The sequence below is a fragment of the Pithys albifrons genome, chromosome 11 (assembly GCF_047495875.1).
Source record: "Pithys albifrons albifrons isolate INPA30051 chromosome 11, PitAlb_v1, whole genome shotgun sequence".
In the NCBI taxonomy this organism is placed as follows: Eukaryota; Metazoa; Chordata; class Aves; order Passeriformes; family Thamnophilidae; genus Pithys; species Pithys albifrons.
In genome coordinates this window covers 6,346,263-6,408,840 of record NC_092468.1, presented here as the reverse complement: position 1 = coordinate 6,408,840, position 62,578 = coordinate 6,346,263, and the positions used below count along the sequence as shown (strand labels likewise).

At 40.2% G+C, this 62,578-nt stretch overlaps 1 protein-coding gene across 3 annotated transcripts; it reads left to right on the top strand.

Moving 5' to 3' along the window:
- Positions 1–11,739: 11,739 nt before the first annotated feature.
- On the top strand, positions 11,740–57,467 carry PER2 (period circadian regulator 2). Of its 3 annotated transcripts, none has more exons than XM_071566820.1 (26): positions 11,740–11,792; positions 19,106–19,162; positions 20,000–20,063; positions 21,903–22,153; positions 28,549–29,038; positions 29,572–29,640; positions 32,714–32,868; positions 33,374–33,495; positions 34,922–35,123; positions 36,593–36,644; positions 37,995–38,137; positions 38,363–38,441; positions 43,113–43,219; positions 43,674–43,827; positions 44,041–44,149; positions 44,524–44,655; positions 45,808–45,904; positions 46,427–46,583; positions 46,666–46,793; positions 47,994–48,167; positions 48,421–48,681; positions 49,419–50,269; positions 51,523–51,709; positions 52,221–52,413; positions 54,013–54,163; positions 55,007–57,467. In XM_071566820.1, the coding sequence occupies exons 5-26, from the start codon at positions 28,767–28,769 to the stop codon at positions 55,154–55,156; spliced, it is 3,945 nt and encodes a 1,314-aa protein (XP_071422921.1). In that variant the 5' UTR covers positions 11,740–11,792; positions 19,106–19,162; positions 20,000–20,063; positions 21,903–22,153; positions 28,549–28,766; the 3' UTR covers positions 55,157–57,467. The 3 variants fall into 3 exon arrangements, with proteins under 3 accessions (XP_071422921.1, XP_071422920.1, XP_071422919.1); XM_071566819.1 differs by lacking the exon at positions 11,740–11,792 and adding an exon at positions 12,036–12,122 and having other exon boundaries at positions 21,995–22,153; XM_071566818.1 differs by lacking the exon at positions 11,740–11,792 and adding an exon at positions 12,036–12,122.
- Positions 57,468–62,578: the final 5,111 nt, after the last annotated feature.

The following is a 62,578-nucleotide window of genomic DNA, read 5'->3' as shown; positions in this document are numbered from 1 at the left end:
GAGTTGGAGGCTGCTTTTCTCCCCCTCCTGGTGTCTGCTCCTACATTTTAAAATGCATAAGCATCACAGTAACTCCTGCACCTTCATGTATATGGGGCATTATTCAACAGCTCTTCTAATTTTGTTGCAAATTATCTCAGATCACATAAAGGGCACAGTATCATCTCTCTCCACCCAAACACACGAGAAACAGGCAATGTCAAGATGCCTTCTTGTATGACAGTGCTTTATTACCAAAACTGCAGATGCTTCCTTGGCAAGTCAGTGCACCTGGCAATAAACTGGGGACACTGAATCTACAAGGAGGAGCTTGGACAAAGCAATCATCAACTTCATATGGTGCATATTTTGACCTGTGTGAAATAGCAAATGAGCATGAAGTGAGAGAGTGAATTAGTTTGACTGGTACATGTAAATGTGATATTGAAGGATGCAGGAAAATGACCAAAGCCAAAATGAGGCTTATTAGGGGAATACAACGCCCTAATTCTCCATTAGCACTCTTACAGTCAGGTTGCATAGTTAGCTCAGTTTTATTGAAACAAAACATTGCAGTTTCTGACCTCAGCTTACAAAGAATTCTAGCAAATAACAAAACTAAGTGAAAATGAAATTATGTATAAAGTAATGGAGAGAATAAAATGGATATGGCATAATCAGTAAGATTTTATGAAAAATCTAATGTATTTTTCATTCTGGTCAGATAGATTTGCATAATTCATGGAAGTTCAGGGAGCTTCTTAGGGGTTAGTACATTGTGGGAGGGTGAAGAGCGCTGGGACTTGCCTGTACTCTGGAAAGTCAATAGAAGATAGTTCAAAGACAAAACAATCCTTCAAAGGACTGCCTCTATACTTTGCTCTGTGAGCTGATGTACCTGGAGGTAAGTGAATGAATAAGACATTTTTAAGTATTCCTGACAGTTCTAAAATTCAAAGAAATATCTCACATGACTAAAGATGGTCAAAACTACAACCTGAGATGAAAAGTTGATACTCTTGAGAATGCTGGAGCTCTATATAAGAGAGCAAGGCATTGGTGTAGAGCCAAATCATTATTTTTCTTTGCTTTCCCAGGTGATTCAAATCTAAGGGAACATAACCTTGAACACCACCTGTGGTTTGGGCAGCTACCATCAAAAGCTCTTACCACAATGTGACACACATATTAAATACATTTTACTATGGGAATTTCCTGGCAACAAACACACGGAGTTATTACACTTTCGCAGCAGCTTTTAGAATGGTTCTCCAGAAATAATACCCTTGCCTTCTCTCTTATCATCTGAGGAGTCTAATTATAATTTAACAATTTAACTGTTAGCTGTATGAGTAGCATTGCTGCATTTTGGTGATGCTGTGCCCATTATGGTCTTCCCTTGGCTATATGTAGATTTATCAGCTCTCATGTAGGGTATTGAAGTGTCTTCTGCTACCATTAAGACAAGGCCATCATACAGGTGTCTGGATTTTATTAAAAATGGTCTTTGGGTATTTAGGTCATTAATACATGAAGTCTGAACACTTCTTCAGCTTTGCACAACACATCATACGTCCACGATGTATGAAAAGGAGAGGAAGCAAAATGGCACACAATCGTTAAAAGGGAGCCCTTCAACATAAAACTTATCTCCTCCTATGGGACCCAGACACGAGGAAGGAGTCAAAACTCAAGCCACCCAAACTAGCAGCTTCTATTCCTGATTGTTTCCTCTTTGCAGAACATAGAAGAATCTTTAGGAGCTTCCAGCTGAGATTTGTGGAACCACTCTCTGCAACTTAGAATATGCTGGATAGGGTGAGCACATCACTATACACCTGCAATGCCAGAAAGAGGGTTGTATTTTAAACTTTATTTTCCCATAGATGAATATATATTTATTTATCCCATATAAAAATACATATTAAAAAGAAATATTCTTCCTTTTAAAACTTAATGGAGGAAAAAAAAGTGTGAACTACAAAAAGTCCTGTTTTCTGGTTGTAGCTGTGCAGCAGTGCAGCCTCCTGCCCACTGCAGGACCCAAAGTGAGCCCACACCAGGCTTGGGGGCATTGGATCAGCCAGGCCATGGCCACCTCATGGTGCCCAGCCCAGGGAGCGTCACACAGTGTCACACTGGGCTGTGGCAGCATGGGTACTGTCAGTCACCACTTATTTTTCCAGGGAATTTATTTGACAAATGATGCCAACACAGACTAACAGGGTCAGACTCCATCTCAAATGCAAATTAAATTTGCTCACAATTTGTCTGATTCAACTGTACTGTCCATCCCTTGGGTTGGCCATTCTGCTGTAACTGGCATTCATTTTGATAGTTTTTCAGACCTCTTTTTAATCTCCTGTACATCAGTTACTTCAGCCCAGGCTTCAAATTTCTCAAGTGTTTTCAAACTTGACAGCGTTTTAATTTGTGAGTTTGGCATTGTTTCATTCTTCCTTTCTGCTTCATCCCACCTGTTCCCTGTTCCATGGTACTAAATGAAGCACTGTTCTCCCTCTTGTCTACAAGAGCTATTACATCTCAAGTAATTTCATTTAACCCTTAAGTTCCTCACTTGCTATGTGGAAAAAAAGGAATCAGAAGATTTGTGTCTGGCCACAATGGCTACACACTTTGACTAAGCTATCAAGGTATTTGCATTATCCTGATGCATCCAGGGCTGTTTCCTACACATTGACGTCCTCTGTTTTGGTGTTACTCAGGTTGACTGATTATGTTGTCTCATTTATCATTAATAAAATCTTTAAACTCTGTTCAAAATCAAGTATATAATATAAATGCACATTTGTCTTCAAATGAAAGGCTTTAAGTTTCTTATGTGTTTTAAATCTGTCTTGTACTCTTGCAAGTACCAGAAAACACTGCATTGAGGTGGAGAAGTACCTGTTGATCCCTGCATGGAACATCTCAAGCCAGCAGCCAATACAAAGCACGTTGCCTGCAGGTGTCTGCGCAGCAGCTCCCTGTGTCCTGTGCAGCATGGGAATGATCTCACCGGCTGAACAGAGCTACTGAACCAGTTACAGATGTAGTCTGACAGTCACAGAACAAACATGACTCATTTAAGAACATTCTTTACCTTTCTTTTTAACAATTGGCTTCTCCAGAGTCAGTAAACTAGAACTGAAGGGAGAAGAGAGTTCTTCAGTCAGCTCTGCACGGTGTTCTCACACACCCCTTGCTGTGCTGCAGGAGCGTGTTTGAAACAATGGTCCCACCACAATTACATTTTTTCTAATGGTGTCCAAGCTCTCACAATGCCATCGCCTCCAGCAGCAGATACTGACGTGCCACTGCAGCAACAGTAATGCCAATATGAACAAACGAACTGTTCTGTGCCCTGGATTCAAAACTAAAAAGCTGCAGAGACCATCTTCCATAATTATGGTAATAATAGGAATTTTTTAAGGAAATTTGTGTCTAGTTTGACCATCAAGGCTTGGTCACATAACTTTACACACAAAAGTGCTCAACTTTTACACTGTTTCCTTAACAAGGAGTTAAGAAATTAATCCCTGCCATACATTTGCTTCTCCACCTTGTGGTATATCAATGATCACTTAGGTAAAGCTCTTTTTGACAACGTAGATAATAGAAATTATAACATATTTGTAAAATAATTTTGTTATTATAAAATCTTAACACCACTGATGCCACTGAAAACAATAAAAAAATCTTGATTATATAAGTGGAACTAAGGCTTCATCTCAGATGAATCTATTGCAGCACTCAAATAGCAGCATAATATTTTGCATATGCAATACACTCGTCATACTGGGTCTGCTCCGATTGCTTCAATATGATTGTAGTGTACTGATACGACAGGATTAACTCGCTGTGGCATCCTAAGTTGGAAACAATGGAGTGCATTCATTTCGCCAGCAGTGGCTGTATCTGGAGGGCACAGGGCAATTTGCAAGTGTATTTAGTCAGCAGTCTTCCTATACAACTCATTGTACTGTAATCCAGCATGTGGCTGGGGAAAACGTTTTTTCAAATAGATTTGGCTTCTGTAACTGATATTTGCATTAACTCAGTGTAAATTGCAAGATTCTTCATCTCAGGATTCAACGTGAGTTGTAACGGCCTGATGATATTTGAAGTGCTGTGTCTCTGGTCTTGAGCACTGATTTGTATTTCTGAGGGACCTGATTCCAAGCTCAAATGATCAAGTTTGCAGTGAGGTAATAACTTGCAGCCAGTGATACAATGTGCTTTAATTGCACTTTAAACCTTGAAGAGCTGATGTCTCAGTAGAAAGTCAGTGTATGACACGAAAAGTTGATTCACTGATTATTAGGTTCCAGTGAAGTACAAAATCTGTGATTTTAAAACCATTCCCTTTTTTGGTTGGCTTTCTGAAGTGCCTTGAAGAGTAGCACAGCATCCTCTCTGAACAGGCTACACAGCTGAAACAGATTTGCCCACTCTTTAAATACAAGCTGTTAAGCTTAGTCATAACACATGTTGCTTTTATCACTCTTTTTAACATGAGTTGGGTAACTCTTGAGAGGGAATCCCAGATAGGACTGAACTGACATAGTAAAGGTATAAAGTTTTTCCGCAGAGGGTAATTACCCTCTTTCTACCAGTCACATGAGGGGGGAAACGCATAAGGAAATATTCAGCAAACTTGTAAGGCAGCCCCAGTCAGGAGGATCCCAGGGCAAGGATGCCGTGGCCACCAGCCTGCCCCGGGGCTGTGCGATCCCAGCTGGAAGTGGCGCAGTCAGAACGAGCTCAGCGATCCAGCACTGCTGACTTGGCTCTCTGGGTGGGCTTTGCATCCACTCTGAGATCTGTACCTGCGCAGGGAGATTCCACTGTTCAAAGCTGGCTTGAATGTGCCTTCATAGGCTGTCCCTACAATGCAGACACATTCTAAAGCTGCTCCAAGTCACTCTTTGCCCTGCACTGTATTAATTTAAAAAAGAACAAGAATGCTATTACTGCATGAGAGGAGTAAGTCTCCCTAACCGAGCACTGTTTTCTTCAGCAGTAAATGAAGCCAGTAAAAGCTACCAGCATTGTTACCAACAATAGCTGGTTAGTAATGCATAGTGAGAGAGCAGGGCTGGGGAAACAAAATGATAATTGTAAATTACCCTTATTAGTAAAAGGGCTGGATGGGTTTTTCAGACCCACTAGAAGGAAAGAGATGCTGATGCTCACTTAATTTTTCACCCAGACCCAAGGAAGTCATGGGCCCTACAGCATCTATATAAATGCCTACAAGAGGCATATCTCATGGCTCTGCTTTTCTTGGTAAGGTAAGATTTCTTTTTGTTTCACTCTAACTACCCCTTTTTTCTCAACTATAGTTCCTTTGCCTTCCTGTAGCAGAGTGCTCTAAGGTGACAGCACTTTCCTCTAACGAGCAACAATTAGCCAATATAACTTAAGAGTCCTGCTTCCTTATTATGTCCTTTAACAACCTTTCGCCCTTAAGGAATGTAAGGGTTTGTTTTGTCATTTTTTTTTCTATTCACTGGCTTAAACTACTTGTTAATTTTTTTATTGTGTAGTTACACAACAGAAGCATTGAATTTCAGAGGTCTACTACTGCTAATGGAGTATCACATGTTACAAACGGATAGAATATGTCTCATTATGGCAATGAGTTCTATGGATTTTTATGTGATCACTTTGTCTGCTTGCTTGCCTCTACCATTCACGTGGCAATTTAAAATTTATTGGCTGGTGTCTACAAATGCAACAGAGAGGAAGAAGTCCCAAGGATATTTCAGCCACATAATTTTCAAGAAGTTTTACACCTGGTAAACCAGATGGATAAGGAAAGTCTCTCTAGAGCTGCACTGAGGAAAGGGCTGTAGTTAACCACGAGCCCATTAAAACATCAGATAACCCACACAATGGGAAAGATTTCTGCCCTCTTTATTTCAGTTACTGTCTTCTTTTGGTCAAGTTGCCAAAGCTGTGTATGTGAAAGGGATTTATCCAAACAGAATTTGTACCAGTCCTTCACTCCTTGGTTCCAATGACTGTATCCAAAATGAGCTGTCCTTTCTCTTTTACTTCATTAGAATTAAATCAAAATAATTTCTTATTGCTTGTCAGAAACTTCTGTTTATTCACATAACCTGTAAAATTTTATTTACTGAAGTCTCTTGAATTGACTTAGTCTACAAGGGGCCTCTGCAGTGCCTGAAAGATGTACTAAAATGGCCACTTTGGTTTTAGTGGTGTGGCCAGGTGTGTCAGGCCTCCTGAAGCACATTCAGCCAGTCAGGGTACACCCTCTGAAAACAAACCTAAGCTTCCGCTGACTTCAGTAGCAGCAACGTTCAGTTAAAAACAGCTCAAGTGTGAACCAGTGCCGGAAAACTAATTGATGCAAAGCAGTAATAGGAAACTCAACCTGAAAATGAAGTGGTTTTAATTAAGAGACACTTTTGAAAATTATACAAAGACTCTCCCATTTAAAATTTGGCTCTTCCTTCCTCAACTTCCTCACTGATCTATAATTAGTACCCTTAGTAGAAGGAATGCCTGACTGTCTGGCTTAAGTCAGGTTTATGTGATGTGGGGGGCTGTAGGTGTATTGGAACAGATTCCAGCTAGTTTCTTACTTAGCATCCAATTTCTTACAAATGTTTCTGTTACAATCTCTCAATATTATAATCTGTTTCTTAAAAATTACAACAAAGTAAGGAAGAAGGGTGCCTCTACATTCCCAGTAGCTCAGAGCAGCACCACGACTGTAACACAGCAATTGGGAGTCTACCTATGAATGACTCCAGCTCCAATCCCACGCCAAGACCTAATCCAACATTTTACATAATGACTACTTAATGAAAGTTGCATAAATGCTCACTGGTGGGGAAGTCAGCACCCAGATCTTCTCTTTCTGTCCTTATTCTCTTTTAAAAGGAAGGTACATCTCTCACTCTGTTTTTATAGGAGATTAGTAACACTTCACTCTATGGAAGTGAGTTCACAAGGAGATTGTAAATGCAACAAAGCTCAGTAAACTGACTCTGGTCGGAAAATGTGGAGTTTAACCTAACACCAAGAGTGTGCATTAGAAACCAGTGGTTTGGGGTATACTGTGTTACAGGCCCAGCACCGTATCACAGGCCTGGCTGCTGAGGAATGTTGGGTATCTGTTGAGGAATTCAGGTGTCTCAAGGACATCTGCTACGTGTGGCCACATTTAATCCAGAAAGTAGTGTGCCTCGGGTATCAAAAGCTGTGGAAATGTTTTTCTGCTGCCTCATTGCCTTCAAAAGAGCTTTCCCATGCCCTGTCCATACCATGCTTGGATTCCAGAGTGTATTTTCTCACCAACACATCAGATTCAGCTGCTTACAGACAGGAAACTAACTTGGGAAGCTTTCTGAGAGATTAACAAACTGAACAGGTTCACTGAGGGGCCAAATAAGTAGCAAAGGGAGCAAAAGGAATGGTCAGAACCACATAACCATCAGTACTCGGTGACAGAGATGGGTGGAAGAGCAGTGCTGCCAACCCCTTGATGAAAGCAAAGTGTTAGATCAGCCCAGAGACCCCATGAAAGTTCTCAGGCATGTGAGTCTGGATGATTTTGAACAGCAAACCCCAACCTGATGCATTTGCTTTCTTTCAGGGCAGGAGAGTTAATACAGTAGGCAGGAATGAGGATGCACTTTTCTGCATGGCATCTCATTAGCTCTCTTATGCTAGTCTAATGACATGTAAATTTCATTTTAAGTGCCTAACTCTGTAAATTTGATGTTCCTATTGGTCTTGGATCCCAGCTCCAACCCAAAATGTGTTCTTTGATTCTGTTTTGGTTTGGCTTTTATGCTCACAGCTGTGATGTAATCCAACCAAAAACTTCTTTCATGGGATATTTTCCATTAAATCAGTTTCCCAACTTGGCTTACAGTACAGTTGCATAATCTCTGATTTTTAACTCAGTGGAGGTGGTAGGACTGTTCCTTTTGGTGGATGTCTAAGGTTTTGGTCACCTTAGGGAGACTGTGAAATCACAAACCATCACTCTCCGAGTTATGCAGGAAGCTTAAAACTCCTTTTCAGCACTGTGGATTCAATTTCAAGCTCTCTTCATTCACCCTTCTTGAGTCTGACTGCAGAAAATGAGTTTCTAATAAACACTAAACAGCAGGATCTCAGATCTGGAATGCTCTGAACTGTTTGCTTCTAAAATCGTGTTAATGGGCTTGGGGATCAGCAGATACACTTACAGTGACGAGATACACCCCTTCCATTTGTAACTTTCCAAAAGAATAATTCAGGAATTCTTTATGTGTCACTTTTCAAGACATTGGGAACTTAAAATTACACTGCATTTGCCAACAGAAACTGGATTTAATATAAATAAAACAGTACGAATGGAGACAGAATGAAAAACTACATTCTCTAGAACTTGTTAGGAAAGGTTTTCTGTCTGGAGACAACCAAATACTTCTGCAAAGGACTTTTGAGCTGCAGCACAATTCAAAAACTTGCTGTTTGAGTTAGAACTCATCATATTTCTTACCTTCCTTCATGTTTTAATCAAACAGTTTTCAAGACTGTATGATACTGCTATCTTTCCTACTCTATAAAGCTTTTAGGAAAACCTGTCCATATATTCACTGGTAATGAGGAAAGTGGGTTTTTTCCTTCCCTCGTCCTTTGTCTGTACAGAGAGTAACAGTGACGCCTTTTGCTCATTAGCAAAAAAAGCCTTTCCGGATCTTTGCAAGAATCAATGACTGTCAGCGTCACTGTAAATGGTGAGTAATTAGACATAGGAAATGAAGAATTACATGTGGGCTCCAGCTGTAAAATATTGATTTTTTTAAATAATATACAGTTCCGTCAGTGCTGTGGTATAACTTGGAACAGGTAACTTCTACAAGTGGATAGGGCAGCACAGTTACTCGAAAAAGGAGCCCTGTTTCCTTAACCGTAGCAAATCCAAGCAAGCAATTTATCCGGAACTCTCAAATTATTTTTTTTTCATATTGAAAGGCTTGATCCTCCATCCTCCCCCCTCCCCCCCAAAAAAAAGTAGATACTGTTAATATGCTGTTGCTTATCAGAACTGCCTGAAATACTTTTGTTAAGCAAAAATTCTACTATTCTACATTTTGTGCGTGTGGGGGTGAAGATCGCGGGGTAAGTGTGAGAAGCCGTGGGATTCCATAAAACACCCGCACAGCCCGGCATTTGCCTGGCGGGACCGCATGAGGGAGCTGGGCAGCATTTAGAGCAGGACAGGCCCACCGCCCCGCGCCAGAGCCGCTCTGGGTAAGCGCCAGGGGCACCTGGTGTGATACACGGTGGAACAGACACATGGAAAGGGCTTGCCTGATGTATGAACGATTTGTTCTCCCCATGCTCCAAGAGTTACAACTGAACACGCACAAAAAATAAACAAAGCCGGGAAAAAAACCCACAACTATTTTAATGGTTTTGTTACAATCTTTGTGTTCTTTAGAACCGTTTGTGTATGCATACACAAACATATTTTACTCATGCTGCCATTAAAACCCTTAAGTTATAGATACTTACCAGAATGACCTTAAAAACAAAACCATTTTTGTCCTGTAACATTTTGCAACCATTTTATTTTGCTTTGTTTCTTAGCAGATTAGCCATTGAGTCAACAGTAATATTAATTCCTCTAGAAAGCATGTGCCTGCCTTCTTGTTATTTCAGCCTGGTGGTGTTTGGAATAACATGTATCTATACACATGATTGCAACTTCCAGGAAATTGGCACAATAGAAAGATTTGGACTGAACTGCTTCAATATGCACAATCAGATTTTGAGTAACACTGCTTTCCCTGCTTTTAGTAAATAAATTACTAAAAGCTGTAATTACTAAAAGGTGGCATTAATAGAATTTTAAAATGCTTCCCATAAGCTTGACCAAAATAACTGTTCACTATCCCTTTAAAATAAGCAGAACTCAAGTATGCCTCTGGTAGTTCCGAGGATGGAAAAGGTACTGGCTATTTCTGGTGGTGGTGATTACTGTTCTCCTGCCACAACTGGCATAGCTCTGCTGAAGTGATGAATGTGTGCCCCGGAAACTCACCCAGCTCCAGCACAGTGCCATAGTTTGCCACTCTCCTCCAGTTTACACTTTGACAGGGTGGGGGGAGTGGGGCCCTCAAGGTTTTGCCTTGGTTGAAGTGCCTTACTTTGTGGTAAGAGGTGCAGCCCTTAGCACGCAGCCAGAGGTGGATATTTTTGGCACATGACATGAAAAACAACACCCCATGGAAACCATGAATGTCATTCTGCATCCCTCCAAGCATAAAGCAGAGAACTTATTTAAAGACAATGAAATTTTGGATGTGAAGGCCTAACAGCAACAAATTGACCAACTACACTGAGACTACCTAATTAGGATTAGTCTTAAAATTAGACTCCTCAGAGGAGCACACACTAAGAATGGTATCCTGGTAAGCTGACTTGTGCATCGCAACAAATCCAGTAGCAGAATCTGGTGCTAATGCTTCCGCTGCCCACCCCCTCTCCTCTGCAGCAGTTAAATACTGCACAGCCCTTTACTCAGGCTGTTTCTGTAACAGGCACAGCTTAAATATCCATGTACCTAATGGACTTATCCTTAACACCACAGTGAGGGAGGGAGGCGGCATTAACCTCGTTTTGCAGATAAACAGTGGAAGCCCTGATGGTTCTCCTGAGTTACATCCTATGGAGTAACTGCATATGGAGTGAGGGTAAAACGCTGTTACACAGACTGAGGTATTGGCACCCAGACTGGCAGAGCTTTGGCACGTCCTTGGTTCTTTCATGGCACAGCCACGTACCACCGTGGAGATAGAGGAAGTTCAAAATACGGATGAGTTAACAAAACTTCTCAGCTATGGATCGCTCTGGTCAGCCTTGGAAGATGTGGAGACTGAACAGAGCTGGGCTGTCCAGCAGTGGGTGATCTCAGTGCTGACCCAGGCCCAGGTCCTGCCGGCGTGTGATGGATCATGCAGGGCCCTGAGTGACACCCATGGACAATTTTCTTTTTAATTAAGATGGGAAATGTCAATCTCTGAATGTTTTGCCTGAACACAAGGGGGATTTTTTTTAATAAATGCAAAAAACTGTTTTTAAACATCTGGAATGGAAAATAATCTTATGTACTGTACCAGGAAGTAGTTTCCCACAGAGAACAGCACAAACCTTTAACACCTAGGGAACCCTTAGTTTAACCATTGCTCTAGCTACTCAAACTGATGCCGGCTGGCTCCTGCTGGACGGAGCCGCAGCGCTGCACTTTGATTCGTGCCCCGCCACCTCCCGAGCAATACGCGGGGCCACTTTCGAAACTTCAGGGCGTACCCTGAGCGCGGGCGGCGGCACCAGGAAACGGGATACGGGTGCTGCTGCCTTATGTAAGTGTACCGAGCCACCCCTGAGGGCTGCGGGCGCTGCCTCCGCCTGCCCAGCCCCTGCCCGGCCTCTCCCGCCGCAGCCGCCGCCGTGCCGGGCCGTGGTGGCCCATGAGGGCCCGTGATGGCCCATGACAGTCCATGAGGGCCCGTGATGGCCCATGACAGTCCATGAGGGCCCATGATGATGGCCCACGATGGTCCACGAGGCCCGTTGGGCCGCGCGCGCCCCCGCCACCAACGGTCACTGTGCGCGCGCGCGCGCGACACGTCACGGGCGGCCGGGCGGGGGCGGGGCCGCTTCCCCCGGGGCTGTCACGTGACCCGCGCCCCCCTGGGCCCGGCAGCGGCGAGCGGGGGGCGCGGCCGACACGGCACGGAGGGCAGAGCGGCCGGGGGAGCGCAGCGCGGCGGCGGGCGGTGAGCGGCGCTCCGAGCGGCGGCGGCAGCGCGGGGGTGGGGAGAGCAGGGGAGGGGCGGGCCGGCTGCGGGGCAGGCTCGGGAGGCGGCGGCGGTGGCGGCGGTCGGTGGAAACATGGTGCCACACGTGAGGCTTATGTAAAGTGAGCGGCGGCCGGCGCAGCCAATGGGAGCGCGGCGCGCCCCGCCCCAGCCCCCGCGCCCCGCTGGCGTCACGCGCGCGCGGCCAATGGGCTCGCGGGCGGGGCGGGCGCGCGGCGGCCGGTCACGTTTCTGCCCGTATGAAGCGCCAGCCGGGACGCGCCGGGGCCGCGGGACGAGTCGCGCGCGGTGAGTGCGGGCCCACCCGGAGCGCTCCCCGCGGGCACCGGGACAGGGCGGGGGGTGGCGGGACGGGGCGGCGGGCACGGGGGGCGCGAGGGCTCCCTTCCTCCTGTCCCGGTCGCCGGGCCGAGGTTACATAACCCGCGCGCCGGGGCTTTCCCGTTGTCGAGGCGATGGGAGGTCGGGTCGCCTCCCGTCCCGCGGGGTCCCACCCGCCGGTACCGTCGCGCCGCCGCCCCCCAGCCCGGCCCGGAGCGGCGGGGGCGCGTGGGGCTCGCTTTTAGCCGAGCGAGGGGCGGCTGTGACACGCCCCCCCCCCCCGCCTGCCGGCCCCGCAGCGAAGGAAGCGGCCGCGGGTCCCTGGCCGTGAGTCCGTGGCCGTGGGTCCCTGCCCGGAGCGGGTGCGGAGCTCAGCGCGGTCGGGAGCGGGGGGCACGGACACACCCACGCACGGCGGGGGCTGGAACGGGAGCTGAGCGCTCCGGAGGGCGGCGGTGCGGGCCGGGCTGCGGCTCAGGGGGGCGACGGTACGGGCCGGGCTGGGGCTCGGGGGGTCGGCGGTACGGGCCGGGCTGGGGCTCGGGGGGTCGGCGGTACGGGCCGGGCTGGGGCTCGGGGGGTCGGCGGTGCGGGCCGGGCTGGGGCTCGGGGGGTCGGCGGTGCGGGCCGGGCTGGGGCTCGGGGGGTCGGCGGTGCCCCCGCCCGCATCCGGCGCGGGGCTCGGGGGGAGCGGCGGGGCCGGTCCCGGTCTCGGTTCCCCCGGAGGGCTCCGCTCTGGCGGCCGCGGGCGGCACCTCCGGACACGCGTGTCCCGGTGTGGGAAGCGGCACCGAGCGACAGACAGCGCTGTGCCCCGCCGGTGTTTCACGTAGGGAACTGTGTGGCTCCGAGCAACAGAATCGCAGCGCTGCGGCGGTGCGGGAGCCACAGGTAGAACGGGCAACAGGTGCTGTCCGTTTGGGGGGGGGTTGTGCTGCCTGCAGTTTAAGGACTCTGTGCCTTGAGACGGTGTGGCTGTGCTGCTGCTCACATTAGTCGCATGCTATTACATGCGTGATTACAAAACAGTTTATGTAAGTACAGTTTCATGCAAATAGATGAGCAATATGGTAACAGTCAAGTTGACACTTCACATCTGACGTTCTGTAATAGGTTAGGATAGAGTAGTGCACTTCTCAGGGTACCACGGGAGCTTGAAAAGCCTGCTGAGATGTCAGTGTGAAGTCTCTGGTGCTTGGAAACTGTAGCACTTTGCAAGTGTATTCCAGTGAAACAGGTGCTTGGCTGAGACAGTGCATTGAAGGGTTTTGAAAAAACAAAATCATGAGGATTGAAAGAGGCCTCAAAATCATCCAGTCCAACTGTTTAATCTTTATGTCCAGACTAAGTCTACCCTCTTGCGGTTTCAAGGCATTGCCCCTTGTCCTGTCACTGTGGGCCCTGATAAAAATCTTTCTCCATCTTTCTTGTAACCTTTCGTCTTTCTTTTCCACATGTAAGACTCTAAGATTTACTGTCTTGTACATCTGAGATTGAATAGCTACCGCAATTAAAGGGAGAAAAGTGGAAATTCTGTAATGGTTCTAGCAGGAAGACTATCTGTCAAAAATAGAGTAAAAACCTGATTAAGTGTAGTGAGAAACTGTTTCAAGTTGCCAGTTTTGTTTCAACCACAGTTTGATTGGAGAATGCCCACAAGTTACTTCTTGCTTGTGCTTCTATATGTTTGCATGCTTTGGAATCTTTCTTTTTTGCCCTTTGTTTCTGAAACTTGCATTATTTCTGCAAAGTGAGACAGTTTCGCTGGAGAACTGGACTGTGTCCTCGCTTCATCCAGAGCTTGCTGTTAAGTGATTAGGGCACTGTCCTGAGGTGTGGGGTCATGATTCTGAACTGTGGAGATTGCTTACCTCACTGGGAACACAGAGAGGAAAAGAGATGACCTTTGACCTAGAGTAGAAGAAAAAAGTAATACTCTTCAGGTTTTGGTAGGTTTTTGACTATTTCACGTGTTTATTTCAAGGTAGAAGGGAAAATACTCTAGTTGGGTCGTTATCATAAGTGTCAAACACTGTGCAGTGAAGAAGTGTAGTTTGGCTTGATGTAGTCCAGAAGGTAAAAGCATAGAAAGCGGGTTTTTGGCTTTTGTGCACTTCAGATTCTGTAAGTTTTCTGGTTTCATTTGCAACTCAAAGACCCCAAAGTTTTATTGGGCTTTTTATTTATTTGTCAGTTGGTTTGCCTTATTGCAGGCTTCCTCTGTTTGTCTTAGCCCATGAATGCTGTCAGTGAACATCTAAGTAGTCTTCATTTTTACAGCTTACTTTTATTCCTTTTGGATTTCCTCAGAAGCATTAAAGAGAGAGCATATTCTTGGCATCCTGCCTTCTCCACTCTTTCTTCTCCCAGTCATAAGATTAAAATATGTAACAATTCAGTTTATCAAGTAAACTTGTTTGATCCTGTCCCTAAACAATACATTTTTATAATAATAAGTATTTTGAATAAACTGAGATGTTGATGGAGCCAAAGTACGAGAATAGTGTGAAATGGGGAAAGTGATTGGCAGTAGAGTTCTGGATGTTTCTTCTCCCTCAGACTTTATTATGACCAGGAAGTGTTTGGCTTAGATACAGACTGATATACCAGTTTTCTTTTTCCTGGGCTCTGGCCACACCCTGACTTCTCTAACATCTTTACAGTATTAGAATATACTTTACTGCAGAAAACCTTTCTTTAACCCTTTAAAGTCTAAGCACATGAGCAAGTTGCTGTGAGATGAGGTATATTTGGTGCAGTTTTAAAGCAAGTATATTACCAGTAGCCAGTAGAACAAGTAAATTATCACTAGTCTAGATCAACTGTAGTGTTTTCTATAGGGTTGCTATGGTTGGCCTATGTTAAAAGGGAACATCTTGTTCTTAGCAAGGCCTTGTGTAATACTTGGCATGAGTGTCCTGTAGACACTGTATTATACTCATGACGTTACCACATCATAATTACTAGATGATCAGGTGTTTCTGAAAAGGAATTTTTGTGTCCAGTTTTGGTTGTATGCCTGGAATTCCTCTGTGAGGGTAGTGGGTTACAGAGCTTTCTAACTGGATTGTCTTGTTGCATTCATACTTTCCACATCCAGTTATGTCCCCCTAGTACAAATTTTAAAGTGCTTGACTATTTCTTGTATTAACTTAGCTTGTCAAGCACTGAACAGCAAAGGGTCGATTAATACTTGCATCATTCTTTGTGGTACTGTTGTATTACTCTGAAGGGCTTTGACTGTCATTTTTGGGTATAGATGAGGTTGAATACAGGAAATGCTGGCCTTGGAAGTAATGCTACTGATGTTTTGTGTCCTGTGTAAAAGGTGTCTGTCCACTTTCCTGCTTTAACTGCTGCCTTAAACTCACTCACTGCCACAGTGGGGGTCAGGCAGTTCAGGCAACCTTTTACTTACTAATTGCTGGTTAGTGAAGAACAACCCTACCTTCTGACACTTAGAGGGTTTGGATTTGGGGTTTTTTTGAGGGGGATGGGGGGTGGGGGTGGTATTTCTTTTCAGTTACAGGCAACATATTTCATTCTGTGAAGTATGTTTAAAGAGTGGGAAAAGAGAAGGTAACAGTCAAACCCACACTTCATAGACTAATAGTTTTGCTCTCTGTTGCTGGGATTTCTTGTTGCCCCAGGCTACTTTTGTGAAATGCAGTGTGGCAGAGAGGACCAAAATGAGGAAGAGTCAGATGATTTGGGTATGTCTGCAAAGCCTGTGGAGGGGCTTTGAAGCTACTCTGCAGAGCACAGTGTTGAGGCTGCCAGTGAGCCAGAGCCATGTGTAGTAGGAGGGCACCGAACACATGGGGATCCACATGCCGAGCACACGGCAGGGATCCCATGCGCTGGTAAGTGGCTTAGTGCATCACCAGGCACACTTGTGCAGCCTGCCTGTACTCTGCCTGCCAGCACTGCTGGAACACGGGCAGGGCAGGCTTCTCTCCTTCTGCTTTGTATTTCTAAGGTTGTCTCATAAGTGTGGACAGGGTCTTTTTGTCTGAGTGCCTGCACTGGACTTGTACCTGTACAGAATCCTCTTACTTGGTCCTCTCTCCCTCTTGCATTGTTGCAAAGGGACAGCATTAGTATACAAAGTTTCATGCAAATTGCACAGGCTGTTCTGAAGTGCATGTTTTCCCTGCTTATCCACATATGTAGGAGAGGTTATAAGCATTTGTGTGTGAAAGCTATTGTAAGGTCAAGAAGTTTTTGTGCAGATGTTTTCAGCTGCTGCTGAAACAGTGTGTGATAGTCCTGGAGAAGCCTTCTGATTTCACTGACATTTTTTGATCATCTGATTTAGACAAGTTTGCTTATAGAAAATACATAATAATGGAGTATGTTTTTCCTTTTTTCTTCATTTTCTCCCAATAGAAAAGAAAATTTTTTAGGCGTGCTGAAGGTGTAGAGACCCAGTATGCTGTTTCCATGACAAGTGGACTAAAATACAGAGAGCATGTTTCTTGGAGAAAGAGTATTAGGAGATTCTGCAGATTGTGTGAGCTGGAGGTGTTTGGTGCGAATGTTGATCCTGTAAAAATGTGATGGTGGGAAAGAGCTCATTTGTATGCCAGAATGTCTGGGGAAAATTTCAGGTTTGCTTCCACCTGTTTTTGAGCATACCATGATAATTCTTAATGCTTGTTTTTTTCTTGTAGATAAAATAGTTAGAGATAGAGATTTCATTGTAGAGATGGCTTTTTAAAGTAGAACTGGCTTTTTAAAAGTGGATCCAAAGCTACATTGCCTTTCTCACGTCCTGTCCTGAAACAAAGGCACTTCACTGTGCTTCTGCAATGACATCTGTAACTTTTCTTAATTGGAGCTTAGGGAGACAAGATGAAGTCATGAGCATGTCCAGTACTTTTCTTTTTTTGTTGGTCTTGCTGCCTATTCTCTGTATGCCTTGCAGCTTTTGTATCTTAGTACAGGCTTTGTGCTTGACCTTATTACAGGTACTTTTAGGGTTCTGCTTAGTTTAATTTTACAAAGATTTTCAGTATATAAAGCCCTTCCTCAGTTTCAATTACATCTCTACCATGGACTCTGCTGTGACTTGAGCTCTTATTTCAGTACTAATACGCCCAACTCCTGGGACAAGGACATCATGTTTGTTGGGCTGCTGCTCTTCTTGGAGTGTGTTACTGATGCAATGTGTACTAGAATTTGTTTGGCACAGAGTCTGCCAGAATGAGACTTCCATTCTGATTGAAATCTTTAATAGGATGTGAACTGCAGAAGGGTCTGAAGAGCAGCATAAGCCTGGAACTTCTGCCCCATGGTGAAATCCTGCCCTTTTCCTTAAGGGAGGGGAGCCATTGAGATGCAAGTGTGCTGCTCAATGAGGATGTCAACAGCCATTAAAGTTGAAATATGGTGTTGAGATACTTCTGATCTAGTTTCATCTATAATAAAGGCAAAATATATGACTGCATGGTGGGGTGTCATAATTTTTCCTTGCTTTCTGTGACAACACTTGACAATCTCAATTGTATCATTTTTGTTACTTTTTTTTTTTTCTTCCAAAGGTTCAAGAGCTGACACGTGCAAGTATTAGAGTTCTGAATATTGGTGTGCTTAATAGTTTCTCTAGTTCTACTCAGAAAGAGAATAGCATTTCATGGTTACAAAGAAAATGAAACTTTTTTTTTAAATTCGCACTCACTGAGTGCAAGTAATTTAGTTACCTGTAAGAAGGAAGCTATTGTAAGACTGGAGGAAATTCTAATAATTGGCTTGGGGCAGGTGAAGGAAACCGTGTTCAGAGTCTTCACAAGATGTCTTGGCACAGGCTGCAGTGTGTTTGGTTGGGGGTTTATGGCAAATGTGCAACCTGTTGGCAGTTAAACTTAGCTCAGGGCCATGGCTTAGTATTCAAGGTGAAGGAATAAACTGGAGAAAGTTTCCTTTGGCTCTTGAGAATGATCAGTTCAGGTCCACTATGGAATCTTCAGTGGGGTCATGGGCATAGCAGAACAAGCACAGACCCCTTTTACCTGAAAGGATAAAGTAAGCTTTGTTTCTAGTCTAGCAGAAATGAGAACAATTCCTGCTAGATGATGGAGGAATGGTTCTTCCTCACTGCTTTTCTGGGAGAAGAGGAAAAGGGGAGATTTCTGTGCAACTTCTTACAGCCTTTCCCTTGACAACTGCAACCAGCTGTTGCTATCCTGCTATTTAGAGTCAAACTGAGATGCCTTGGTCCTCTTGTCTTAGGCTGACTTTTCACTGGGAGTTACTCCACAGGGAAAACAAGCAGCTTCAGAAACAGCAAAACCAATCTGAAACTGGAAGGAATACAAGCAGTAGGTGACATAAGCTTAGGGCCATTGAGAAACCACCACTTGAGAACAGCTGTTGCTTTAAGAATGCATATTTGTGTGTTGGAATTTGAAACTAATCTTGGTCATGATGTCAGTACTTTTGGTTGAATTATCTCTCAGAAGCTTTTCATCTGCTGAGCTTAATTTGGAATTTGTATTTTGGTGGTGAAGTGTTTTAAGATTGTAACCCACAGAAGAAGAAGAAGAAGAAACATAAATGTGATCCCAAATTTTATACCAGATAATACTAATTCTTCAGCTGGATGCTCTCAGCATTTTGAAACACACTGTGTTAATATCTGTATTATCTAAGCAATGTTCTAACAATAAATGAAGATCATGGAGATGGAATTTTGGAATTTGGTAGATAGTCACTCTCCGCATTACTCAAGGAATGAATTTAGAAGCTAGTTTACAATAATAAATATTTTTCTCAGTAAAATTTCTTGTATTTTCTCTCATTTTGTATTGTAGTCTTTATAACTGTTCTTCATCTGTGGAATGCGTATTTTACACGGTTGGACTTGTACTGCATTATTAAATGGACTTGATTTATCATTCATGATAATTTTTTATCTTGCTCATAAAACTTGATGTTCTCTTTTTTTATAGGAATATATTAATGACATTTTCAGATTTGGAGAGATCAGGATTAGTGCATTCATTAAGGTGAGTGTTTTGTGCTCTCCCTAAGAAAGTGATCTGTAATATCAGTGCTTTCCTAGTGAGTCAGAACTGTGTTTTTTTAATGTGTGTTTGTTGTTGCTCTATTCTGTGTTTCCTTTCAACTGTAATGTCAGACTGCTGAAAAATAGAAATCCTCGGGGCATTAAATTTTTAAAGACCTGTATAAATCGTGAAGGACAAGGAAATTATGTGGCTTCTCTAAATCTGTGTGAAACTTAAATGTAGCGTAATATCAGTATCAAGTGCTACATCTGTAATGTTTGCTATGCAAAGGCTTTTAGTAACTTCCAGTCTTTTGATTGCTGTTGCAGGTCTTAAAGAACTTTCAAGGATGAGAAAAAACAAAGTAGCTACTGTTACTCATCTAATCAGGATGATAGCTCAGGAGGAGAAGGGAAAATCTTAGCCTTCCAAGCTTTGATTTAGAAAAGCAAGTCATAGTTTCCAACAGTATTTTTTGGTCAGTTGTGCTCTGCTTTCAAATTGTGGAAAAGTGGACTGTTATTGGAGCAAAAAAAAGGAAACATGAGAGCTTAAAGGGGAATGGTAGAAGCACCTAATCTGTGATGCAGAGAACATTTATCCTGTGGTTTTGTTGTATGTGATGTGATGATGGGACAGTGTTGGCCCATGAGAGGAAAGCTGGTCTGATAGTACTGTAATATTGTAATACAGATGCAATTTAGCTGAGATTTTGGGGATTAACACTATAAGGTCTGTTTAGTCTAAGTGACTGGAAAAAACCTGTTTTTCTGTGGCTACAAAATGTGATCTGAATTGGTCCTAAAAGCTCACAACATTCTCTTTTTAATGCTCCAGGTGTGACTTCAGTTCTCTGCAGAAAGTGAACTTGGTTCAGCTTGGTTTGCATCCTGTAATTCAGGTGTGTTCCCTAAAGCAGGTTGTTCACTCCTCTCTAATATTTGAAGTCTTCTGTGCTTAGAACAGACATATGTCAATATCCAGGGAAATGTCACAAGTTCTGTATTATTTGTAAACTGAACAAATTAGACTTCCTTCCATGGAAAGGACCTTATTTGAGATGCCATCCATAGGTGAAGTCAGTTCTTTGGGATCTGGGCATACTAGGCCAGCTGTACATTTCCTCTGTTAAATAATAGTAAAACAGAAGATTAGATTTTACCTCCTCAGTTCTGTTCACACTGTTTAAATACAAGTCATTCAAAGCAGGAATTTTGTTTCAGATAAAAATTCTTTTGCTGTAGTTTGTCTTCTCTTCAGTTAAATTGTAGAAAGGCTTATAATGAGAATTTTAAGTAGTTTATGAGAACCATTTTTTCTTAATGTCTGTTTAAATGTGCTAAGTAGATGAAGCCAATATGAGACACAATTAAAATGGTACATGAGCTACTGTGAATATCCTCTTCAAACCTGGACTTTGTTAAACCTTTTTTACTTTTTTAACCTAAGAAGATTTTACAGAGAGTTAAGAGTGAGGGAATGGGAAGAGATGCCTTTAAACAAAGATTGAAGTAGTGCTTTAAGACATTCCATGTTTTCAGTGTCCAAGCTAAAAATTGTGAAACCTGAAAGTAGTTCTGGATACAGCAATTTCCAACACTTCTTGTGGTCAGAAGTAGAAAGCTTGTAATTTAAACCCTATTTTATCAATTTGTGATAAAAACAGAAGCAAAACATTTAAAGAACCAATATATACAAGTTTGTATCATAATAGGAGTATTTGAAACTCCTATTGGCTCTGCAGTGTTATGCAGAATGGAATGTTGTGAATAAGTTCTTCCTTAAATGTGGCCAACACAAATGTACTTTTAACAGTTAGTAGACATGCAGCATGTTAAATTAAGGCTTGTCAGCATGGGCTCTCTTCCAAAGTGGTTAGCTTGGGATTTGATCACTGTTCCAGATTTTTGTTCCAAACATTTCTTCTTCATATTCAAATGAAGCACTTAAAGTGATGTAACTGTTTGCCACACAAATGTTGATCTTCTGAACTTATGTTTTTATTCTGCCATTTCTTAGTGCTACATGGCAATGACATGTACCAACAGACTTGGTTTCCCAGATTTGATAGAAGAGCTTTCAGTTATTTGTTTTTACGTCAAAATTCTCAGTGTCTCTCTTGAGAAATTGTTTTTATTAGGAAGAATAATATTGTTAATGAGCTTTTTTAGTCCAGCCTTCTGGCCATAAAGAAGCATTTTTTTACTGTCAGGGTGAGTGAGCGCTGGAACAGAGCAGATTGAGTGAGTAGATTGCCCAGACAGACTATGGAATATCCAGCCTTGGAGATATTCTAAAGTCTCTGTAGGTGGTCTTGCGCAGGCTGCTCCAGGTAACTCTGCCTCAGCAGGGGACTGGACAGGAGACCTCCAGGGGTCTCTTCTGACCTCAACCATTATGTGAATTGAAATTTGCATCTGACTTGTAAAACCTTCAGTGCCCACACCAAGCCCACAGAGCTGTAGATGTGTTTAGATCAGGTGGTAAAATGGCATTGCAGCCACCCTTGGAGCTCCTGCTGACCCCCCAGGCATTGGGTGTGTCAGCCCATGCAGACTGTGCATAGATGGTACCACTCTGATTGTGAATCCTAAGGGTTACTTTATCTAGCATGGAAGATTCTGTTGTTTTAAAGCACAGCAAGACCTTATTTTAGACCAAAAGTGTTTAAAATGCAAATTTGTGTCTTATTCCTCTGCTATGTGACAATTTCATGTTTAACCAACATTTATCTGCATAGGCATGACATAGCTGTGAACATCTCTCTGGTATCTGTTTGAAGAGGACACTGTTGGGGGGCCCAGGTATTTCTTTTATATTTTATAGTTATAGAGGTGTCCGGACTCTGTAATGGTCAAAGATTTCCAGTAGAAGAGGATGAGACAAGACTTAAATGCATGTGGGAGACTGGACCTGGGCACCTCATGCTTTTGATGCTAGCTGGGAGGGAGCTTGATAAACACTTTCACCAACTTTCCATATTAAAAACAGGTAAGAAACACACAGAATTGTTGTGATTCATGTCAATAGAATGATACGTCCCCTCCTGCCCCTCTACACCTTGTGCAGAAAACATGTTGTTCTGTATTTTATCTTAAAACTGGTATTTCAGTCATATCTATACTCATTCAGAACAATTATGAACTGGGAGTTAACCTTATTTGAAGCTAAAACATTTTTAGCATAAAACCATACTTATTTTTAAATTCAGGTTAGAGTTTCTTCACTCAGGACACAACCTGGTCGGAATCATCCTTACTGTGGGTGTGAGGGCCCTGATTGGTGCTGATTCCTTCCTGTCTGGGGCTGCTGTGAATTCAGGGTGGCACTTGGGTGGCTCTGGAGCAGGGCTATGTCTTGTTGTAAAGTGGCAGCTGTGAGCAGTGCTTAATGAGGATGACCTTTAAAGATACTGCCAACTTTTATTTAAATAAGAGACTTGTGTTCAGATTATCTTGAACTGAAAGGTGAATCCTTATCAACAAATTGTAAAATGAATACTGTGAAATTCAGATTTTATGAAAGCCCTTGTAATCTATTAGATGTTGATGGTTTTACTGACAGAAGTAGAAAATTGAGTTGCACCACACTGCTTATTAAGAAAAAGGACAAAAGTAGTTTATAATTACTGGAAGTGAGATGAGAAACCTGGTGAAAAAAGAAAGTTTATCTTCTTTTTTTTGTACTGCAGGGAATTACTGAGCATCTTTGTTATTGTTTCTTGTAGTGAAATCTGAGAATATTGTCACCTTTTTCTTTTCCCCCTTCCTAGAAAATGTCCTAGTGAAGGTATTCTGTTAATTGTTGTCTCTTGATAGAAAAACAAAGCTCTCAATGTTGTTGGTAAAGTCGTGCAGTTGAACAAGTCACTTACTGGATCCTTGCTTGTTTTTCATCAACATCTTCTCGTAACGTTTTGCTACTAGCAAGTATTTAATTATTGTCTAATTGCACAGGGAGAATGCATTCATTGTAGATGTTAATTTTCAGTTATCTCTAAAATGGCATGATGTGATTAAACCCTTGCTAATTATTTGTCATACACATGAGAAAACTTCTGCAAAGCACAAATCCAGAAGACATGTGGGAAACCTTCTTGTTGATAAGATCTTTAGTAAAATTTATTCCTGACCATTAGGAATGTCTCCTTTAGAGAGGAGAATATTCACATGTCTGCAGTCATAAACTGTGGTGTGCCTCTTGCTTCATTGGGAATATTGGTAAGTTCATAGTAGTTACAAATTTAGACTCAAATCTTAAGATGTTTTCCTCTTATTCAGTTCTTGAATTGGATAATTTTGACTCTGGTTTGTTAATTTCTTATTCTTCAAATGCCAGTTCTAAACATAGGTTTTGTGTGAAAAGAAATCTGGAAAATTCTGTTATCTGAATATAATCAGATCTCTGCTGAAAAAAGATTTTTGTATTTAAATACTATAGTTTCAAAACACATTCACCTCCTTGGTGTTTTTCGGTCCTTGAGGGTTTTTTTTCCAGAAATAAAAGCTCAGTTACTTCTTCCATCCTTTGTCCATACATTTTTTGGTGTGTATTTCTGGGGATGTTAAAGTTCAGGCTGTTTGCTTTGTCTTACTGAGGGATAAAGGAGCTACTGTAGCTAATGAATAACCAGAAGACAGACATTTGCTGCACATCTAACCTGGCATATCAATGCCCACATTTGTTTTGAGTGCTCAGAGGAATCATGTTGCCTTTTTCATACACTGCATCAGGATCTTAAAGAGCTCTAGTCTTTGCCAGAGGGACTTTGGAAGACTTGCTCTGTCCATATGAATCAAAGGGGTTTCTTCGTGAGCCAGTTACCTTAAAATCAAGCTTGACTGATGTCAATTTAGTATTTTAAAAAAGTTTTTATTTACAGAATCAAAACCGACAACCCCCTTAAAAGTGTAGAAAGATGGAGCAGAAAATAAAGAAAAAACTGCCTTAATGTACTTGTCTCAAGATCAAACCTAAAAGAGCCCTTTTCTGTTTCAATGTTCAGATGCTTGCTGAGCTTATTATGGGCTGTAATTACCTTCCTCAGCCTGGTAACGGGAGACAAGCTCAGACTGGGAAAGTGCGCCAGCTTTTGCCTTTCCAGTCTTGTTTGGTTAGTGATTGGGAATTTATTCAAGCATATGAGTGGGATGAATATGTGCAATTTATTATGTCATTTTGGCTGAGATTAGGTTCAAAGTTAATTAATCTTTTTGTGATGTCTGACTCTCTGTGCTCCTGAAGTGCTTGCGTGTGCATGCAGATGTTCCACTTAAGGTCTTTCTCTGCCTGAGAGTGAAGTCTGGCCAGCTGCATCATTCTTGTCTAAATTACAGGCACAGAGCATGGTGTAGGGTTATTGCCAGGCTGTTCTTCCTCACAGTTACTCCAGTCTCTTAGAAAAATCTCTCCAAAGTTACTGCATATATTAACATTGCTACTTTGGGGGAATCTTGGACTTTCTTTTTATTATTATACAAAGTCTTGCTTTAGAAACACTCTTCCTTCTTTCCCAGAAGCTCTTGCAAATTTATCATAGTATTTTGTTTCCTTCCTGTTTACTCTTCCTGTACTCCTTACTCTGGAATGTGCCTCTGGCACTGAGACTTTTGAGGTTTTGACACAGAAGAAATTTTGTGCAAGACTGACTTTCAGTGACATCAATCTTCCCATCCTGCCTAAGAGCACCATTCCACCTCAAGGAGCTGAGCCAGGTCTTTTTCAAAGATGCCTTTAAGGAGGTCACACTTGTCTCACCTCCATTACTCAGCTATTCATTTTTGCTTCAGGCATGATAGTCCTTGGGATGCAGTGTAGTTGTGTGGGAACTGCATTGATAGTTGGTGTGGGCAAAACTGCAGAGCTCTGGCATGTTCGTACTTAGAGGTAACAAGGCTTAGGTGTTCCTGACACACGTTTCTGCCAGATATCAAGAGGAAGAGCATTGACATAGTCTCTCCTAAGGGTCAGTATCTATTTCTTTTCTGCTGGTGATTGTCTTCATTTAAACTTACTGCTTAAAATAAAAATTTTTTAAAAAACCTGAAATCTTCACTGTCACTGAATCAATCAACTCTTGTTCAAGGTGACACAGGAAATTCTTCAGAACTTATTGGACAGCTTACACATATATATATATATATAGGGAACAATTCTCTTCCACCTAAGGAAAGACTAGTGAAGTTTTCTACACATATCTGGCAGAAGCTGGCCTAGGTGTCAGGGAAGGAAGGAAGGGGATGAGACAATAGATGATATTTAGAGGTGGAAAAAATTACTCATCAGTGGTTTAACAGCTCAGAATTTCAAACTGTTAAGACTCTACATGCTAGCTAGGACACATTTTCATTACCTCTTAAACTTCCACAGATTAAAGAAAAGACTGGGAAAACAATTTTCCAAAAAAAGATTGTGTCAAAAAACCCCAACTTGCAGGCAACTCTTAAGGCTGGAAATGCCACAGCGTATGCAATACTCTTGAAGACTAACACACAAAATGGTGTACATCCAGAATAGGAAAGCTGTGGTGCAATCATTGTTCTTCCCATAAATAGCAGAATTTTACTGATATGTTTACCGTGATACTAATTATCTTTAGGGAATTTAGGGCTGTCTTCTGGTTCCTGCTTATAAACCTGTCAATAGTGGTTTACATAGTTTTCTTTACAGGATTAAATGCAGCAGCCCAAAGTTGTTGGTTTGTTGTTGGGTTTTGGTTTTTTTTATTTTGAGAGATCTTTTTTCCCCTGTCTCCAAAGAAAGCATATAACATAGTTTACCAGCAGATAGTGTTGTTTTGGGTATGACAGTATATTTTTCTCTTGTGTCTAAAGCTCTTTCCATGTAGCATTTTGTCAGGAAAGCAGAAGGGAACTCCAGCCTTGGACACAGAATATAGTATGAGAAATGTTAGATCTTGCCTTGAATTTGTCAGACCTCTTTTAAGGTGATGGTATGGCTGCCTTTATTCCAAAAGCTTCATTTGAATAATGATGTGGTTAATTTGTGTAATTTTGGTGAGCATAAGGCATTTATTTGAAGTGGACAAAATGCTGTAGGTGCTCTCTGACCCTTAACCTTCACAGTGAGGGTAAAAAGGCACTCACTCCACTACTGACGGAGGAGTTTGCTGGAGTGTCTTTCCTCACTGAATCCTTCATAGAAGTTTACTACCTCAGTGCCCTCTGACAAATAATAGTACAGATGACACATGGCAAGTGGCTTCTTGAGAGTGGTTTCAGATATTTAACCAGACAGATGCTCTTGTTTGTACAGTACTTGACGTAGTAAGAGCATTTCCTGGGTGAGAATGGAATAACACCTGTATAAAATGCTCCTTACCTTTGCAGCAACAGGAGGCTTGTCTCGTGCTGTCCATGCAGGTGTTCCCTGTGCCACATTCCACATCCGCTCTCCCAAGCCCCGTGGTGTTTTTGGTGGCTCTCACACCAAGCCAGCCATGGTTATGCTGGTGTGGGTGAGCCCAGGCTGTGGCACTGCGGGCAATGGGTGGGCAGCACTGATTCCTGGGCAGCACTGACCCCTGGGCAATGAGGCTCACGGGGGAGCTGCGTGGCCAGAGTGGACTCTCACCAGGGCCAGAACCGGGTTCAGGTGTCCATATAAGGAAGGCAGGGGAAAGTGTGAGCTCACTCTGTCAGGGAGATTAAATTAGAGGTGAACTGTCCAGTCTAGTTAATCATTGGCCACCAGAGTATATGCCATTGTGACATAATACTAGAGTTTCATCCAAGAGTAAATACTCTTTTATTGCAAGTTCCAGTTATGTAATTTTTAGGACAGAAGTGGTTAACTTGGTCCGGAAAAAACTGTTAGAGCTCCTGAAGTGTAATTTACTGCCTGTATAGCACTGTTCAATACAACAGCATAGCAGGATGTTGTTTTGTCTGGACTGGGGTACCTGAAATAAATACATGCAGAAGTGAAATGTCAGTGTATTTTGCTCTAACCAAAGGGTTTTTTTATTATTAGCTATGTTGAAGTACTAGTGAATAAACTTGTAAAGAAAAAATACCCTATTTCTATTTTTATACCATTACTGATAGCTTAAATGAATGTCCTTAAACTACACTTCCTCCTTCCCCTTTCAAGAGAAAGCAGATACTTTGCTTATTACTTTGGCCAAACAGGGAGAGGAGTAATATTTTCTGTAAAAAATAAAGTGTCTGAAAAAACATCGGTTAGGAGGGTAAGAAAGTAGTTTCAATGTGGTTTTGTTTTAGGGGGAGTTGAATTGTAGTGTGTTTTAAATTAATATTGTGAATGTTTTCTGGTATAGTCTTTCTAAAAATATAAATATTTATTTAAGCTGCTGCACTTAATATTAACTTAGTTATGATTTTTTTTGTTGGCTTTGTTACTCCAGTCAGAGATCTATTAGTCAAAAAGTGTAATCTTGAATATTTTAAAGGAACAAAAAGGAAGGAACAAACATGGTTCTGTTGTCCAGAAAACAGCCCCTTTTTTCCCTGATGATGAATTACATAGTTCAGAGAATCTTAGTTCATAGTTTTGCAGTATTGTTGTTCTCTGTGGGTTGCTGACAGATGAGGATGTGCGTCAGATTAAATATGATTATTTTATTCATAAAGTTGAACAGCTCTCTAGTACTTCTCTTTTGATGGTACTTCAGTATTAGTCTGTTCTTAAATTCACGCTGATTTTTTTGTTTGTTTAAACTTGACTTTTCTAAACAATTTTTATCACATCCCCTCCAAAGTTAACAATAATCAGTAGATAAATCTCAGGGTTATTTATGTCTTAGAATTTTTGTTGTTGATAAATAGGCGAGTTTATGTGCTTAGTCTCCCTGTTCCTGTGGTGTGATCTGTCTCCCTGCCTACATGGCTCTTGTACAAAGAAAGAAATGAAGAATTGGTCAAAATGACAGAACTGATCTCAAAGGAACAAAGCCAAGACTATGTATTTTAAAAAACCCAACATAAAATAACCACCCAAACGACCTCCAAACCAAGTAAGCAAAGCTCTGTTGTCTGAATGTAATTTTTTTGTTTACCAAGGTAAATGGGAAGCCAGTGGAAGGATTTCACTGAAAATAATAACAGTTTTTGTCCAAATGCAGGCAGTAAAAGTGTCAAGTAGGAAAATGGAAAACAAGGGAATATGCAAACTTTTAAGGAGTTTTTCATGTTTATTCAACTTCCTTTTTTGTGGAGATTACTAAAAAAATAAATACTTTTTCCATGATAAAAGGTTGTGAGATCTACAGTTTAGCTTTTCACCATTCAAATGCTGAATGTTAACCATAACTATACTTTTTTACTTTCTACAGTTACGTGAATTCCAGTCTGTCAGCAAGACAAATGAGAAAATAATATTTTTTTCTTCCTTCCCTTCCTTCTCAGGTTTGTGCATCTGTACTTCCAAACAGAGTTTGCACAGAGAGAAAATTCTGAATATGGCTTGATTTGCTCTTGATCTCGGCAGTGTTTCTGATGAGTGTCCCACAGACTGTATCAAGTTCTGCAGATTCTACTCCAGCACAGGAGAGCAGAGTCCTGAGCACCAGCCTGGTGTAAGTGCAGACATTTCTCTGTCATTCTCTTCAAAAGACCAACAAAAAATGAGTGACTATCCTGGACTTCCAAATAACCATAACCAGATGATTGGTGAAGATTCAGAAATTCAGCCAAAGCCAGAACACTCTCATGCAGTTCTTCAGGAAGATATTGAGATGAGCAGTGGATCCAGTGGGAACGACTCCAGTGGGAATGACTTCAGTGGAAATGACACAAATGAAAACTATTCAAGTGGGCATGATTCTCATGGCCATGAATCTGATGAAAATGGAAAGGATTCAGCAATGCTCATGGAGTCTTCAGACTGTCATAAAAGGTAGTAGCTCATCTTAAAATACATCACCATTTTTTTTGGTCATTAATGACTTTTTGAAGTTGAGTCTTCTGTATGGCCAGCTTCATTTGCATCTGTATTCTCATCATTGTGTGTTTAAGTTACCCATTTATATGTTTTCTTCTAAACTAACTTCTGTAATTGTGTATCAAAACTGTCAGTTTATTCTTTTGTATTAGGATGCAACTGTTCCATTTTAGTCTTTTAAATAATAGTTTCCTGTAGAGAGCACAACTATAGTGAGAACCACCTTCTGAGTAGGCCTGGAAGGACCAGGGCGTTGGACTTGGTGATCCTTACAGGTCCCTTCCAACTCAAGTTATGTTTCTTAGACAAATGTTTAACAGCTGTAGTTTCCGTTGGTTGTACCATGCAGAAGCTTTTAAAGTTTGGGTTCTGGCGTCTTTTTTCCTGGGTAGCCAGTCATTAATAGGAAAATACAAAGCTAAAGTGAACTAGAAGTTGTTTGTTAGGTTTTCTAATACTAATATTTTTCAATTTTTTCGTCATTCTAGTTCAAGTTCAAATGCATTTAGTCTGATGATTGCAAACTCTGAACACAATCAGTCCAGCAGTGGATGCAGGTAAATTAATGAGCATATATTTTTCAGTAGTTTGCATGTATGCTAAATGCTGAAAACTAAATAATGTTGTATTTTGGTTTTTTGTTTTGTTTTGCCTAAACCTGGAGAACTACACAAGAAATCCTGTCTTTGATTCTCTTCCTGTCCATAATTAGTAGCATGTCCTATTAACCACTTGATTGCATTAGAGCTTTTTGTTGCTGTTCCATGAAAGTTGTGTGATAACCTTTCAAGTCATCTGACTTTGCGTGGATTGGACTTGTTAGCTTAACTCTGTAATTTTTATTTTTTATGGGTCCTTTTGAATATTGTTTCAGTTCTGGTGGGTTTTTTTATAGCTTTCCTTAAAATGTTCTGCTCTTCAGAATTTACCCCAAACTTGTTCCTGTGTTAACATCTGAATTCACCCATTGAGTTGGGTTATGTTCTGATGTCCAGCAGCCTTATCATCTGCCTCTCCCATGGTCCATTTGCTGGGATTCAAGCCTCCAATGTGTAAGATAAACCAAGACAGCTGCAGGAGTCATTCTGTATGAACTTTGCTTCTCACCCTGGTAGCCCTGAAGGCTCAAATCCAGACACTTCAGAGTGCCCTACACTGTACTGGTTGTTTTTTTAAGTCAGCTGATCAGGAGACCAGAACCTGATTCTGAGCAAATCAAGAATATCTGACTATCACAAACTGATACTAAGACCCCTCTTCACACTACCTATCTGAAAATATTTCCACCTGATACAGTCCATACGAAAGTGGTAAATTAGAATTAGTCCTCTGCACCATTTGGTCCTTGAGGAAATAGTTTGTGTCTGCCTTGCAGACACCTGGAGTCTTGTTCCATGCTCTGTTTTCAACTGGAAATTGTGATCTGTAGTCTGTATTCCTTGGTATGAAAGACAGAGGGAAACAAAGACTTTTCTTAGTCTTCCTTTCCCATCAATTCCATTTTCTTCACTGCACAATTTTGATGGGGGCAGGAGGGTAATTTATCTCAGTTTTTCTGATGTCGCCATATTTTAAATTTCATTAATAGCTCTCGGCTCAGAAATAATTAGGAATCCAGATGGTACAGTGGCATAGGCACAGTGCTAGAGATTTACTGAGCAGAATCTGATCATCTTTTGAGAATGGGAGACTGAAGATAATCTAGAGAATGATCTTTAAAGAGAAGACTGAAGTAGTCTGATAAGCCGCACACTTAATCTTAGATTCAGACTACTGGGCTTTGGATTCCATATCAATGCCAACCAACAACTCTAGTTTAATATGTGTAGGTACTTTTCCAGTTTGTTGTCCACAAAAAAACAAACTGGAAAGCTCCTATTTTTATAGAACTCACTTATTCTGCCCTTTGCAAGTCACACCTTCCCTGTGGCTGCCTACTGTGCCTAATGCTACTGATTTCTGGGAAAACAGTTTTGAGTTGTGTAACTTATTTTTCAAGAAGGCACATCTAACGTATTTGCTGCTGCTGTGGCTTATTTGGAAAGGCTTCTTTTCTTGCAAAAGAGGCAGACCACTCTCATGAAGCAGACTCGGAGAATACAAACCAGCTGTATGCTCAGTTGCTTCACAATCTTTTCCCTCTCTCTTTTTTCCTACTGCCAGCATAGAGGGCTCTTCTGTTAACAAAGCCCTGTTTGATTGCATCAGTCCAAACTGTCAAGCCACATTGTAGATGTGATTTTAATATACAGCATAAACATACTGTTTTCCAAGGGAGTACTATACTCTTTTGTCTGATCCTTTGCCATTATTTCCCAGTACAAAATGACCACTGAAGAAATGAATGCTGCATTCCTCATGGTACAGTGTGGTGTAAGCAAGAACAATGTGTATTCTCTAGGACAAGTCAGCTTTGTCATTTTCCAAGCATTTCTGTTGAAATACACCCAACACCTGTCAGGTGACTGATCTAACTCTTAAAACTTCCCAGAAAAATGTTCAGGAATCCTCTTGAAAATGACTTGGAAGCTGAAGTCACTTTATTGACCACTTCAGTCAGGGCAGTTCAGCTGCCAACACTACTGTTTCTGCAGTGGTGCATAGGGTAACTTGTTAGAGATTACCAGCTGTGACAGTCAGGTGGTAAGAGAAAACCTTCCGGTAGGCTCAACCCAAGACACTTCCCTTTGATGGAAAAGAATTTATTTTCAGGAATGTTTCAGAACAGTTCTGTAATCCTCTTGATCACTGCAAATGATTAGCTTTTGAAATCTACTCCAATGCAAAAGACAAGGTGATTTTTCATTTTAACTCTTTCCTACCTATCTGTCACCCATATTTGTGATCTTCCTCCTCCTGTCCCTCACTGCCTTTTCTTTTTTGATTGTGTCAGCACATCTTAATAAGGGAGAAAGATACCAGGAGCTGTAAAGGAAGGTGATAACCCCTGACATCGGCACTGATAATCTTTGTAGTTTGACCTCCTACACTGAGACAGCATTTCTGAACATGCACCTGAGAAATGAGAGGGCAGCTGCTGTCTCCAGCCTCCTCTGATTCTTTACCTTACCTATTTAGTCAAATATCCATATCTTATTTAATGTATTGCCATGCTTGACTGGAATACGTTGTTCAAAGGATTTCTCCATTTGTTTTGTTAACTTGATGCTCTCCCACTGCCATTCCCTTTTCAGGGACCTTACTTAAGAGAACCTGCTCGAACAGGAGGTGAAGACTTGAATGGACCTCCTGCTTGTCCTTTGAAGTCCATGAACATTTCTGAATTTGATTTTGAAAGGAACTAAGGAAAATACCACTAAAAAGGGAGGAGGGAGACTGTGGCAAAGAAAACAAAAAGAAATTCTCTGGTGCTTGGGGTGTATGTACTGTTGCACATAGAGTACATTTTACAATTACATTCCAAGTGATGATAAATCTTTCATTTTAAATGGTTCTAGGTAATGTAAGAATTTTTGTAAGTTCTGATACTGAGTACTGAAAAAGTTAATGAGATCAGCTATACAAATGTATGTATATGACAAGTGTCAGAGTACATTTGGGCTTCTAAGAGGATGTTGGGTCATTTCAAACATTCAATTGATGTTTTATTTTTTGTTTTTAATCTTACAGTAGTGAGCAGTCCACTAAAGCCAAAACACAAAAGGAATTGCTGAAAACATTGCAAGAGCTGAAAGCTCACCTTCCTTCTGAGAAGAGAGTTAAAGGCAAATCTAGTGTCCTGACGACGTTGAAATATGCCCTTAAAAGCATTAAACAAGTTAAAGGTAACCAAGTGTGACACTGCCTACATAATGTCAATCTGGATAAAATGAAAATGTAAAATAGGAATTTAAATAAACTTAACTTTAGACAGAAAATTACATTCTGCCTGAAACCCTTTGTAAATGGATGTTTTTGTGGTGTTTGTGTTTATTGGCTGCTTTGTCTCTTGTTCCTTTGGGAGTTAAAGCAGCTCTCTAGATGCCTGATACTGATGTTTTGTTGAGTTAGAAGATGAATTTGAAAGCAATTTGCAATTTCATACTGTTTGAACTGTCAAACAGACCAAAGCATGTGGTCATTCACATATGGGTATATGAAGATGCATAAATTGGTTTGGGTTACTGATGGGGAAGCTCTACCAAGAAAAAAACTGGATTTGAAATAGTACCTGGATTTTCCAACTGCCCATTCCGTTCTTATTCCAAAAAATATTTTGGCTGTTTACTACTTCCAGGATGAGTGTTCATGGCTAATTCTGAATATAAGTTGTTTGTTGTTCTCATGTAGCCAATGAGGAATATTATCAATTGCTGATGATCAATGAATCCCAGCCTGCTGGTCTCAATGTGTCATCTTACACGGTGGAAGAGGTTGAGACTATAACCTCAGAATACATCATGAAAAATGCGGTGAGTGTGATGACCCAGGTCTGCAGCGTGTGTTGATGTTTTCTACAGCTGCACTTCTCAGCATTCCTTCCTCTGACCAGCTAGGAGCTGGTAGCCAGGTCGCTAAGTCGGAGAAGCTGCCTTTTGCCTTCCAGGAATGTTGAGTAGAAACACTGAGCCTTTGCCTGGAGATGGTGATGTGACACATCTCAATATCCAAGTGATATAATGCACTATGAGACATCATTAGTTTTCATTTGAGAAGACCTGCTAGAGTTGGCGAGTAACTTTTCCCAAATTTTAGTCAAGGCACACAGTGAATCACTTCAGCTTGTTCTTATATCCAGGAGTTATTTGATGTTTCACCAGTTCCTTGTGTCAGTGTGACTGAAGAGCGACCAAAGTGTTGGCATCACTGTGTGTTGTCTTTTTCTGTGGTGTTTGTTTAGTCTTTGTGACAGGCACAGACTTACTGTGCTGCTGTGTTCTCATACAGTTAAGAACAACTATGATGATCAGTGTGGTTTTAGCAAGAAAATGATAGTCTGAATGATTTTTGAAATTAGTATTTATCTCCATACTACTAGTATTTTAGGGATAAGTTAATGGAGAGTTCAAAAAATAATGAATTGTATCTAAACTTGTTGGACAACCTTCCGCTATTGTTTTTTTAACTGAAGCCTCAGCTTGAATATTTGAAGTTCTGAAATATATGACACAAGGGCATGATGGGCGATGTTCTGTAGCTTGAAGTAGGTGAGTTTTGTATCTATGAATAGTAAGGGCTGCCCACAAGGCAAAATAAATAGGAACTGCAGAGCACAGCTGAGAATTTCAGACAAATATCGTAAACATTGTTCAATTAACCTGAATCATCTGAGTTTGTGCAACCAAGTGTTCTGCTGACAGCTCTTGAGTTTGTGTACAGTGTTGGTGGATGGAGCACTAAAGGTTGTGACGCAGGAAGCTCTTCTACGTCAAGGAGAGCAACAATATGAAACAATACAAGTGGAGTGCTCATACTTTACCAAGTGGTTTAGAGCACTGTTTTCAGTTTGCAGTGGGTGGACCAGCTCACATAAACAGCCTTTCACAAACAACCATGCCTGTAGCAAGCACGGGGAAAACGTGCAATTACAGAGCTGGAAGCTCATTAGTTCTAAATTTGTAAATTCATTCTGCATCATAACATTTTATATAATGATGGTTAGGGCTTGTAACCTGGTAAATAGTGGTGTGTTATTGAATAGTTGGGAAGTGTTTTGTCTGTATCTACTTGATGAGCAGATTAATTTTACTTCATAATAGATGTTGTTCAACAATTTCCTTAATTTCTATTTTGAACTTTAATGTTTTTGTGTCTTAAATATTTAAATATATATATATGTAAATACTGTATTGAAGGATGTTTCAAACTATCTAAATAACTTGAGATTTCTGGTTTTAGGATATGTTTGCTGTAGCTGTTTCTTTGATTACTGGGAAAATTTTGTACATCTCTGACCAAGCTGCTTCTATTCTCCGCTGTAAGAGGGGTTATTTTAAAAATGCCAAATTTGTGGAGTTCTTGGCACCTCAGGATGTCAGTGTGTTCTACACTTCTACCACCCCATACAGATTGCCATCATGGAATATTTGCAACAGAGCTGGTGAGTCGTCCCAACAGCAGATATTTTCTGACTTACCTTCGGTCATGCAAATGTAAATACTTGAACTGATTCTGGATATCCTCCCATCCTTCTGCATCACTTTTTGAGGATGTTACACAGATGCATTACTAGACCTTCTCTGAGCAATACTAGGTATACAATCCACTTTTACCAATCAATAAGGCTTGGCTGTTGGTTAAGAGTCTTCCCGGTGTCATTGTTTATTGGTTCTTATGTCCCTTTCAGCAGGAAAACAAAGTAGGAATTCATGCTGAATAGTGGGTTTACTTCCCACTTGTACCAGCAATCAAACGACCACAGTTTTCTTCCAAGTATGAGAGGGGACAATACCTGACCACCTTCTTTTCAAATGCTAATGATTTGAATACTGGCCACCTTGATCACAGTCTAGGAAAAGGTATTTCAGCCACCATCACTGTGCATTCCCCCAGTGTAATTATATCTCTCTTCTTTTAGCCTTAGAAAAATGATGTTAGGTAAGCTAACGAGGGATCAGACATCTCAGAGCACTTGAAATTCGTTTGTGGAAGGATTGTTTTACTAGTGTAGCTACAGCTGTTAGTAATTGAGAAATATCTGCCAACTATTTTAACCAAACACTTGAAACTCAAGGTCTGCTCTAAGTGTTTGGAATTCCAATCCATTGCATAGTAAGTCTGTGAAGTTAAGTCAGGGTGTGAACCATATTTAATCTGAAATCAACATATACTCAGCAATGTAGACACAAGGCAGGTCAAAAGGGACCTTGTGAGGTCTCTTGTCCAACTCTGGCTCAAAACGGGCAGTGGTAAATGCTGACCACACAATCCTGATTACAGATCCTTAGTTATACAGGTTGTTATTTTTTTTAAACCTTTTCTGCAGTTTTTACTACAATGTGCAGTAAGTGTAGCTGTGCACACTGTCTCATATGTCAGCTGCCATAGAGTAATATCTGAAAGTTGTCACTGGAGGCCTTTGAAATGCCAGAGCTTCCCTTGAAAAATCAGTCAGTGGCTACTCTGGAAAAGGAGGGAAATAGGCTTAAGACATGAAAAGAAGCCTTTGCAATAAAGACTTTATTTTTTTCCCTTTGCAAAGGGTGGTAATAAGTGGATCTGGTGACCAAGCTGTCCTTGTGCCTCTCTAGAAAAAAGGTCAAATTTGGGGGTTTCAGAAAATCAAACATTTTTAGTCAACAATACAAAGTAGAGTAGAAAAGCTTATAAGAGTAAGCAGCTCAAACTGGAGGGCTCTTAGGTGTGTTTAGGAAAAAGACTTGATAAACAAGCAGCTGCGATTCACACACCAGCCTCAGAATCTGAGTGGTGTTCATTTTTAGTTGCTTATGAAATACATAAAGTTTTTTTAAAAATTCAACCTTAATCACTTAAAGAAAATTCATGTATTAAATATAATAATATTGGAGTAATTTGTAACTTGTTATGAAATATGTTTAAAATTTCTAGAGTCATCCACTCAGGATTGCATGGAAGAGAAATCTTTTTTCTGTCGCATCAGGTAAGACAACAGTGTTATAAAGCTCAATGTTACACCATGAGACCATGCATTACAGAGGTATTTGACTTCTGTAATGGCCTTATGGTATGTGAATTTCATGTCGTCCCATAAAGTGATCATAAAGCAAAACATGCACATCCTGTGGCTGATTAACTGTAGAAGCCACAGAGAAAGCTGCAAAGTGATTTCAGCAAGTGGCATCTTAGAAGTTCATCAGTGTGAATAGTGACCTTTGGGCCATAAAGGGAGCTGATGTGGTGTCTGCTCCTGCTTTGGGAAGCCTTTACTTCTTGTTAATAGAACTGTTCTGTTCTGCACCTGCTGCAGAGTCTTTTTGATTCTAGAAAAATAATGTCTCAAATTTATGTCAGTTGTCCCCCAGAAAGATACACGAGGGTAACTTGTCTGTTTTAGAGTTACTGGATTACACAGTTCTTTGGTTTTGCTTTTCCTCCTTCTTTTCCTCTCCCTTCTCCTCTTTAGCTGGTTTTATTTAGGAAAAGCTGGCAGCTTATTCCATGTTCTTTCTTGTGCAATTTGATTTCTTAATGCTTATTGCCTCTCTGGCAATACTTCCGAAAATAAAAATAGTGGATCCTGTTACATAATACTTGTGGAGTGAGTAAATACTTATTACTGAGGAAGGAGTAAACTTTAAACGAATTAGGGGTAATCCACTGCTCCGGAGTGTTGGATTGGATGGACTGTAGAAGTACTGCTGGTGTTATTGGAGATTTTTTTTTTGTCCAACTTAACATTGATTTCAACAGCTTTACTTTTATAAAGCTGTGCTGTATAAACTTATTACAACTGATTTTATTTTGGCCGCTGTGTAAGTGGCTGTTACTATCATTACTGTTTGCATTCCTGTTAAGTAAACAACTTATTATATATTATTATATGGATTCTTCATTCTTTTTAAATTGGAATAAATATTGATTAAAAGAGTCTTTATGTTAACTGAGAAGATATAGCAGTTTTCATATAAACTATAAGTTCATCCCTCTGAAGGGTGTAATATCACAAGTCAGGGTTATTGGATGAACAAATAATTTCATTGTATGAGTTGGGATTTTTGTTTTCTATCAAACTACCATTTCATACAGTTGTGGATCTTTTTATTTCAGGCAGCAGAGAGAACAATGTATTCTTTATTGCAGTTGGTATGCAAAGGATGCCATCAGAATTAGATTCTCTTCTACCAAAAAAAAAAAAAAGTGAAGATCTTGTGTGCTATTCTAGGAGCTAATAGGAAGTTCTTCTGACATGAGGGAATTACAATGGATAAATTAAAACTTCCTTTAGCATAAGATGAATCTGTTGAAATAATTAACTCTTTTTAATTATTAGTGCGGGAAAGGAGCGTGAAAATGAGATCTGCTATCACCCGTTTCGGATGACTCCTTACCTTATCAAAGTGCAAGATCCAGAAATAGCAGAAGACCAGCTTTGCTGTGTGTTGCTTGCAGAAAAAGTACATTCTGGCTATGAAGGTAATCCTTTGAATGGACAATGACTAGTTTGGTTCCTAAAAGTAAGAGCTGTTCAAGTTTTATTGCAGTGAAAGGTAATTGTTTCTGTTCTCTGGCCTTGCTGGGAGGCTGTGAGCTAGGAAGCTGCTTTCCTGTACACTCTTGGACAGAATTTTGGACTTGGTAGCTTGAAGTATTATATATATAAAAAACCCCCTTGTTAATCTGCTTTTATTTTTCTCTCAGCACCCAGAATTCCTCCTGACAAAAGAATTTTTACAACTACGCACACACCGACCTGTTTGTTCCAGGATGTGGATGAAAGGTAACTTACAAAAATAGTTTTCAATTTACAGATAACCAAACTATCCAGTATCCTTACAGGATTTAAGGTGTCTGTATGGGGTTTGAAAGTTATGCAGCTACTGAAGAGAAGGAAAGTACATCCCCCTATTTTCATTAAGCTTGAGAGCACATTATCATTGGTATTTAAGTGGAAATTTATTTGCTTGCTCACAGCTTACTTTTCCACTTCTCTGCCATCTGGGAAAAATCTGGAGATAAATTTAATTAATGAACCAATGGTCAGAAAATTCCTGTGCTGACAGTTACTACCTGTATAAAATTCAGGTGTGGGGTTTTTTTAAGGTTTGATCCAATTAAAACGCTGCTGTCACTTTCTGCTGGCCCAGGTCCAAGGTGCGTTTTAAAATGCAACATTAGATCTTAAAAAAAAAAGTATACAAAAATTGCTCAAATTCTATTGGCTGAAGATTTCACATTACTTTGACAATCCTGAAAGCTGATTAGAGTATGTACATTCTAGAGTAGAAACAAGTATATTCTTAATGTATATAGACACTCAGGAATTAAAATATAAATCAAGCTCTCATAGAATCACTTAAGTTGGGTAAGATGATCAAGTCTGCCAATGTCCCAAATGCCACATCTGCTCATCTTTTAAATACCTCCAGGGATAGTGACTACCACTTCACTGGGCAGCCTGTTCCTTGATAACCCTTTCCATGAAGAAATGTTTCCTAATACCCAATCTAAACCTGCCCTGGTGTAACTTGAGGCCACATCCCTTTCAAAGGACATTTAGGTGATGGAACCATGAGGTCTATAAGAAGAACAGAAGATACTCCTTCAGATTTAGCAGTATGCTTGGCTGAGGAGGAGATGAGAATCTCAGCAAGTTTTTAAGAATAGGGAGGGTTGAAGTTTGGAATAGTTTGAAGACCTGTATTGACAAGAGAATTCACTTGTTCCTGAGTTGAAAACACAAGCTACCTTTTCCTTTTCTTTTCCTCTTTCCATACTTTACTTGATATTTTCTTCACGATGGTTTCTGATTTTTGCGCTCTATGTGGGACCTTGTTTTGATATTTTTTTCCTTTAGTGAAACATAAGTTGGCTGCAATAGTAACATCTGACTTCTGAGATTCTCCCCTTCTCCTGTTTTTAAGCATTCTAAGAATGCTAAAATTTTTTTTGTGTGTCAGGATGGGGATGTCTCTTCAGAGTAGGAGTAGAATGGACAATTTTGGGTCGCTGTGGTATCTTTTGGGTAGAAATGTTTCTGAAGACATATGCCATTCTTGGCAAAATCTTCAAATGCAGCAGAAATGAGAGAGGGATTAAGGGAAAGGAGGTTATTGGGATGTTTGACCAAGCTGGAGTCAAGGTAGAAAAAATACTGTTTGACTTCTGAGAGTTTATTTGTAGAGAGGTCAGGCACGTCAGTGTTAGTGCAGTGCTTGGGGTTTTATTTATTAAACAAGAATTGCAAAAGGTAGCTCTTGGAGATAACTACTATAGAAGGAGATAATGGCTAATCAGTGAAGATAAATTTAGACTTTTAGATACAGCTGGTTGTGGCAAACTTGTGCAGACATTGTGACCACGTATGAGAGTTCCTGTAGGGTAGAAAACAATGTAATGCTGACAAACTGTTTTTCCATGGTATGATTTATACAGTCTCTCCAAACAGCTTGAGTTGACAAAAGAACTAGTTAGTCCAATGTAGTTCTGTCCTCCTCATGGGTTTTTCTCCCTCCCTTTTTCCCACACAAGCTTCAACTGCAGCTTTGCAGAGTGGGTTTAACTTTGCAGGCAGGCTGATGGCACAGTGCAGTGTCCCTGCCTCCCTGGATCCACTCACTGATTTCCAGTTGGCACTAGAGAACAGCAGGGTGGCTGAATGGAGAGTTTTGCCCTTGTCCTTGGGCTTGAGTGGAGCAAGTGCAGTAAATAACCTTCCTTTTGGCTACTGTGGAAGCTATTCTGGTGTTACCACTTGTTCTCAAATACTGTTTTTTAACCCTTTCAGTGAGGGTTGGTTACATCTTGGTCTGATAGTAGGACTTTACTTCATGTATTTTTGCTCTTGTGATTTATGTGTTTCATTTTGCTTTTAATTATTGAGCTGCTGAGAGCATTGGCAACCAGATAAATGTTTGCCAGGATATGCATATGCAGTTTATTGCTCTTAAGCTCTCCAGGGTTTGGTGTAATACACGAAACAACAGATTCTTAGAGAAAGCTGAGTCTAATATTTAAAAATGTGCAACTGAGCACCTGCTGTTGACTCAGAATTGTTATAATATCACACTGAAACTGATGTCTGACTTGCATAAAATAAAGTTAATTTCTGTAATCAGTACGTGTTCATAGATTGGAAAAATGGTTATTTGTGTGAACTCTGCAAGTGGATCTCTGCACAGAACATGTTAAGTAAAAATAAATATTTTCCTGAAATTAAATGGATAATTCCAATATATATTTGTTTTGGATTGTATGTCATACTTCATGTGTATAGTGGGTGTAAGGAGTTCTATGTAGTTCACAGTGGAGTGATCTCTATAAATTAATTTAAAGCAGGTTTGTATCTATCTTACAATATAAACAGATTTATTATCCATGTTGTTTAGACACTTTAAGCATCGTTCTATAAAACACAAACTAAACTTGCTGCCTCTCCTCATCAGCCATTCTTGCGCTGCATGTGCACTTGCATTCATAAAATGAGTTTATTGACTTAAACTCTGAATGTGTTTATTATGAGGAAGCATAATGATGCTGAGGCATCATTCCCAAATACAGCATTATGTGATCACAGAAAGGCTGGTTGGAAGGGACTGCTGAAAGTCTTCATTCCTTTTGCTTGAAGGTTAGGTCAGCCATGACCTTGTCTCAGTAATTCCTGAAATCCTTCAGGGGCAGAGATTGCACAATCTCTGTGGGAAATTGTTCCTGTGTTTCACTGCTCAGTGAAAAAACTTCTCCTAACATCCAGCATAAGCTTTCCAGTCTTCATTCTGGGACTGCTGCCCATAGTTTTATTGTCTGGCACTACCAAGAAAATTTAACTCCATTTTTGTGACTCCTCTTTCCAGTGGTTGTGGAGAGCTCTGGGATGATCCCTGAGTCTATTTTTCATAAGAACAGGCAAGCCCAGCTCTGTCTCACATTCCAGATCCCTGACTTTTCCAGTGATCTCCTTATCAGTATAAAGATATGAAGGGAATTTTTTTTTGCATAGAAGTGATTGAATTTGCATCGTCCTTTATAACATGGTTAATAAGTAATATTTTGATAAAATTTGATCTCCCTTAGGGTAGGTGTTCTGTCACAGCACAAACAGGTGTGGTGCTTGCCAGGCTTTCATGAAGCAGGTGGCAAAGAACAGGAGTGGTACTGAACAAAACCTCCCCTGCAGTGTTGTTTGATGAAGTCCTAGCTGAAGTCTTTCAGAATTGACTGGTATTTTAAAGTCCTCTAGCGACACAACTTTTCTCATGTGGTCTGAACTTGGCAGCAGTTTTAAATGTCAATGTGTCACAGTGATATGATTTGGTATGAGTTTTATGCCGGTTTCAGCTTTGTTGCTTTAGTTCATCTACAAGTTTCCAAGACTCATTATGTAACTAATTGCTTCAATACTAAGGCCTTAGCTGCTATCCTCACATTCCCCTGAATATCTCAGCCTCTTCCAGAAGGGTAGGTTTGATGTTTTGGGGAACTGATGTCAGTCCAGTGGGGTGTTGGAAGTGCAGTGTTGAAGGCATTTGTTGCATAATAGTTTTGAGTTCTTCCTTGACACAGATCCCTTGTCTGTGGTACACTGGGGCTGAGTTCTTCATTAAAGCTCTTCAGATACTTGAGCATCTTCCTACCCCTGGGCCTTTGTCAGTGAATGGGGCTGGGAGGAAGGTGCAGAGCATGTTGTTTGCAAGATGACTTTTTGTTGTCTAGCACCTTGAACATTACTGAGTAGTATTGACTCAATGCATTTTTTTTCAAAGCATATTTTCAGTGGTTATTACCCTTCAAGGTGAGATACAAAGTGACCTTTGTGAATTTCACTCTTTCTCCTTAATATGAATGCTTGAAGTAATCAATAAAAATTATTCACCACATAAATTAGTCGTTCACATCACTAGAAATGGTCATTGATGATGTGCAGGAATTCAGTAATGTTGCTTTTAATTCCCTAGTTAATAAGCTAGTTTCCTTGCAGCTCCTTTGAGTTGAACTCTTAACCTGCCTGTGAGAAAGTTGTCTTGAGTCCTACTCAGCTCCCCTGGTGCTGGTTCAGCCATGGTAATCCTGTGATCCTCAGCCTTGGCTCGCAGCCGAGGGATTGGGGTACTATTTACCTTCATGAGAGTTTTACAAGATTAAACTTTATTAATGCTCTTTTAAAATTAGGGTAAGTATTTATCCTTTAAAGTTAGGCAGCAAAGAAAGGACAGAATGGCTGTAACAGATTCCTTGACTTGGTCTGACCACCACCCACAAACACACAAAATACCCCTGTTCAAAGTGTATTATTGTTACTAAGTTGGCACTGCTTTTTCACCATATTTAAACTTAAAATTGCTCATTCTCTTTGTAGGAAAAACAGGAAAGAAAACTTAAAATGGAAATACTTTAAATGTACCATTATTACACTTGATTTTTATTATTTTTTTCTTTGTTTTTCCTTCCCCAGAGCAGTACCTCTGCTGGGATACCTACCTCAGGACTTAATAGGAACGCCAGTCTTGGTGCATCTTCACCCAAATGACAGACCCTTAATGCTGGCAATTCACAAAAAAAGTAGGTAGTCTGTTATTGTAGCAGAAATACAGTTTTCTTTTTCTAAAAGTTAATGATGACAAAGACCTCAACAAGTGTGGGGGGAAATTAATTGTATCTGTGAATGGTGTGATGTATGTTATCATACCTTGAATGATAGTCTTTTTTATTTCATAGAGAAAAAAATAAGAGTCATTCTGGCAATCTTAATTTGTCAAAGTTTGAAATTGTAATGCTGTTCCTTCAGCCTCCTTTACCTTCTTATATTCAGTAGTGATTCTCTGGACCACAGTGCAGTAAATTATGAAGGTCTCCTTATTCTGGTAGCTCAGTCTTCCTAAATGTATTGATGTATCTGGTGTTTGTTACTCCAAATGGCATCTTCCTTCTTTGCAATTCATTCTAAAATCCTGAATCATTAAGTAGAATTGTGCAAATACTAATCTGAAACTTCTTTTTGAATCCTTCATTGCAGTTCTTCAGTACGGAGGGCAGCCTTTTGACTACTCCCCAATCAGGTTTTGCACTAGGAATGGAGATTACATCACCATGGACACCAGCTGGTCCAGTTTCATCAACCCCTGGAGTCGCAAAGTTTCATTTATTATTGGAAGACACAAAGTTAGGACGTAAGTCAATAAACTGTTGGGACTTGTAGACTTTTTTTATTATTTTATTTTCCCTTCTCTCAGATTTATCTAGTGATCCTTAAGAAAGACACAAGGGAACAGATGAAGTGTTAGATTCTGCTTAGTGTAAACAGGTGGTAAACTGAAGTTGTGGCCTCTCTGTGATTGAAGTACTTACATTTGTAATGAGCTGGATATGATTGGTTTTTGCAGGGGTCCCTTAAATGAGGATGTCTTTGCTGCTCCCAACTATACAGAGGATAGAATCCTTCATCCCAGTGTTCAGGAAATCACTGAGCAAATATATCGGCTATTACTGCAGGTATGATGCCTTAATGTTGCACTTTTAATTTCCCACTGAAGGAAAGGTGTTTATCTCTGTGACAGTTTGTTTAGCTACTACTGTACTCGAATTTTTGGCTACAGTCACGGGAATTACTTGCCCTCATGATTACCAGACAAGACTTACTGAAGTATGTTAAAGCTCCCCTTGGTATCTTAAGGATTTCATGCAGCTATGGAGTCCTCACAGAAGACAAACAAACCAACCAAAAAACCCAACTAAAAAAAAACCCCAAATAATAAAAAACCCCAACATAAAATAAAACCTTTTTGTCTCACATGGAATGTGCTGATGTGCTGAGATACCTGTGTGTGTGTGTATGTATATATTTTTTTTATTGTTGTTTTTAACAGCCTGTACACAACAGTGGATCCAGTGGCTATGGAAGTCTGGGTAGCAATGGTTCACATGAGCACTTAATGAGTGTGGCATCCTCCAGTGACAGCACAGGAAATAATAATGAAGACACTCATAAGGATAAACCGGTAGGTTTGAGTTTATCTCATTCAACTGTGTGGCAGAAAACAGATTAGTAAAAGTGGGGATTATTAATTTGTAGATGAACACTTTCAAATTAGGGATGGAAGAAAGTATAAAGAAAATGTCATTTTAACATGGGAAAAACCTTTCTAAGGAAATAAACATTCCTGATGTAGATGAAGTCTCAGGGTACTGGAGCACAGTTATAGGTAGGAAAGTCAAGGTTTATAAAGTATTTAAACCTATACTCTGTGTTTACTTACTCTAATGTCTGTTATATGCTATATGCTGTGTTTCCAGGAAAAGCAGCTGGATATTTGAAAGCAGTTTCTTTTGGGAGCGGGAAGTCTGTAATTACTGTTTTCCCAAATGAAACTAAGAAGATTAAATGCAGTAATACCTGCATAATCAAGTGATAGCTTGACCCTGATTGCTTTTAATGTTGCAAAATGCACTATATCATATAGAAAGAAATTGATAGACTCAAATAAAATAATTGTTCAGTTCGTGCTTAAAACTTTTAACTTTGCATTCAATTCTGAAAGCCAGAATTTTTGTTTAGTAAGTTATACTGCTTATAAGCTAATTCTCCTAAATCTGATTTATGCTTTGGTGATCAGACTTTTCAGATTCCTGCTCTTGCCAAAGTGGTCACTTTCTTGGCTTTCAGTTCTTAAACATTCATGGCATAAGCACATGAATTCTCTGGATTTTTTGTTTAACAGATAAATTACTACATTTTGGAGTTATGCAGAAGAGTAACGTTCCAGGAGGTCTTGGTTTTGAGGGAAATAAATACCTGGCTATTTCCACAGATAGTGAAGGCTGTTGCATCACTCCAAGTGATAGTTTTTCCTGAAGTCATCTTTGCACCTTTATAATTTCCTATCCAAGACATTCAACCATATTAAACAGACAAATAATTGTGTACAAAAACATACTTCAAATGTCTTCTCTTTCCAGTTCCCAACTTTCAATAGAATTCTATGCAATACATGCAGATCTCTCCTGTGATCAACTGATTGCAAGATAGAGATGAGCTGAGGTTGGGTTTAGTCTACTGAGGAACTGCTATGTGTGATGTTTTGTGACAAAATTTCGTAATGGATGTTTATGTCAAAATGTTGTACTAACTGTTTTTAACAAACTGCTTTCAGGAGGTTTGTCAGTATGCCCGTAAGGTCAAAAATAAAGGACAGCACATTTTCACTGACAATAAAGCAAAACCAGACTACAAGAAAGAGTCTTTTGCAGGTAAGACATTAATAAGTTAATTATAGTCTCTTGTGTCTGCTGGTGCCTCATATAATATGACAGTAGGATTCTTTTCTAGTTCAGTTCTAATCAAAAGACAGCATTTTTTCAATTAAAATTATATTGTCCTGTGTCTCCACTGGGTTCAGGAAAACACTGTTTGGTTGTGTCTGAATTGATAGTGGTATAACACAGTTAAGGCATGTCCTAAAGCTGTTGCTTTGAATACCTTAAATGGGCACTAGAATTTTTCTCATACTGAGTGTGTTTCAACTCTAATGAGAACTATTCTCTTAAAGCCATAGTTGGACCTAACTAAACTTCACACCTCCAAGAATCCATAAGGACAGGAAAATATTTGACATAAAGTTCATCCATGAGTGTGCAAACCTCTTTCCTTACAGTGGTTAATTTGTGACCTGTTAAGAAATACGCAGAAATGAATATTTTTACTGTTGGTTTTAGGGGAATTTGCAAGGATGTAATGCTGTAATTGCATAATAGCAGTATCTCTTTTCACAGAAAAACAAAATACTCCTGGTGGTCAGGTGAAAGATGTAGGGGGAAAGGACACTGCAGTAACAGCTGCTCCTAAGAATGTAACTACTGAGGAGTTGGCTTGGAAGGAACAACCTGTATATTCATATCAACAGATCAGCTGTTTGGACAGTGTCATCAGGTGAGGCACCAGTGTGCAAATTACTCTTGATCTCTGAGCTTAAGATTTGTGGATCTAATATTGTTAAACCATTGTATTTTAGGTACTTGGAGAGTTGTAATGTGCCTGGTACAGCAAAAAGAAAATGCGAACCTTCGACAAGTGTTGCATCACTGAGTTCTGGAGTTCATGAACCAAAAGCAGCTGATAATGCCATACAGCCCTTGGGAGGTATCTCTACATCCCAGCTTTTTCTGGGTTGTTTTTTGCTAGCAGTCTGTTGGGTGTTACTCTTTGCAGAATAATGCCAAGTATAGCTCTGACATGACCTCACAGCTGTTTTCTGTGCTCAGTGCTGGTGATCTTTCCTCATTAAAATCTTCTCTACAATCAGAATACCGAATAGTTGATTGAATATGTGGATTGTAGAGGCAATGAACTTACTTGTAATGTACAAAATACAGTAGGATTTTGAGTTTTAGGATTTGACATAGTCCCTTGTCTGGATGGGGAGCTAAATTAAAAAGTGTAACTAGTTGGTATAAGAATTGTGAGATTAATAAAGAACTAAATGCAAATGAGGGATTTGCTCATTTAACTTGGTCATGTTATGAGGCTCAATGGAAAGTGTCTATGGAGGGTCTCAAAAATTGGTCTCAGGAATGATCTTGGTTGTATTTCCTTTTGACAGTTTCAAAAAGAAATTCTAATGCAGCTTTCAGAATGAAATTAGAAGCTATCAGTATACATAGGAGCAAAGTGTCCTGTAGAAGGAATTGAAATGCTGTAATTTGGAGTCTCTGCAGTTCTGGTTGGCAGGAAATAATGTGGGTCACTAGTTTTTTGTTACACTGATGTCTGAGAATGATGAAGTCACCAGCATAATCTAGTCAGGGAAAAGGCAAACTTTAATTCTTAAATGTTTTATGGAAGGATTTCTCTGAGAGCAAGATAATACTGTTTTATGAGGCACTGGTATGACCTCTGCTGGATTATTCTGTGTAGCTTTCAGGGGAGAGAATTCTAAATATGTGGGTGGGTGCTCAGAGCAAAACTGTCAGGGTAACCAACTAATGACAGAGATTAGTGTACAACACAGTGGGAGCTGGATGGAGCTTACTCTTAGGCTGGAAGAGGCTAGAAAATCTCTTCCAAAATTGTGCCATGAAAGAACAATTAAGACCAGGAAAGAGCAAAATATCCTTCATTGAAAAGGTCTGGTTTGGCTGTATGTGAGGCTAGAGGATTGCATTTATTACTAAGTATTTGTTCTCGTCTTAAGATGTTCTTGGTGGAATGTAGAAAGTAAAATGCTCATTTTCTGTCTTGTCAAGCACAGGTTGGCCTTTACTGTTCTGCAGCCCTAGCAGCATGTAACTTAAATTTCCTCTTGTTTACATTCAGCAAACTACAACTTTATTTCTTTAATAGATCCTGCTGTGTTGAAGGCATCTGGTAAATCAAGTGGACCCCCAGTGGTTGGTGCTCATTTAACATCCTTGGCTTTACCTGGCAAGCCTGAAAGTGTTGTGTCTCTCACAAGTCAGTGCAGCTACAGTAGTACCATTGTTCATGTTGGAGACAAAAAAACACAGCCTGAATTAGGTATGATTGCTGCTAATTTTCTTCAAAATGACAATTGCTAGCAAGGTTAAACTTCAGACATGTGAACAGTTAATAGCTGCTTGTGACTTACATCTTATCACAGCTGAAATGTTCCTAAGGAAGTGGAGTAAGTAGAGATGGAATTTGTATCTTAAACATTCAGCAAAATTACTACAGGAATAGTAGCTTAAAAATGCATATCCAGACCTTTTTTTTACTGCATCTTGATTTATTTTTCCTTCTATTTCTCTAGAAATGATAGAAGATGGTCCGAGTGGAGCAGAAGTCTTAGACAGCCAACCTCTTGCCCCTCCATCCAGCTCTGCACATATAAATCAAGAAAAGGAACCTTTTAAAAAACTGGGGCTTACAAAGGAAGTCCTTGCAGTGCATACACAAAAAGAGGAGCAGAGCTTCTTGAACAAGTTTAAAGAAATCAAGAGATTTAATATTTTCCAGTCGCACTGCAATTACTACTTACAAGATAAACCAAAAGGACGGCCTGGTGAACGGGGTATGCCAAGAGTTCACTATAAGACTTGTATTTATGTGGGAAGTGAACCCTGTTGGGAGGGCATTTCCATTTTCAGTAGTATTGGGGGGGCCACTGTGAACAGTGATAGCTGAATGGTATTTTCAAAGTCCACAGAAAAATTCTTGCTAGAAGATTGAGAATGGAATATAACTTTTAGTGTAATTAGGGACATTTTAGTAACTAATGTTTTGGTTTCTATCTGTTCTCTATACTATTACTGTCTTGCATCTACTTTCAAGGGACAAAAAACATGCTTTAGCATATTTGCTTTACCGTATCTGTGCTTGTATTCCCTTGCTTTTCTTTTCCTTCTGTCTTTGCATCTGTCTTTTTTCAGGTTTATGGTTGTGTTTTATTTTCAGCTCTTTTGTTTTCCAGTTTTCCCCATTCCACCATGGTGAAACAATCTGGTAATTGTTTGGTTGCCTTTAAGTTATTAATGTGATCTGTGGGATGGAAATGGCAGAGACCAGCAGTAATAGTGAGATTGTTTTGTTTATTAGCCTAGGGACTCTGGATGGCATTTTCAAAAATGCTTGATACTGATCTCATTTTTGTATCCATTCCAGTCTTGACTTGTCTTGGAGTAGAAAGCAGACACTGCTAAGCAATTCTGAAAAATTTTTATCTTTAATTTTTTTATTTAAATAGTTATACAGGTCCTGTATAACTGGTTTTTTAAAACCTTTATTGTAACTATTATTTTTTTTTTGTAGGTGGCCGTGGACAAAGAAATGCCACTTCTGGAACAGATCAGCCTTGGAAGAAAAGTGGGAAGAACAGGAAATCAAAGCGCATTAAGCCTCAGGAGTCTTCGGACAGTACAACTTCTGGGGCTAAATTCCCCCATCGGTTCCCTCTCCAGGGTCTAAACACCACTGCTTGGTCACCATCAGAGACTTCCCAAGCCAGCTACTCAGCAGTGTCTTTTCCCACTGTTATGCCTGCGTATTCCCTTCCTGTTTTTCCAGCAGCAGGGACTGTGCCGCCACCACCTCCCGAAACTTCACTCTCTGGTTTTAATCAGTTGCCAGACTCTGGAAATACTTGCCCTGTGCAACCCTCCCAGTTCTCTGCACCGTTCATGACCCCTGTCGTGGCCCTTGTGCTCCCCAACTACGTCTACCCGGAGATGAACAATAATTTACCTCAAACGCTTTACCACAGCCAGCCCAACTTCCCTGCCCATTCTGCCTTTTCCTCACAGACAGTATTCCCAACACAGCCACCATTCACTGCACCCACCCCTTTCCCACAGCAGGCGTTTTTTCCAACCCAGCCATTCCATTACAATCCACCAGCAGAGCCTGAAAAGGTTCCCGTGGCAGAGCCGCGGAATGAGCTGTCCCGTTCCTGCACTCCACAGTCAGTGGGTCCTCACGACCAGGCATCACCACCTCTGTTTCAGTCAAGGTGCAGTTCTCCTCTGAACCTTCTACAGCTGGAAGAAACCACAAAAACTGCCGAAAGTGGAGCTCCTGCAGGTTTACACGGAGCTTTAAGTGAGGAGGGAGCCATAGGCAAAATGATCACAACTGGTAACTGCAGTGGAAAGGAATCCTTACCCGTGAGTATGCTGAGGGATCACACCCCCTTCTCCCCTCTCTGCTGCATCATTTTCAACCCTTTCATTTGCAGGACCTTTTTTTTAGTGGAACAATACAATGCCAGGAGCTGGACTCACAGTTGTAGTTAGTAAATTCAAACTTCAGCAGAATAACACATGAAATCAAATAATTAGAATAGTCTTAACCTTTAAAAATTAAATCCACCTTGTTCTTCTGAAGTTACACTAGGAAACTTGGAAATGCATCCTCAGTTTTGTTCCACTTCTTTGAAAAAGAAACCAAGAATATGGATAAGCCCATTGCAAACCACTGAAAAATTTTAAAATAATATGGGCACTTTAGCAAAAAGTTTTAGGCTAGTGAATTTGCGTAGAGCAGAAAAGCAATCTGCTAATGGTCTGAAAGAAACAGATTTACAATAAAATCACATCTTTGTTTGCAAACAAGCAACCAAAGTAATGAAGAATTGATTATTACTTTCAGATAATAATTTGATTTTTGTTTTATTTGGTGCACTAAAACTATGCTGAATTATTTGGTAATTTCAGGGGTTTTTTATATTTTTATTTCCTGACTCATTCAAATTTGATGAAACAGTTTACTCCATCTGAAGTTATTTGTTAATATGTAAAGGTTTCTGTGGCAGAAACATGTAGACTAATACTTGTACTCTCTAAAGGCACCATAGAATATCTTTGTGAATGCTGAGTCACTGATAGGATGGAGCTGCAATCTACCTCTTTTCCACTGCTTCCTTCCCTTTTTTCAGGAATGTGTTAAGAATAAAGCTGGTTCTTTCCACTGTTACATGTTTTACTAAGTTCTGTCAGCCCTAATTTCTAATACTTAATCTTCAAACTGACAGACAAGTTTTGCTAACGTTAAAAATCAGTATAGTTAAAGCTCTTTCCCTTAAAAATATACCAATAGATTATGTGGCCCAGGAAGCTTCCATCTGGGAATGTTTTCTTGCTGCTCTCAGTGCATAGTGAGATGGAACAGTGATGGACTGTTGATGCCAATCTCTGGAGCACATCAGAGTAGGAGCAACTGTCAGTGTGTCTTGGGTGGCTTCCTCACTTGTCATGGCATCTGTTATTGGTGATTGTCTGTCCTTGAGTAATTATGTAAACAGAGTATAAAGTAAAATGGATGTATTACTAATAATTTACATTTAGTAATAAGTAGCCTTGGTTTTTGCTTTTGTGTTTGGGGTTTAATTAATTTATTTTTTTCTCCTGCTGATCACTAGGCTGAATCTCCAATGGATGCTCAAAATAGCGATGAACTCTCCATGTCCAGTGTCCTGCTTGACATTTTACTTCAAGAAGATGCATGTTCAGGCACTGGTTCAGCCTCTTCAGGGAGTGGTGTGTCTGCAGCTGCTGAGTCTCTGGGCTCTGGATCCAATGGCTGTGGCATGTCAGGGAGCAGAACAGGTAACAGTGGCAGCCAGAACTCTCTTGGCATTCCAACAGAGTTGAGTGTGAGGGATTGCAAACACCATGAATGTCAAGTGAAAATCTTTGTCCTTGCTCCTCGTTGAATAGTTTATTCTTGATTTCTTTCTTACCACATCACACAAGTGTTTCTTTATTTATTTACAGGATAGAAACTTTCTAAAGCATGTATAAAATAGCCATTAAGATATTATGGAGGTATGAATAAACAATGAAAAGACTGTACTCCTTCATGTTTCATTTCAGAGTTTAAATTTAAACTAAGCTAATTATTCTGTTGAAATTTAACAGAGATTTTACCTTGAGAGTTTGAATTTCAAAAATATTAATGCAGTTACTCAGCAGTGGAAGTTCCCTCTGTTTAAAAGAGGAAATAGAACAGTGATTGTAGTTATACTTCCAGTTCTCATTAATCTTCCCTATTATCAAAGTATTATGATAATTTATGTGTTTGACAATTTATAATGAAAATCTAAATCTCTGTTTACAGGTAGTAGTGAAACTAGTCATACCAGCAAATACTTTGGGAGCATTGATTCCTCAGAAAATCATCATAAAACCAAAATGAAGACAGAAATAGAAGAAAGTGAGCACTTCATTAAATATGTTCTTCAGGATCCTATATGGCTTTTGATGGCAAACACAGATGACACAGTTATGATGACTTACCAGATACCTTCACGGTAATTCCAGTGTCTTGGTCCTTCATAAATTCTGTGTATGTGGAGGAGAGCAGGGAGTGCAGTAGGAAAGATGTGTATGAATCTCTATCGCAATAGAAGTAAATCAGTTTTAATGTTTAGCTCAGTGTCAAGAAAAATTCTTACTTCCTTTGTATCTTTTGTGTTACTACACAAGTTCTCAAAAAGTAAAAATTGTTTGATTAGGCTTATCTGTATTTTCAGATCATTTTTCTGAGTTCAGATTAACTGTATATATTTTTGAAGGTGTTTTATAGTTAGTGTAACTATTTGCCTAGAAATCCCTGAAGTCTGATTAATGGATCCTGGCAGGTATTCTGAGATCTGGGGATGCTCTGGCATGGAAGATCTGCATTCCCTGACTGTTATCCTGAGATGCCACATTCAGTGGCATGCTGCTCTTGGACTGGTGGATTTTTTTCCTGGGTTAACTTCCATATGTTCATTCTTCCATAAATTCCCGTTCAAACAGGACAAGGAAGTAGAAAGTAAAAATCATAAGGCTTCTAAGAGAAACAGCTTTATTGAAAATAGAAGATTCCCTGCTTCAATAGCAAAGAGCAGATACAGGATGAGAAGGGATAACAAGTCTGCAGATTTATTTTGGTTTTAGTCTACTTGTTTATATTTTGTGAGAGCAGTGAATGGTATTTTGAAAGGAATAGGAAGCTTCAGTAAAGACAAGCCTTTGAAAATGAAGGAAAAAAAGCTTTCAAAATACAGAAGGACAGGTATGATGGGGAAAGAAGTAGAGAATACATTGCAAGAACTTCAGCATTTTCTCCTAGATTTAAAAATACTTTGACATTTCTCAGTTTTTGCAGCCTGAAGTGTTGACAACTATAGGTGGTAATTCCAGTAGACTGTAAGAACAGCAAAGCATGCCAGTACAAAACAGGGTGTTGTGATAACAAGAGTTATGCTCATTGTCAGAGCCTGATGCCCTGGAAGTGAAGTGTAAAGCCAACCTGGTCTTAAGTATCCTGTGAGGAACAGAAATGTCCTGGATCTTGGAACTTGCTTTCTATTGTCATCCCTTATAGAGGAACACAGCTTGGAAATGTTGGTGTGTGTGGGATTTGGATTTCTGAATCAAGGTGGGGCTTTTGGAGGGAGAGAGAACTTTGCTGAAATAGAACAATGCTTTCTAAAGTTCAGCTCATCCTTTATGATTTTCTTAAATCTTACTCCATCTGCTTTAGTATCTCATGTGCATCCAGTATCTGCTGTGGGTTGTCCTCCCAGTGAAGGGAAACTTGGAACTTCCTGCAGGAGCAGCAGAGGGTAGCTGGAGCTCTTAGTGCTTTCACTGGTGATGCTGCCTGGGAAGCTCTAAGAAAACTGTTCTCCCTGATGGGATTTGAAAAGACAATGAGCCAGCTGAGCTGTGTTAGAGTTGTCTGCAAACGCAGAGAGCTGCTAAAATAACCTCACTTAATTTTCTTCCGATCTAAGATTTGTAAGCGTAATGTTTTAGAACAAAAATAGGCTTTAAAAATGTTGGTATTTGACTGTGTAACTTACATAGGCACAAAGCCCAGAAACTGCTGAAGCTCAACCTCTAAATACATTTTATTTTAGAGATTTGGAAACGGTTTTAAAAGAAGATAAGCAGAAATTAAAACAAATGCAGAAACTACAGCCAAAATTTACAGAAGAACAAAAAAGAGAGCTTATTGAAGTTCATCCATGGATCCAGCAGGGTGGACTGCCAAAAACTGTTGCTAATTCTGTAAGTTTAATGAGTTAGTTACTTTTGCATGTATAGTAGTACCTAAAATATTAGCTGCCTGTGTTAGTCTTCCTTTCCTGCTGCTATGAAAGCTTAGTCAACTATGCAGAGAGAAAAAGAATTCAAACTTCCATGCTGTGGTTTTTGGCTTGATTTATTTTACCATAAGTCTTCTTTCCAATTAGGAAAATTAAAGTGGTGGTGAATACAGTGAAATTTCCTTCCACTTTTTGAATTTTTGTGTATCTGTTTGAAATCCTTTAGCAACACAGCCAGAAACTTCACTACATAAAAATCTCTATTCTGCGTGTAGAAATTTGTGCCCATTGTCTTCCTGAAAGTACAAAATGAATGGCAATATACTGTGCCTTTTTTCTATCACACTTCTCACTCAGGATCATGTCTTGCCTTGATTCCTCTAGGTAGATTAATGGCTTGAAAGGCAAAAAAAAGAAAGGAAAAAAAATCAAAACAGTAAAAGAAAGCATCCTGCCAGTTTTATTTGTTATAACTGTACTTGTTGCAGTCTCTTAAGCCCTGCAAGAAAACAAGAACGTGTTACTGCAGCAGCAGTCAAATGGAGGGAAAGGTGCTTGGGAAGAGTCAGCACTATAAATGATCCATAACATAACTGCTTCCAGTAGAGCTCTCAAGTACTTTTATTGATCTACTGCACGTTATAAAATCACAGTGTGTGGAAGAGTTGTGGGGTAGAATATATCTGGTAGTTGCAGCACTGATGTAAAGGTTCTCTCAAGGATTGCATTCAAGCAGAATGTTGTTTGGAAAAGCTTTTTTTTTTCTTTGACTTATGAGTGTTTCATATTTATTTTTTCTTTTTAGGAATGTATTTTTTGTGAGGACAATATACAGAGCAATTTTTACACATCGTATGATGAAGAAATCCATGAAATGGACCTTAATGAAATGATTGAGGATAGTGGAGAAAACAACTTGGTTTCCCTGAGTCAAGTCAGCGAAGAACAAACATAGCCTTTGAGCCTGTTGTTTTGAAAACTGTTTCAAAACGACAGTGAAGGATCTAAAAAGGTTTTAATCTTGTATCCAGCAAGATGAATCCGGTTCATAAAAACAAATGTGTTTTTCTTGCTCTGGGACAGTCATTTGTGAATGAATCTCTTTTTAAATGGTGGCAATCTCTTCCCAGTAAGGACATTGTTGAAGATGGTATAGCTTTTCTTTAAAAGACTCATATTTTCCACTTACATGCCTCAAGTATTTCTTTATAAACTGTAGAAACTTTCATTGGTGCCTACTGTTTTTTGTAGGGTGGGTTACCAAGTGCTGAAAATCTCCTGACCTACACACGGTTCTTCAAACGCCCTTTGGGAATGATTCAGCATTACACATTGTTGAAGCAATTCTGCCTAGTGGCTCTTTAGCATTGTTCTTAATATTTGAAGTGGTCCAGCATCGGAGAAGAAATAACCTTCAAGGAAATCAATTCACACTTGTCCTTCTCATACCAGCTGATCCCATCCTCTTTGTTTGTCTCCTATAGTTTTGAATGTAGAAACTTTTTTTGTCTAAGAGAATTGTTGAACTAATTTTGTAAGATGGTCTTGGATTAAAATACGTGTTGATGTGTAAGTACAGAGGAGTGCTGACAACTCTGTAGCCTTTTATTTAAATGGACACTGCAATAGTATGAACTGTTTATTACCTTGAAGCATAATTTCTGAGAATTTATACTCAAGGAATCTTTATGCTTAAAGATTTTAAAAACTAAGACAACAGAGGATGGCTCTGTGTGCTCCAGTGGCTGTTAGAGCTTGGGGTAACCTGAACCTTTATTCTGACTTGTTCTGTCAGGAGCTTGGCCATCAGTTTTTCCAGTTTGGCAAAACAAACATCCATTTTGTACATGGCAAGGGAGGATTGTCATGTCTTGTCATTTGGAGACAGTTCTTTAAAAAAAGAAGTGATTTTGAGAATAATATTGACTCACTCTATTTGAATTGCATAATCTAAAACTTAGCGTGGCTGGAATCCTTTGCTGTCAAAGATTTAATTTTAATGCCTCTGAGATTGTATTGACTTGAATATTTGTACTTTATGTTCTTGTGCTGTTTATATGTGTTGAATGTGGGAAGAGAACATGAAAGAAGAACTTTAATATGTTGGTTAGTTAAAGGACATTTAGTTGCAGTATTGCTGGATGTCAGCTGTGAGTCTTGGGGTGAAAAAGGGAGGAATTCAATTGACTTGGACGTGTTTGTCTTAAAATACTCTTCATGGGAAGCATTTCCTTTTCTATTAGGATAATGTTTCTATTCACTGAAATTTAAGGTTATTTTCATTCTATAAAAATGTTTCTCTTTGCATATAAAGAGGATGTGAAGTTAGATCTGACACCACCAAAAACATGCAGAAATGACTGGTATTTGGTTACTGGAAGAAATAATTTGTTTGAAATAATTAGTTATTAATTGGACAGTGTCATGAGGAAACTTGCACTGGAGACAGGTGTTCTGCAGATAGTGAAATATGTGAACTTGTGAAACAGGTAAAATCACAATTTTAAAACAGTAAGTATCTAAATGTAGCATGAAGCACTACCAGCAGGATCTGATTCCTGTCTTTAACAGTTCAGCAAGGTCAGACGTAAATATGTGTAAATATAAACTGACTGGGAAATGTTCAAGTGTTGGTGTTCACGTCCGATGTATTAAATGTTTTAATCATAAATGGAACAGTGCAGCTATACCAACATATAAAATATATTTCATTTTTACATGGAAACATGAACAGTTTTAATTGGACCAGGGTTTGGGAAAAATAAGAGCTTTATATAAAAGGAGTGCATCATAATTACACAAATAATTTTCAAAGACTTCTCAACCACTTTGAACTTCTTTGCTTTAGCATGCTTCTCTTTTTCCATGTCTTTTTTTTTATTTTTTTTCTCATTTCTTTTATTATTTTTTCAGTGACCATCTTGTAACCATAACTTAGTGAAAGGAAGAGAAAAGTATATTTAGAGCATTTTGTGGATGTGCTTAATTATGGACTTAATCTTGCATCCTTAAAGTGTTTGCATTTACAGGGTGGTATTAAAATATTTTCCTGTAACTTTAAATCTACATGCCTCCATTTATAGATAAGATTCTGAAGCTGTAATTTTTCCAAACTGTTGTAAGATGATTTATTTGTGATGACACTTTGTCAACATGTCAACAATGTTTTCTGTACACTGTGCAATATATTTTGGTTTTGCCACTTGTGACTAATTTTTATGACTTTGCTTTTTAGAAAACTGGTAAATAAAACAGATATATTTTTAGTTGCCTTTTTGTTCTTTGAGGCTTCTACTCCATGTAAGAAGTAAAAATATATTTTTATTTTACTGGTAGTATGTGAACTGGTATTTCAAACTGCAGAACCTCCAAGCTGTGATGTCAGCTGTGCTTGCTGTCCTGAAGTGGAATTGTTGCCACCTTGTCTGACCTGTAAGTTTAGTGGTCAAGTGGAAGATGGAATCTTTATATTGACTAGTTGTTCTGAAAACATGTGTGAATTTCCTCCCTGGAAGAGGTGAGTTCTCTTCTTGTTCAAACCTGCCAGAAGACACATCCCTTTTGCATGGTTTAAATCTGCAGCCCTTTGCTTTTACACGGGTAGCTCAGAGAAAGAGAATTCCAGTTGTGCCCCTTGAATTTGCTTTGTAAGTGATTTTTGGCCTTCTCTCGAGGTGTGGAGTGTTGTCTTCTGAAGATTGTTGAAAGTTTTCAAGCCAGAGTGCTTCCCTGTTCATGGTCTGTTCTCTGATGGGTGCAGAAGGCTTGAAGGTTCCTGTTTTCTCACTCTGAGCAGTGGTGCAGCTCCGTGCATTGGATGCCCCTGCAGGTTAGAGGGTACTCAGGTTATGAGACCCTCCTTAGCTCTTTGTTTCCATGGCTGCATTTTAACAGGTTTGTGGAATTTTATAAACAGAACAAGGAAGTACAAACCCTAGTTTGGTCCTGAGGGACCCAGACATTTCTGTAAAGTGCATAATCAGCGGGTTTTTTGGTACTGCCAAACAGTTCAGCTCACAGGTGAATTGCCTTCACGCCAAGGGTAGAGTTGTGCACTCAGTTGCCACGACACATATTTTGAAGTGTGATTGTTCAACGCATCACCCCAAGTCCCTTCTGAATCGACCCTAAATATGGGGGCAGTTCTGTGCATGTGAAGTCTGAAAACACTTTGTCCGAACAGCCCTTGGTTCCTTGCTCATTTAAACATGGAGAGGAGAGATGTACTGATGAGGCACTTCACAGAACTACCAGTCTGAGTGTCCACATATCCACGTGTCCACAGCTGCAGAGGGGCCATGCTGGCATCTGGATGCAGGTTCCAATAATGGATGTATAACTTTGGGAAAAGAGAAGTACTGCTGTGATAAGTTACCAGGTAATGTTTCACAGTTATTTCTGGTTTTGGTAATTCTTTCCAAGTGCAAATGTAATAAGAATATGAGTTAAATGTGACTTGAGGTATTCACATACTCCTCCTTGATGATGAGCCTTCCCTCAGCACTCACAGACAAGGCCTGCTTTGCACTGCAGAACTGTTGGGAGCAGCCTTTGTCCATCTCTCCCCACCCCAGCAGCCCCTAGATGTCACTGGTGTCCTGGGATTGTATTTGACAATTTTGCCACCCGATTGTCCTCTATTTAACTTCTTGTATATGGGGCTGTTGGGTTTCCTAGGACATTATTTGATGTAAAAGGGAAGCTCTGTGGCTTGAATTTCAAAGAGGATGATGAGAAAATTATTCATGAAGACCTGTTGGCCCAACGATAGTGCAGGCAAACACAAACTTAGCTTGGAAAAGGGACTACTGAAAACAGCAGATTTTGGTCCACTTAACAGCTGTCATGAATTTGGAGGAGAAAAACTAAAAGCTGTTCTTACTGAGAATTAAGATGCTGATTATTCTTTTGTCTCTGCCAAGGGTGGAAAGAGCCCAATGCATTGATAAGCCTCTGACCCAAAGAACATGGTGAAATCAGTTACATTTCACAGAATCACAGATTATGCTGAGTTGGAAGGGACTCAAAAGGATCATCAAGGCCAACTCTCAAGTCAATGGCCCACAAAGGGGATTGAACACCCATGACCTTGACATTATTACAACCAAGTTTTAACCAACTGAGCTAATCTCAGGTACATGTTTCTGGTAAAGTAACATGGATTATTTAAAAGGAGAATAACGTTTGTAGATGTAACTTGCAGAAGTCACAGTGTTTACTTGCTCACAAATGGTTAGAAGCTTAAGACATACATTCAGTCTATTGAACAATGTCACGAACAACTCAGCTCATGGCTGTGGAAATGGACATAACTATATTTAGGGGTACACAAGTTGTGTTATAGCTTTGTCTGCATTTCACTGGAGTAATAAAACAAAACCAACCAACCACACACAAAACCAAAACAAACCAAAGAGTATCTCCAGGCTTCCTACATGGAAAGTAGCATAAGACCGGATAGAAACTGAGCCAACTGAACTTCTAATCATTGATATTTCTCTTTGTATCTCCATCAGGCTGCCATGTGCAGGAGCAGTGTGTGTGATGGGGTTTCATTCTACTGTATTTCTGTATTACTGTATTATTTGGAGTGTACATAGTAGTTGGATACAGACAGAGAAGCTGCTGTGGCAGCACATGAAGAGTGTTTAACCTCAGCAGACAATATGAGGTATGAAAACACCATTCACATACAGAGAAAATGCTTTTAGCTGAAGGAGATGTTGTGAAGGAGGCCTGATGTCCTGAGGCAGGTGCTGTGGTGTGGCTGTGATGGATGTCCAGTGGTAGGTACAATGGTGTCTGTGTAGGACACAATGAGGAAATGAGTAGAGAGCCAGATCTGGAGCACTTGCTGCAGCTGGGGCGGGTGGTTTGTTGGGGCACGCACTACACCCTCAGCCTTGAAAAGGTGCACTGCTTTGCACTTGGTTTTAACAAGATAAAAGGAGACAAATCTAAGGATGGGTTAAAATTTCCTGGTATTCCAGGATTTGTCAGGGTGTACTTCTCTCTCTGTAATCTGTGCATTAATACAGTAAAACAGGATATAGTGACTGTATTGCTCTCTTTAAAGTGTTACAATGGCCTAAAAGTAAACTGTTTGTGTTGCTGTTACACCATCCACTTCAAAGACTCTGCTTCTATCCAAGAATTTACTGGATATGCTTTTCTAAAAAAGTGTATTTGAGTGTTACTTGCGTAAGGTAAGGTTTACTGCTTTTCCTTCTGTTGTCACCAGCTGACTCCCTTTGAAATTTCCTGTGACCTTTTTGCATTGGGTGCTGGATAAACTTAACAAATGCACTTCTCTAGTTGGCTTTAATCTTTTTTTGTTTGCTTGACTGTAGGAAGCAGAATAAGGGCTGAGTGGGTGGCCTGTGCTTCCCTGTGCTCTGATTTAGGGGGCACTGGGAATGAGTGACTCAGTTCTGCAGGACCTGGTGCGATGGACTCGCTTCTTTCACCTTCCCAGGTGAGTGGGGTGGGTCCTACAGGCATTTATACTAATGATTTTATCTGAACCACCTGTGCATTCTGTTTGCTGTGACTTGTGCTTCTCCTGACATCTCTCCAGCTTTTAAGTGTTTGCAGTTTTGTTGGGAGTATATAAAGACTGCAGCCAACACTTAAATTGGGCTGGGGGCTTATTTGGGCTTTTGTTAAACTTCTTTCACCTCCGTTAACTTTCAGTTTCAAATACTGACAGATCAGTTCTCATTGGTTTTGGAAAACTGGTTTTTTGGAGTTCAGTGGCATTTCTGAATTGGGTAAAACCAGAGGTTTATGATGAGAAAGATTTCATTGCAGGCCATCAAGTCTGTCCTGAGCAGTTTGGAGTGGCAGTACCTGCAATGCACAGGTAATGTTGCTTCTAAAGTCCTAAAATGTGTCATTTGTTTCTGCAGCAACACAGAATTCTAAGAAAGAAAATCGTGTTATTTTTCTCTTGCAGTGACATGACACGTAATTTACTGTACCAACCAGCATAATTTAGTATCAGAGGGTATATAAGTGAACCGTATTGTATTTTTTATTGAGCAGTGTAGTAGCTTTCTGCTAGAATAGTTTTTCTTCCTGTTCAGGCTAAACAGATTTCAATTTACTAAAAAAAAATTCTCTCCAGGAAATAATGGAATTGAAGAAACCTTCACATCTGCATCAGGGCATGGAAGTCCTGAGAATGACCTGCAACAGCTCTGGCTGCAGGATGGTCCCTGCAATGGCATGGCAGGCTCAGGAGCAGCCCCAGCCCTCGGAATGAGCTCCACAGACACAGGGGCTCAGTTACCAGCCCGGGGCCAAACGCAGCCTCGGATGTATCTCAGTTTGTGCATTTAAAAAGCATATGGTGTGACACAATGCAGAGGGCAGTGACAATGGGGGGAATGTGGCTGTCGGGAGTTATTTCCAGGGTCTATATGCAGTTGTCTTTACAAATCTCCTCCTTTTTTGTGTTCTGAAGAGCTGCTGCCTGCCTGTGAATAGGGAAGACTTTGTCCCAGCTGCTCAGCACGACTGGGAGGGAAGGGAGGATGGGGAGCAGAGCCTTCTGTTCAGATCCCAGGGCTGGAAGGCTTTTGTTTGCTGTTACCTTCAAGTTCTCTTTTGCCTCCACTCCTTTTACAGACAAATCCAAATATCACTGTATTTCTTTGAGAATTGTGGTGAAATTTGTAACTGCCAAAGTCATGAGGCAATACTGGAGGATTCCCACATCATGTGCATAACTAGAATACTTTTCCATTGTCTTTTGGCATACCAAAAAAACCCATTCAATAAAGGCTCCTAGAGCTTTGGATGTTGTCAGACATTTCAATAATAATTACTTTGCATTACATGAGAAGTGAATTTACATGAGATCAGCTATAAAGACCTGATTATGAACAATGTTGTTTTATGAGTCCTACCAGTCCCCCTAAAATCCTTTCCCTGTATGTCCTCTGCCATTATGAGGTGATGCTTCAGTCTGAAATTTAAAGAGAAATTCTGAGGGATTTCTGGCTTGGATTGAGGAAAATCTGTTTGCTTTTTTGGTTAGGTTTTTTCTTTTGTCAGATAGTCTATTAGCTAGCAAATTAGCAAAATAAAAAGGTGTCTGTGTCCTAATCTGAGTAAACCATTTATAGTCTTGAATCAATTTCATGACAGAGGGATATAAATTGAACTTCATACTGTAAATGGTTTTACAGATTTCACTGACTGACAGAATTAGTTTGATGGAGTGGTATATGACTGCCTTTGCCACCTAATTTCGTGTTCACAGGCCTGTGAAGTTTATGGTGTTAACTTTTACTCATTACACTGACAGGGGTGACTTTACAGGTGGGGTCTATTTGGATGTATTTGACAGGATCAAAGGGTCCAAATGCTCAGG

What these genes read in the sequence shown, in the direction of transcription:
- PER2 (XM_071566820.1), top strand. Translation starts at nt 28,767, where the DNA reads ATGAGTGACTATCCTGGACTTCCAAATAACCATAACCAGATGATTGGT. An exon ending in AATACATCATGAAAAATGCG is followed by an intron (nt 33,496 to 34,921) that starts GTGAGTGTGATG and finishes TTCTGGTTTTAG; the next exon opens with GATATGTTTGCTGTAGCTGT. An exon ending in TATATCGGCTATTACTGCAG is followed by an intron (nt 44,150 to 44,523) that starts GTATGATGCCTT and finishes TGTTTTTAACAG; the next exon opens with CCTGTACACAACAGTGGATC.